Source organism: Engystomops pustulosus, chromosome 6, assembly GCF_040894005.1.
Source record: "Engystomops pustulosus chromosome 6, aEngPut4.maternal, whole genome shotgun sequence".
Classification (NCBI taxonomy): Eukaryota; Metazoa; Chordata; class Amphibia; order Anura; family Leptodactylidae; genus Engystomops; species Engystomops pustulosus.
The window spans coordinates 87,559,339-87,631,427 of NC_092416.1; the positions used below are offsets into that span (position 1 = coordinate 87,559,339).

Genomic DNA, 72,089 nt, shown 5'->3' on the forward strand with positions numbered 1-72,089 from the left:
CACAGTAAGTATTAGCATGAGTGACATTTTTTTTCCAAAAGCAATGCATTCACCTCCCAAATGTTCCCCATAGTTTATTATCCAGTTTCTCTACAACATAGTAATATCCAACACATGGTCTGAAACTGCTGTAGGCGCGCAGAGTAGGGTTATAAAGGGAAGGAACACAACTTGGCTTTTCTTGGGCATATTTTGGTGGAACGGATTTCAGCGGTTACATCGCATTTGGCCATGTGATAGTAGAACAGTAGAACCGAACTCCTTAAGGAATACAGTAATACTGAGTGGAAATACCCCATTGATTAAATTAACTTTTTTGTAAATAGATTTTTATCTTTTTTTTTTTTTTTTATATTCCATAAGGCATAGATAACATGTTACTTATGTTAAATGGTACAGTACAATTATGGCAATATCCCATTTACCTAAAGAACCAATCTTGTACGTAACCAGGTGACCACCTTGACTTGCTATGCCCGATCCCTCCACAGCAGGTCTTCTCTTAGTAGCTGCAGCAGCAGTAGATGACAGCACTATATTCACCTGTTTGTGTCCAGACTGCTTACAGGATCAGGCACAGGGTGAACAATGCCTCCCATCTTCACTCTTGTGATTAACTCTTTCTGCATCTTGGGGACATGCATGTGCAACATACCCCACCGGGGCCTAGCCTTTTCTTGGGGCCTGGAGTCAGCCGGGGCCCACAGTACCTGAGTGGCTGGCGGTTGCGGCCTAGGCACGCTAGTGTCACGGTGCTTGGTATGGGGAACCGGAGGGCTGTCCTACAGCCTGGCAGGTCTCCAGCAGGGTGGTGTTGGCAAGAAATGATGAGGGAGAGGCTGGAAGGATGCTTCAGCTTTTCCTGGGTTGCTTCAGGTATCACCCTTGAAGGTATGATGATACCCCTTTCCTCTCACTTACTAGCTCTTAGCTCCACTCTTCAGCCTGGGAGCTGGGCTCACCTGCTCTTGTCTGGTGTGCTGGCTACACAGACTCCTCTGAGTCTCTAATCTGATCTGTTCAGACTCCTTGGTCTGACTGACTGAACTCTCTTCTGAGAGAGAACTGACTTCTTCTGAACTCTAGAAGTTTCCTGAGCAGGGGTTTTGTTACTCCCACTGGTCAGGTGGTGGCTGCTCCTCCAATTACATCTCTGCTCACAGAAACAAGATTAGAACACATGTGATTGGTTGCTGGAATTACATCACACAAAACAATTAACTCCTGCCTTACCAGGCAGGCTCTACCGCTGCAGTGCTCATCTGTGTTATGTAGTTGCTATGTAGTGACTATGTAGTGACATGCTGTGGGGCTGATCAGACCCTACACAGGCTGCAAGCTACATGGTGGGACATATTCGCAACCACCTCTCTGCCTTGCATCGGCGAGGGTGTTGCATATGTGTCCTAGCTCCACAGTTTGCCATCATCCCCATATAACACCCCACACACACACACAACTCTTCAACCTCCCAGTTTACCATGGCCTTTCAACTGTCTTCTAATAACTGGTATAATTTGTACATAATCCAGTACTATAGGGAAGATTGAGAGTTTTGGGCACAAATAATGTGCCAAATAATTCCATAATGTCCATCTGTATATAATACAACATTGTGGTAATACTCACAAATAAACAGCAAACTCACAAATAACTATTACTGATAGTATTACTTTATTGTAAGTACACAGACATTACAGCAGCATTCAAGATTATCCGCTACAGGTTGCATGTTCACAGAGACTTATAATCTTATAATTATAGGTAGTAGAAAGGTTCCAGAATGACATCACTAAATTGTGAGTTCATTGCCATTATGGATTTAGGAAGAACCCGGTTGATATTTAGCCTGCAAAACATATATATTGCAGTATTCACTGTAGTAAGAGAGGGTATGACAGTATATAAGAACATCAAAACACTGATCAGATATTGTGCTTTTCTATAACTGTACATGTCCTGTCTACTTCACTGTCCACATGTACTGGATAAAACATGCGTCACTCTGGTAGTTTCACAGTAAAATGAGTAACAAAGAGTGAAGGCACCACACAGTACATACCTAGTTATGAGGATCTCCTTTAGTATATAAACAACATACACATTCACTACTACAACTGTCACCTCCTTTACGAAACTGACCTGGTGTTCATGCCTAGAGATTGCCTCATTCATGTAAATTGTCAAGTTTCTTCAGCTTGGTGCTTCAGGACAGTAGTCCCACATAGAGGCAGGGACTCAAGAATCATTGATGAACATGAGCTTTACAATGAGAAATAAGGATGTTACATGAACATAATCATCTAAAACCAAACTCATATTGATCTAATAAATCATGCCATAGGTCCCTAATGGACTTGTTGTGGTGACTTGTCATATCCCACATGATAACAATGAGTATTGGTGACTTAGTTATTTTATGGGTTTTCCTGGCTCCTCTCATCTCTGGGAGCATCGTGGGGTCAGACAGAGGTACATCGGACCCCGTTCTCATGATCTGTGGGGATCTCATCACTTAGACCCCACTGATCAGCAGGTCAGGCCCTATCTTGTGGATAGGGCCTAGCTTGTGTTGTGGGAAAACTCCTTCAAGCTATTCACAACTCTTTATGCCATGTTTAGTGGGGCACTAGGTAACCCTTATATATCCTCTAAAAGCATTACGACTACTTCCACTGGGCTTTGTTGTTTTATGTAATGTGACTGACGCAGTGGAGGGAATTGACCAGCCATGAAAAAGTTGCAATTCCTGGCAATGGGAGGAAAGTGGTTGTGGAGGGGCTGGGGTGGTCCAGGATGCTGGCACAGACTATTGCAGAGTTCTAAACCAGGCCAAACCAGGTGTAAATTCACCTGTCCATCCAATATACAAAGACGCTTGGACCCCTTGTGCACCATACAATGCGACCATCAGTACCTCCTGATATCTTATGATTTGGCAAGAATGAGAATGATCTCCAAAATATTCATCCCCTATTTGAATGGCTCCATCTACAAGCGTAAGTAGTTTAGAGAAGGTCAGTGGTGACAAACAAGACTCCATCTCCTCCTCAGCAATTCCAAACTCTACTGTTATTAGGTGTCTGTATTCTCTGAAAGGTCCAAGCTCCTAGACACTACTTCTCCATTTAGAGAAATCCTGGAGCTTAAACATACAGAACACGTTTACCGTACTTTATCATAAACTCTTTATCTAAAAATAAAGTATACACATAAAAATATAATTATATCATAAATAATTCATGGTTTACAGTACTTTCTAATAATCATTTATGCTTATATGACTTCTGCTGTACAATATTCTACTCTGTACAGTATAGAGGAATCTATTGCTACTGGCTTTTGACAGACTGTAGCATTATCTAACAATAGACATACAATTCGTTTTTGTATAATTTATAAATACTTTATAAATATTGAAATTGACAAATATCACAACCATTTAAATATGACACTGGTTAATTTGAACCTTAATATTTGGAACCCCTTTGAGTCTACAAAGCTTAGAATGGAGTAAATATTCCTTCCTTGTGCCACTTTCTGGGCTCCCCACTGATCTGTGTATCATGGCCTGGCCTCGAATTAAGACATTTCGATTAGGAGAACTGCAGCCAATCATTGGTGTCAAGTGGACAGGATAAAAAAAAAAGAAATTTTCTTCCACACTATAGTTATCAATGTAACAAGGGGCCCTCTACCCTATAAAAATTCTCTGTGCATCTCTCTGCTGCTACCACGATTCAACACGCGTGCCCCCGTCTTCTAGGGCACTTGCGCCAGCTTGCAAAGATTTAAAAGGGCAGCACGACGATAATTGGCGCTGGCCTGACAGAAATTCCTGCCCCTTCCTGTGACCCTTGCCGGATCTTCAAGCCATCCCCTGAAGAGAAAGCTCCCCTGTGTATCCTGCTGTCCTGTGTGCCAGTCCGTTCCTGTGTTCCTGATCCATGTAACAGTTTGTTCGTGTGTTCCTGATCTGTGGGCCAGCTCCTGCGATTCCTGACGTGAGTCCTAGTCTGCCTTCCTGTGCTGCTCTCCCACTGTCTCCCCGGGTACAGACTGTCTCCTGCATCGCTACCTTGGCAGCCACCGCGGGCTAGTCATATCTGTGGAACGACCTGGTGGCACCCCGCCGCAGCAAGACCATCCTGCTTTGCGGCAGGCTCTAGTGAAGACCAGGTGCCACTAAGACTCCGGTCCCAGGTGTCGGCCGCGGTGTTCCAGAGGGTCCACAGAGTCCTTACACTCCTAGAGTGTGCAGTGTATATGAAAGCCTTCTGAGGTTTATCAAAGTTTTGGTGAATAGACCAGTGTTGAGTTATACTCCACAGTCTTATTATTCTGCACCACATAAATTATTTATCGAGAATATCACAGGCTTTTATACTGTCTCCTTCTCTCACCTAGCACTACCCCCTCCCTCAGCCTGTTGTAATCTCATGGTAGCAGAGGAACTTTCAACACACAGTAAAGGGAGAAAGTGTTCTACACAATGTAAGAGCCTGTGAAGCTGCAGCATGGAGGGGCTCTCATAGCTCCCCCCAGAGCCATTCTGGATCAGTAGTATACTTTTAAAAATTCATTTTAGCCGCAAGGAGGCCAAGCATTACAAGTATAAGAAGATTACCACAGTCATGGTGCCTGGATCTATGACCAAGTGTACCTCGTTTATCATGATGGATTTTGATATATTACCAAAATGTAGTGGCTCATAGACTGAATTTTCTGGTGCCTTGGCAATTCCACTACCCCTTTTCCCAGGGCCCATTAAGGGCAAGCTGAAAACTGTTTAAAAATGGTCTAAATACTTTAATAAAACATTTCAGGTACAAATTACTTCAGAATTCTTAGACCGATTAATAAAACTCCTTCATTATCTTCAACTTTTTCCATACCTACAGCATATTTCTTTTGATGAATCATCTCTAAAGAGATTGGACTATCCAGAAGCTGTCTGTAAAGAGTAAAGCCATTAGAAATATCAGGTTCCCTTATTTCTCTGCTGTCAGTGAAGTTCGGGACTGGGAGTCTAACATAAATTTGAGATAACATTTAATATTTTGTAAGGGGTGGGCATTTTTCTACTTACTTTGCTAAGAAATTCTGCTTAGTTTATAAAAAACAGGCTGCAATGCTCCTTCTTGTGGAGAACCATACACCAGCCTGTATAGTGTGCGTCTATGGAGGCTGATGTCTGCTTTCTCTTTTTAGTATGGTATGAGCATTATTTTCAGAGGGTTGAAATTCACTTCTCAGAGAGGTGTAAACAAACAGGGAGAGAGAGACTTGGTCTTCAGCCTAGTAGATAGATCATGCTTGACTATCCTATACTAATGGGCACTTTGCAGCCTGTTTATTTGCAAACTAAGCTGAATTTTTTTAATGAAGTATATTTTAAAAATGTTCACAACACTCTCCCTTACACAGCCTAAAAACTTTTCTAAAATTACAGGTACTCTTTAAAAAAGGAAGAATTAAAGAGGAAAACAGAGGACACAGAAATATACACTGGTTTACAGCTGTATAACCCTTAATGCTACTGAGTGGCTCCCAGCAGGGTGAATACAGCTGTAAATTTATTAGGAGCTCTGCTCCTATAGTTTGGATAAAAATTAACTTTAATCTTTATGTAACTGAAGTGGAAGGGCTCTGGGGGGGCATCACCAGAGCCCCTATGGTCTCCAGAGCTCTGGCACTCTCCCCTCGTCCCTCTGCACATCCCTTATTTCCTCCAATCTTGTGGCAGCACCGAGTATGTGCTCTGTGCTGCCAGCGAGAATTACTACAGGATAGATACCAGATGCAATCCCCTTCCCCAGAGTTTTCTGTTCACTGTTTTACACTAGGAACATTTTTCTTGGACATGTACAGAGACCTAAAGCAGGGAAAAGAAACTATAGGTTGTCAATAGGTTTAGTTATCAATTATGGGGCAAATGCCTTCCTTTCTCACTAGCAAGCCCTTCTAGGAATGTTTCTTTTTTGTAAAAGCAGCATTTATATTTATTTATAATGCATACCCCTGTGTGGCCATTATATATCTATACTATAAGACACCCCACTCTTTACCGATAGACCAAGATAGACTTATTTATTCAAATTGCAGTGACTGGAAGACATGGTGCCTATAAACTCTACTGTACTGTCCATTATCTCCTCAAGCTTCTCACATGATTCTATACACACCATCATGTGCCTATGATGGACTCTCTAAAACAAACACAACTGAGATAAATACTGTACATGGATCAGAGATGAGTTGTGTCAATAAATACGCAGTGAATGGTCTTGAGCTCATGACTTGAAACTTATAATAGAAGGGATGATTATCCTCGAGACTCAAGAGACCTGGAAGGAAAGAGGAGATGTTGGTCAGCAAGAACATTAGAAATTGAGCTATGGCATACAATGTAAACAACTATTAATATATAATACACTTCTAAGAATTCAACTGCTTAAAGCGGTATTCCAGTGAAAAAAGTTTCCTTCATATTTCAGTTTGATATTATTAATAATTCTGCCATTCTCTTCCACACTAAAAACTTTACTGTGCATCTTCACCGTATGACTGATTTATTTTTTCTGAAAAAGTTGTATGGGTTATTTTTCATGAAAAAGCTCTATTAAAAATATGCAAAAGATCATCAGGGGCTCATGTGTAGTTTACAGAAACCCCTTCTGGCTCCATTGGCTGTCACTGGCTCTTTGGCACAGGAAGTGAGGGAGGAGGTGGGCATTAAGGACAAAAGGGAATTGTGAATAATTAGCAGCCAGCAGAACCAAAAGGAGCTTTTGTGACTTTAAGCAGGAGCCCCTGAGGCTAATTTGCATATTTATAAAAGTCATTTTTCAGGAAAAATATGCCATTAACAGCTATATGAAGGACTGATACTGTTTCAGGGGGTACACAACAACATGTAAGTATGTTTGAGTTAAGATCACTAAAACCATGTGGTTGATTTCCTTTAAAGAGTATCTGTCAAATGTGGTTTAACTACCTGTATTCACAATGTGCGGGTTGCACACTTCCTTTGTTATTTCCAATAAAATGTATGAATTGTGTTGCTGCATTGTCTGATGTTGCAGTAGGAAAGTGTAAATGAACGGCACAACATAAAGTCATAAAAAATGATGCTCCACAATTACAATGTAATGAGTGTGAAATAATTTACAAAAAAAACACATTTCGAAAGAAGTGAAGCCTTGTTTTTGTACAACATTTTTATAAATTCTTATTACAATTTTTACCTAACCAAAAACAATTCTGGATTTTTTATACACCAGCACTCGTGTACCCCTCTGGCACTGCCAGATACATCAAAAGGCTCCTAGGGGATAGCTCTAGGGGGTTTGCTTGTACAATTCTTCTGTACAGCAATACATTGTACCAGCTATGTCATCCTACTACACCCTGGCAGAAAGTACTAAGGAGAACTATGAGGGTACATATGGGGTCTTTGCTAGGCTCCCAAGTACCCTGACATACCTATGTTATCTCATAATTGTGTTGCAGGGGAAAGCTAGCAGTGTGAGACAGAAGGATTCCTTTTCTCAGTTTAACAAACTTGAATGCCAAGGTTAATATTAAATGTGGCCTCTGAGGGATTTAATAGTTACATTTCAGATCCTAGATGTTGCATCTGTATTATCCACAATGCAGATGTGAACTGGACCTCATGTAGGATATATTTCATTTGACCAATAGGTTTGCTGTCAGAGAATAAAAACATTCTGAGGCTGGAAACCTGCACAGATCTCAAATTCTCAAAGCTGAGGATTTATAGTAGTGCATCAGAAATATGAGATTTTAGACTGAAAAAGATGTGTACTGCTGGTTGCATTAATTTCAATTTAATTGAGTAGAAATCTTGGAACGAATTGTTTACATGGGATGGCTGGAAAGCGCAATGGAAAAACTTCCTGGCAAGGGAGGGCAAAGCAGTTTCTTTGTCAGGGATTGCAGGGAAATAGGTCATAGGGGCAACTGTGCAATATGCTCATTCTCATCTTACACAGCAGAGGTAACTGACATTGGTAGATAACACAGAAGCTAAGCAAGGTGAGGACGTCACAGAATCACAATCTTTTAATTTAATTAATCTGTCATGTGTAATATATATATGTTTATGTGTATATAGATATTGGGGCTCATTTACTTAGGGTGAAACTGCGAATGGCTCATTAAATCAGTTATGGTTCCATCAAGTATGGACACACTTTCGTCGGGTTTCCCGAATATTTCTGTTTTGCGCCAAATTGCCCCGGGATTTTGCCGCACATGATCGAATTTTGGGGCATCAGTGCCGGCTTGTACGTAAAAGAAATGGGGGGTGTGGCCGTCGGAAAACCCGACGGATTTGGACAAACCGCAGAATTTAAAAAAGGTTTTGTGTCGCAAGATCAAGCACTCACATGCACCAGGAAAAAGCAGGTGAACGGGTAAGTAAATCTGTCCCATTGTGACAAGGTCACTATTAAATTGGAGAGAAAATTGGGGTTTATGTGTATTACAGCGACCACATTGTGAATTAGGTCACACTGGAAGCTGTTTTCCATGTGTTGGTCTCTTGGAAGACCTGGTACAGGACTCTAATTGCTGGAGTGGAGACAGAAGTGTGATCAGTGCTCCAGGGCAAAGCTTCCCGATTCTAATGGGTCTAACAATGCACCAGGTGTACAATCCCTTAACCCCTTAATGCTCTGCGCCGTAGCTCTACAGCGCAGAGGTATAAGGAGTGTATGAAGAGAGCTCACGGGCTGAGTCCTCTTCATACAAGGGTGGGGGTTTTTGCATATTGCAGAAAACCCCAACCGCTAATAACCGCGGTCGGTGCTTGCACCGATCGCGGCTATTAACCCTTTCACTGCCGCCGGCAAAGTCGCCGGCAGCGTTTAAAAGACGGCGGTGTGCGGGCGCGGCCATCTTTATTACAATCGCCGCGCCCCCGCCCCCGAACATCATCGGGGGGCGGCGATCGGTTGCCATGGTCAAACGAAGACCCGAGGCTATCTGGCTTCTGCAGATTCGTCAGTGGCTCATTGTAATGAATGTGCTGCAAAAATGCCATATATTGCAATACAGAAGTATTGCAGTATATGGTAGGAACGATCTGACCATCTAGGGTTAATGTACCCTAGATGGTCTAAGAAATAGTGGGAAAAAAAAGAAAAAAAAAGTTTAAAAAATAAAAAAAATTAATAAAATATTAGAAATTCAAATCACCCCCCTTTCCCTAGAACTGATATAAAATATAATAAACAGTAAAAATCACAAACATATTAGGTATCGCCGCTTCCCAAAATGCCCGATCTATCAAAATATAAAAAGGGGTTCCGGCCGGCGGTGACCTCCGAGGCGGGAAATGGCGCCCAAATGTCCGAAATGCGACTTTTACACCTTTTTACATCACATAAAAAATGAAATAAAAAATGATCAAAATGTTGCACAGACCTCAGAATGGTAGCAATGAAAACGTCGGCCCCTTTTCGCAAATAATGACACCTCAAACAGCTCCGTGCGCCAAAGTGTGAAAAAGTTATTAGCATCAGAAGATGGCAAAAATGTTTTTTTCTTTTTTGTACACATTCGTTTAATTTTTGAAAATGTATTAAAACACAAAAAAAACGATATAAATTTGGTATCACCGCGATCGCACCGAACCAAAAAATAAAGCTGAGGTGTTATTTGGAGCGCACAGTCAAAGTCGAAAAAACTGAGCCCACAAGAACGTGACGCACGTGCGTTTTTTAAAAATTTTTCCACATTTGGAATTTTTTTTCAGCTTCGCAGTACACGGCATGTTGAAATAAATAACATTACGGGAAAGTGAAATTTGTTACGCACAAAATAAGCCCTCACACAGGTCTGTACACGTAAAAATGAAAAAGTTATGGATTATTGAAGTTGGAGAGCGAGAAATGAGCGGAAAAACCCTGCGTCCTTAAGGGGTTAAAGAAGGGTGTGGAGCAGTCAGAAGGGGCTTTCTACCTGAAGACACAGAAGCTCGACTGTGTGAGAGCCACACGTGAGTGACACGGGGTTACTGAACGTATGTTTCTTGCTGGCAGGGAGAAGCCCACCAGTGGCTAGTGATGGCCACCAAGTGTATAGTTAGAGCCGGACAGGCAAGGATTTTGCGCATGTGTACATTGAATCGGAGGCACACCACAAATCGCAGGAGAGTAATGTGTTGATAATAATAATTCTTTATTTATATAGCGCAGCGCTGCACAGAGCTTGTCACATTATTTTTATTATTGCTACTAATGTCTTCCTTTCAATGGGTTCTAATTTTTCAATGAAAGAGATGTAGTGGTTGGTTTTACTCAATTTTCTTAGTTGGTTAGATTACACCTTTGCTGTGAAATCTACTTCAAATCTAAATCAAATGTCCATGTTCTAAACAATACATCGGATGGACAATCATACCCTTGAAAGATAGAATGAGTGATCATCTACGGAATTAAGACTGATTCTTTATCAAATCATTTTCTTACACATCACAATAAAGATCCATCCACACTTTGTTTTTGTGCTTTACATTGGGGTGATTTTATTACAAGTATGTCGCGAGCCGAGTCAAGACAAATTTTTATGTTCGGATCTATGATTTCGGGGGTGGGCTGGGAGGCTATATGCAGAAATGGAACTATTTGGTTTCCTATAGATAGCTAGAAGATAATTCCTTTAGAAATTTGCAACAAATTCATATATTTTTCATATATATATATATATATATATATACATATTTCATATATATATTTTTTAATATATATATATTTTTTTCATATATATATATATATATTTCACATACTCCCTTAGCATCTTATTATGACATGGCTCGGGCAGAGTTGACCACCATATAATATGGGTAGCGGTTTGTGGCTGCACGGACACCTGGGTTGGGAAACCAGTGAATAACAGCAGAGAAAAAAAGTTGTAGTCCAGCTTCCAACGAAAGGCATAGAAGATAGGTTAATTGTCAGGCTGTATACAGCATACATGTTGCTTCCCCCTGGCCAACTCATTTCTATAATTTTATAAATTTATAATTTTACAATTTTTTGTTTCATAATTTCACATTGAATGATATTATCATATATTGTGTCTTACGTAGCTAATAGGTTTGGAAACATATGGTATGTTATAATATGGGTCATAAAATCCATGTTTAGTTAACTTCTTTGTCTTGTCTATAGAGTAAAGGGTTTTACATATACATTACCTCAGAAATATTAATATTATATGCATAGATATACATATATATTTAAACAAGTATATGTGCAGGTTGTCTAATAAAGGTCTTTACATATATATATATATAGGGACCAAAGTATATATATTTTATTTTTCTGAAAGTACATATTTTTCTGAAAAAATCTTTTTTCATTTAACTGAATTTTATTATAATATAATATGGTATTTCATATCTATGGAGACTGTATATACACACTTTGCGAAGACTATATATCATGGATACATACATTGTTTAAGACTATCCCCCACAGGTTTTCGTTATCACATATAGAATCCAGTACTGGTTTTGGGCATTATAAAAGGATGGAATCAAGTTAGGATTAATTGCACCACTATGATGGAGAACACAACTTTATGCCACTGAGGAAGAAGTAGGAGACTTTGAAATGCGTTTGGCAGCTAAAAATGTCCTTTCAGATGATAAAGAATCGGCTCATCCATGGTGATATCAATATAAAAGGCATTTTTTTCCTATCTAAAAGTAAAAACACAAAAAGAAAGTCCAAGCAGCACAAACCTTCAGAGAAAAAGAAAAAGAAAATTGGGTGCAGGCAACCTAGGACCGGGCCTCAGGTCCTCCAGTAATAGTATGAAGAAAGCGGGCAGCACTCCGTTGTAGATAAAAGTAAAAAAGTGTCTTTATTCCATAGTGAGCAACTGTGACAGCGACGTTTCGGCTCTGCAAGAGCCTTTCTCAAGCCATTCAAACAGTGAAATGGTGGCCATATTTAAATACAACAGGTGATCACATGACAAATTAGGATACTCCCACCATTTTTGTATAACTGTGATATAATGCATATTACATAGTCAAATTACATATCGTGAACATTAAACATAGTGCACAATGTAAAATACATGTATATGTATGTGATAGACATTAAAATTGTGTTATATATAACAAACAGCTTTATTAGTGACACAGATTAGTCCAGCCATTGGTCTTGTCTGTGTAAAGGTGCTCAAGTGCTTCTGTGTTGACAGCAATGTTTCCCAGTTGTTTCCACGTGTCGACCTTCCCTGATCAGCAACAATGTACTCCGATACATGTAAAAAAAATTTTTCTTTGAAAAAATTTTTTTTGAAAAAAATTTTTTTTGAAAAAAGGAAGAAAAATGCTACATGGAACGCAAGCTGAGCGCCAAAATGTGCGCATAAAAACTATGTCGCACGGTGGGACACACACTATGCGCCTGGTTCTGCGCATGTGTATTATGCCCCAGCAAGAGCGTCTGGTGCTATGGAAACCAAAAATGAAAATTTATCAGATAAAACATAGATGATTCTGGAATGCAATATTCATGCAATTTACATAAAGGAAAAGTCCACGATGTGTCAGCCATAAATCAGGACCAATTGGCTGTGATAACAACCATGTTGGATGCACGTTGATATTGATTCACCAACGATTGTATAACTCGCAAATATAAGGGACGACCTTGCTGAATATACCCCTAATAATAAACGGGGCAGACGGCATCATCAATCCCCTAAGTTTTTGACTGTACTTGTATAAAAGACAGTGTGGTCCCTGGCTAGACACACCAACCGTAACCTATGAAAGAACAACAATATGCAAAATATAAGGGAATGGATGGAAATACGTTTACCATAGCACTTGACAATTGCATGAACGGCGCATCAATTTGCGCTCTTGAAGCACCAAATGACAAAAGAATATTTTGGGAGTTGTGTAGGGAGGCTTCCACGAGGAGACATCTGGGATAGGCTCATATTCTAAAAGAAAAAAAAGACATATAATGTCAAAATTATTATATCACAGAAAGTTACTCATTGCTACTCTGATGATGGACTATACAAAAGGAACTACAGCTGGATCAACAGGATCATAGGGACCAAAGTTTAAAATCCACTTTGAGACCCTGTGGTCTCAGTGTGTCAAGGGTATAGATCCAATGTAACTCACGCTTTTTTAGAATAGCTACTCTATCACCACCACGTATAGGAGGTGGCACGTGATCAATGAGACGGAAACTGAGATGTTTCTCTAGATGTCCAGCTTCTGAAAAGTGTTTCGATATCGGGAGATCTTTGCGGTTGGATCGTATCGTATATCTGTGTTGGTTGAGGCGCGTCTTAAATTCAAGTGTCGTTTCTCCCACATATAATAGCCCACATCCATTTATTACGCTTGGTAAGTTCTTGTTCAGATTTGCCAGTTTTCACATGCGTCTGAACCGTAGCAAAAAAACGTTATACTCATCTGTGGTCAAAATCGACTTCAATTGTGTGTCCATCTCAGGAAGATTAGTTTCCAATGCAGTGATCTCCTTAATGTGATGAGATGCAACTGTAAGCTGGTGAGTCTTTTGGATTCATTTTCAAATTTACGTATGAGTTCAGCCGTTCCAGGCGTAGTGAGGAAAGTGGAATCACCTGTTAGGCCATGTAGAATCCTTTCGCCGTCCGCATCAGTGTAAGCAAAACTCTGGAATCCATAGCTGTGGGTAGACTGTTCCATTGTGATGAAACCGAAGAAAACAAAGAAAAAAGTTCTAGGGTGCACGCTTTTAGCAGCCAAAAAATACAAAAAGAAAGTCCAAGCAGCACAAACCTTCAGAGAAAAAGAAAAAGAAAATTGGGTGCAGGCAACCTAGGACCGGGCCTCAGGTCCTCCAGTAATAGTATGAAGAAAGCGGGCAGCACTCCGTTGTAGATAAAAGTAAAAAAGTGTCTTTATTCCATAGTGAGCAACTGTGACAGCGACGTTTCGGCTCTGCAAGAGCCTTTCTCAAGCCATTCAAACAGTGAAATGGTGGCCATATTTAAATACAACAGGTGATCACATGACAAATTAGGATACTCCCACCATTTTTGTATAACTGTGATATAATGCATATTACATAGTCAAATTACATATCGTGAACATTAAACATAGTGCACAATGTAAAATACATGTATATGTATGTGATAGACATTAAAATTGTGTTATATATAACAAACAGCTTTATTAGTGACACAGATTAGTCCAGCCATTGGTCTTGTCTGTGTAAAGGTGCTCAAGTGCTTCTGTGTTGACAGCAATGTTTCCCAGTTGTTTCCACGTGTCGACCTTCCCTGATCAGCAACAATGTACTCCGATACAGATGAGTATAACGTTTTTTTGCTACGGTTCAGACGCATGTGAAAACTGGCAAATCTGAACAAGAACTTACCAAGCGTAATAAATGGATGTGGGCTATTATATGTGGGAGAAACGACACTTGAATTTAAGACGCGCCTCAACCAACACAGATATACGATACGATCCAACCGCAAAGATCTCCCGATATCGAAACACTTTTCAGAAGCTGGACATCTAGAGAAACATCTCAGTTTCCGTCTCATTGATCACGTGCCACCTCCTATACGTGGTGGTGATAGAGTAGCTATTCTAAAAAAGCGTGAGTTACATTGGATCTATACCCTTGACACACTGAGACCACAGGGTCTCAAAGTGGATTTTAAACTTTGGTCCCTATGATCCTGTTGATCCAGCTGTAGTTCCTTTTGTATAGTCCATCATCAGAGTAGCAATGAGTAACTTTCTGTGATATAATAATTTTGACATTATATGTCTTTTTTTTCTTTTAGAATATGAGCCTATCCCAGATGTCTCCTCGTGGAAGCCTCCCTACACAACTCCCAAAATATTCTTTTGTCATTTGGTGCTTCAAGAGCGCAAATTGATGCGCCGTTCATGCAATTGTCAAGTGCTATGGTAAACGTATTTCCATCCATTCCCTTATATTTTGCATATTGTTGTTCTTTCATAGGTTACGGTTGGTGTGTCTAGCCAGGGACCACACTGTCTTTTATACAAGTACAGTCAAAAACTTAGGGGATTGATGATGCCGTCTGCCCCGTTTATTATTAGGGGTATATTCAGCAAGGTCGTCCCTTATATTTGCGAGTTATACAATCGTTGGTGAATCAATATCAACGTGCATCCAACATGGTTGTTATCACAGCCAATTGGTCCTGATTTATGGCTGACACATCGTGGACTTTTCCTTTATGTAAATTGCAGGAATATTGCATTCCAGAATCATCTATGTTTTATCTGATAAATTTTCATTTTTGGTTTCCATAGCACCAGACGCTCTTGCTGGGGCATAATACACATGCGCAGAACCAGGCGCATAGTGTGTGTCCCACCGTGCGACATAGTTTTTATGCGCACATTTTGGCGCTCAGCTTGCGTTCCATGTAGCATTTTTCTTCCTTTTTTCCTTTTTTCAAAAAAAATTTTTTTCAAAAAAAATTTTTTCAAAGAAAAATTTTTTTTACATGTATCGGAGTACATTGTTGCTGATCAGGGAAGGTCGACACGTGGAAACAACTGGGAAACATTGCTGTCAACACAGAAGCACTTGAGCACCTTTACACAGACAAGACCAATGGCTGGACTAATCTGTGTCACTAATAAAGCTGTTTGTTATATATAACACAATTTTAATGTCTATCACATACATATACATGTATTTTACATTGTGCACTATGTTTAATGTTCACGATATGTAATTTGACTATGTAATATGCATTATATCACAGTTATACAAAAATGGTGGGAGTATCCTAATTTGTCATGTGATCACCTGTTGTATTTAAATATGGCCACCATTTCACTGTTTGAATGGCTTGAGAAAGGCTCTTGCAGAGCCGAAACGTCGCTGTCACAGTTGCTCACTATGGAATAAAGACACTTTTTTACTTTTATCTACAACGGAGTGCTGCCCGCTTTCTTCATACTATTACTGGAGGACCTGAGGCCCGGTCCTAGGTTGCCTGCACCCAATTTTCTTTTTCTTTTTCTCTGAAGGTTTGTGCTGCTTGGACTTTCTTTTTGTATTTTTTGGCTGCTAAAAGCGTGCACCCTAGAACTTTTTTCTTTGTTTTCTTCGGTTTCATCACAATGGAACAGTCTACCCACAGCTATGGATTCCAGAGTTTTGCTTACACTGATGCGGACGGCGAAAGGATTCTACATGGCCTAACAGGTGATTCCACTTTCCTCACTACGCCTGGAACGGCTGAACTCATACGTAAATTTGAAAATGAATCCAAAAGACTCACCAGCTTACAGTTGCATCTCATCACATTAAGGAGATCACTGCATTGGAAACTAATCTTCCTGAGATGGACACACAATTGAAGTCGATTTTGACCACAGATGAGTATAACGTTTTTTTGCTACGGTTCAGACGCATGTGAAAACTGGCAAATCTGAACAAGAACTTACCAAGCGTAATAAATGGATGTGGGCTATTATATGTGGGAGAAACGACACTTGAATTTAAGACGCGCCTCAACCAACACAGATATACGATACGATCCAACCGCAAAGATCTCCCGATATCGAAACACTTTTCAGAAGCTGGACATCTAGAGAAACATCTCAGTTTCCGTCTCATTGATCACGTGCCACCTCCTATACGTGGTGGTGATAGAGTAGCTATTCTAAAAAAGCGTGAGTTACATTGGATCTATACCCTTGACACACTGAGACCACAGGGTCTCAAAGTGGATTTTAAACTTTGGTCCCTATGATCCTGTTGATCCAGCTGTAGTTCCTTTTGTATAGTCCATCATCAGAGTAGCAATGAGTAACTTTCTGTGATATAATAATTTTGACATTATATGTCTTTTTTTTCTTTTAGAATATGAGCCTATCCCAGATGTCTCCTCGTGGAAGCCTCCCTACACAACTCCCAAAATATTCTTTTGTCATTTGGTGCTTCAAGAGCGCAAATTGATGCGCCGTTCATGCAATTGTCAAGTGCTATGGTAAACGTATTTCCATCCATTCCCTTATATTTTGCATATTGTTGTTCTTTCATAGGTTACGGTTGGTGTGTCTAGCCAGGGACCACACTGTCTTTTATACAAGTACAGTCAAAAACTTAGGGGATTGATGATGCCGTCTGCCCCGTTTATTATTAGGGGTATATTCAGCAAGGTCGTCCCTTATATTTGCGAGTTATACAATCGTTGGTGAATCAATATCAACGTGCATCCAACATGGTTGTTATCACAGCCAATTGGTCCTGATTTATGGCTGACACATCGTGGACTTTTCCTTTATGTAAATTGCATGAATATTGCATTCCAGAATCATCTATGTTTTATCTGATAAATTTTCATTTTTGGTTTCCATAGCACCAGACGCTCTTGCTGGGGCATAATACACATGCGCAGAACCAGGCGCATAGTGTGTGTCCCACCGTGCGACATAATTTTTATGCGCACATTTTGGCGCTCAGCTTGCGTTCCATGTAGCATTTTTCTTCCTTTTTTCCTTTTTTCAAAAAAAATTTTTTTCAAAAAAAATTTTTTCAAAGAAAAATTTTTTTTACATGTATCGGAGTACATTGTTGCTGATCAGGGAAGGTCGACACGTGGAAACAACTGGGAAACATTGCTGTCAACACAGAAGCACTTGAGCACCTTTACACAGACAAGACCAATGGCTGGACTAATCTGTGTCACTAATAAAGCTGTTTGTTATATATAACACAATTTTAATGTCTATCACATACATATACATGTATTTTACATTGTGCACTATGTTTAATGTTCACGATATGTAATTTGACTATGTAATATGCATTATATCACAGTTATACAAAAATGGTGGGAGTATCCTAATTTGTCATGTGATCACCTGTTGTATTTAAATATGGCCACCATTTCACTGTTTGAATGGCTTGAGAAAGGCTCTTGCAGAGCCGAAACGTCGCTGTCACAGTTGCTCACTATGGAATAAAGACACTTTTTTACTTTTATCTACAACGGAGTGCTGCCCGCTTTCTTCATACTATTACTGGAGGACCTGAGGCCCGGTCCTAGGTTGCCTGCACCCAATTTTCTTTTTCTTTTTCTCTGAAGGTTTGTGCTGCTTGGACTTTCTTTTTGTATTTTTTGGCTGCTAAAAGCGTGCACCCTAGAACTTTTTTCTTTGTTTTCTTCGGTTTCATCACAATGGAACAGTCTACCCACAGCTATGGATTCCAGAGTTTTGCTTACACTGATGCGGACGGCGAAAGGATTCTACATGGCCTAACAGGTGATTCCACTTTCCTCACTACGCCTGGAACGGCTGAACTCATACGTAAATTTGAAAATGAATCCAAAAGACTCACCAGCTTACAGTTGCATCTCATCACATTAAGGAGATCACTGCATTGGAAACTAATCTTCCTGAGATGGACACACAATTGAAGTCGATTTTGACCACAGATGAGTATAACGTTTTTTTGCTACGGTTCAGACGCATGTGAAAACTGGCAAATCTGAACAAGAACTTACCAAGCGTAATAAATGGATGTGGGCTATTATATGTGGGAGAAACGACACTTGAATTTAAGACGCGCCTCAACCAACACAGATATACGATACGATCCAACCGCAAAGATCTCCCGATATCGAAACACTTTTCAGAAGCTGGACATCTAGAGAAACATCTCAGTTTCCGTCTCATTGATCACGTGCCACCTCCTATACGTGGTGGTGATAGAGTAGCTATTCTAAAAAAGCGTGAGTTACATTGGATCTATACCCTTGACACACTGAGACCACAGGGTCTCAAAGTGGATTTTAAACTTTGGTCCCTATGATCCTGTTGATCCAGCTGTAGTTCCTTTTGTATAGTCCATCATCAGAGTAGCAATGAGTAACTTTCTGTGATATAATAATTTTGACATTATATGTCTTTTTTTTCTTTTAGAATATGAGCCTATCCCAGATGTCTCCTCGTGGAAGCCTCCCTACACAACTCCCAAAATATTCTTTTGTCATTTGGTGCTTCAAGAGCGCAAATTGATGCGCCGTTCATGCAATTGTCAAGTGCTATGGTAAACGTATTTCCATCCATTCCCTTATATTTTGCATATTGTTGTTCTTTCATAGGTTACGGTTGGTGTGTCTAGCCAGGGACCACACTGTCTTTTATACAAGTACAGTCAAAAACTTAGGGGATTGATGATGCCGTCTGCCCCGTTTATTATTAGGGGTATATTCAGCAAGGTCGTCCCTTATATTTGCGAGTTATACAATCGTTGGTGAATCAATATCAACGTGCATCCAACATGGTTGTTATCACAGCCAATTGGTCCTGATTTATGGCTGACACATCGTGGACTTTTCCTTTATGTAAATTGCATGAATATTGCATTCCAGAATCATCTATGTTTTATCTGATAAATTTTCATTTTTGGTTTCCATAGCACCAGACGCTCTTGCTGGGGCATAATACACATGCGCAGAACCAGGCGCATAGTGTGTGTCCCACCGTGCGACATAGTTTTTATGCGCACATTTTGGCGCTCAGCTTGCGTTCCATGTAGCATTTTTCTTCCTTTTTTCAAAGAAAAATTTTTTTTACATGTATCGGAGTACATTGTTGCTGATCAGGGAAGGTCGACACGTGGAAACAACTGGGAAACATTGCTGTCAACACAGAAGCACTTGAGCACCTTTACACAGACAAGACCAATGGCTGGACTAATCTGTGTCACTAATAAAGCTGTTTGTTATATATAACACAATTTTAATGTCTATCACATACATATACATGTATTTTACATTGTGCACTATGTTTAATGTTCACGATATGTAATTTGACTATGTAATATGCATTATATCACAGTTATACAAAAATGGTGGGAGTATCCTAATTTGTCATGTGATCACCTGTTGTATTTAAATATGGCCACCATTTCACTGTTTGAATGGCTTGAGAAAGGCTCTTGCAGAGCCGAAACGTCGCTGTCACAGTTGCTCACTATGGAATAAAGACACTTTTTTACTTTTATCTACAACGGAGTGCTGCCCGCTTTCTTCATACTAAAAGTAAAAACAGATTTAGTCTAACCAACTAAGATAGACCAATGAGTAAGACCAACCCCTACGTCTATTTAACTGAAAAATAAAGCAATGATATGCTATATGCCAATATGGATAATCGAAAATATAAACACCAGGTCAATTTATATATTTTGATGTTTTAAAGTCATGAGAAATGCAACTTGAACAATCAATGTGATTCGGGATTGGTGCTTAACTGTAAATCCACAAGGACATATATAAAGCACATTTGGACATGCTGCATAAAGTTTGTTTGACAAAGTTGATGTACAAATAGAGATATTCATGTTTCCAAAATTATAATTTTTTAAAAGTAGATGAAGTATATCTTGGACTATTGAATTGGTGCATAACCGATATTTAATAGCGCAAAGATTATTATCATTGTTTATATAGCATGTTAAAATGAGATATTAACAATGTTCACTAGTGCCAGATTGTTATTGTTTATTTATTCACGCCATTTTTGGTAGTGTAGTGCCAAATACCTTAATCTGGAGCAAAGTTAACATTGGCCACTAGCGGGGTGTATTTAAATATGTGTGCCACCCTTTTTTACTGTTTAATTCAACTATTTGGACAAAGGAAATATACACAAACACTTGTCTATATAAAACCTCACTGCTTACAGTGCATGTCAGAGCACATGAGAATCAACTGCCCGAGGAGCTCAGAATCAGAATTGTGTCAAGGCACAGATTTGCCCAATACTACAAAATAATTTCTGTAGCACTCAAGGTTCCTAATTGCACAGTGGCCTCCATAATCCTTAAATGAAAGGAGTTTGGGACGACAACAACTCTTCCTTGACCTGGATGTCCATCAAAACCTAAGCAATCATGAGATGCGTAAAGATGAACCCCAAAATCCCTGTGGCTCAGTTCCAGAAATGTGTCAGGATTCGAGATGAGTGGATCCTCTGGGCCGCCACGGGAGGTGGTACTAGCTCACACCTGGGAGAGGAATCTAAGTGGCACCTGGTTTTCACCAGAGCCCGCCGCAAAGCGATATGGTCTTGCTGTGGCAGGGTACCACCAGGTCGTTCCACAGGTGCAACTAGTCCACGTGGCAGCAGAGATCGAGGTACCTTAGCGGAAGACAGGCACAGGGTCAAGGAAGGTGGCAGAGATGCAACGTCACGTCCAATCCGGGGTCAGCAACGGGAGGTCCAGGCAGATGGAAATGAGAACACAGGAACGAGGAATACAGGCACCCAGGAACGCAGGAACACAGGAACACACAGCAACGCAGGAGCAGGAACACACAGGTATGCAGGAACACACAGGTACGCAGGAACAGGGATCAGCCAGCGCACCAAACAGCAGGAACATCTGCAGACACAGGTAATGGAAGAGGAGGCCATGGATGCAGTCCATCATTAATAAAGAAGGGAGCAGAACCTGCAGAAGTGGAGTACAGGGAAAACTCCGCCCATGCCACAAAGTGGCAGAGGTAGCAACCCAAAGTTTGATTTACCCTCTCTACTTGGCCATTAGACTGAGGGTGAAAAGCAGAAGAAAAATCCAATTTCGCATGCAGCTGGCTGCACAGAGATCTCCAGAACTTGCACAGAAACTGAACTCCTCGATCCAAAACGATGTGCCGGGGAAGGCAATTAAGCCGGAAGATGTGCTGGAAGAAGAGACTGGCAAGACGTGGAGCAGAAGGCAAACCAGGTAAAGGGACAAAATGGGACATCTTAGAAAAGCAGTCAGTCACCACCTTGATGATGGTGGCAGGTCCGTAATAAAGTCCATAGCCACATGAGTTCACAGGAAGGTAGGCACTGGTAACGGCAACAGGAGACGAGCAGGTTTTTGTCGTGAGGGCTTATTGCGAGCACAAGAGGCACAAGAACCCACAAAATCCTGAACATCCTTGACCAAGTCAGACCACCAATAGAATCGGAAAATGAGAGCCACACATGAAGAATGCCCCCCCCCTCTTCTGAAGACCAGGTCGCACATAAGTCTTGTCAGTAGGTAGTTGCCGGAGGTCTACCAGCGCTGCCAGCACATGCCTTTCTGGAGGAACAATATGTCTCGGAGCAGAGTCCTTCCCCATAACATCGGAAGCACGGGACAAGGCATCAGCCTTGATGGGGTTTTTTTGGACGTAAATGAATCTGAAAGTCAAAGGGATAAAAGAAGAGGGGCCTTCCTCGGATTGGTAAAAAAAAATGAGAGAATGCACTAGTGGTATTACAGAAGTATGCTCCCCTCCTGAAAATTACAGACACTACATGCATCATTCATTACAGTTTCCCTGAAAATGTTGGTGTGTTGAGTCTTCTCCTGCTTTGTCTGATGGATTATATTCAGTGAAGATTTGACAAGATCTCAGTGAGGGTGTCCACTATTCAAGGGCTAAATCTATAATGACTAGAGATGAGCGAACAACCGTCTGAGCTTGATGCTCGTTCGAGCATTAGCATACTCATAACTGCTCGTTGCTCAGACGAATACTTCACCAGCTCGAGAAAATGGCATCTCCCGCCGTTTTGATTTTTGGCGGCCAGAGCCAATCACAAACCAGGAGACTCTGCACTCCACCCAGCATGACGTGGTACCCTTACACGTCGATAGCAGTGGTTGGCTGGCCTGATCAGGTGACCCTGAAATAGACTAGCCCCTGCCCGTGCTGCTCGCATCATTCTCTGTCTGGATTTATTTTTTTTGTTTGCTTGTGGCTGGCCTTGCTGGCACTAGTAGTGCAGCTAGTACCATATTGTGACGAATTTGCAGGGAGACTTGCGAACGTTATATTTAGCTCTTAGTGACACACATATCCATCTCAAACACCTAAGTGGGACAATTTATTAGGGGTTTGATTGAATTAGGCACAGTCTGACGATTTTTTTTTTCAAAACTTCCACAATCCAGTTGTGTGCTGTCAGTGTAGGTTAGAAACTAGGCATACAAGAACCCAACCGGCTTTCTTAGCGCTACAATAGCATTACATATATATTTTGTTGATTTGCTTGTGGCTGGCCTTGCTGGCACTAGTAGTGCAGCTAGTACCATATTGTGACGATTTGCAGAGAGTCTTGCGAATGTTCTGTTTAGCTCTTAGTGACACACATATCCATCTCAAACACCTAAGTGGGACAATTTATTAGGGGTTTGATTGAATTAGGCACAGTCTGCTTTACTTTTCTTTTTACTTTTCTTTTTTTTTATAACTCAAAGTCATCAGACACAGCACAAAATCCAGTTGTGTGCTGTCAGTGTAGGCTAGAAATTAGCCTTACGAGAACCCAACAGGCCTTCTTAGGGCTACAATAGCGTTATATATTTTATTTTTGGTTGATTTGCTTGTGGCTGGCCTTGCTGGCACTAGTAGTGCAGCTAGTACCATATTGTGACAAATTTGCAGGGAGTCTTGCGAACGTTCTGTTTAGTTCTTAGTGACACATATATCCATCTCAAACACCTAAGTGGGACAATTTATTAGGGGTTTGATTGAATTAGGCACATTCTGCTTTTTCTTTTCTTTTCTTTTTTTTCAAAACTAAAAGTCATCAGGCACAGCACAAAATCCTGCTGTGTGCTGTCAGTGTAGGTTAGAAACTAGCCATAGCAATAGGATAGCATAGTTTTGTTAAAAAAACAAAAACACAAAAAACACCAAAAAAACACAAAAAATTTTTACAGTTTACACTTTAATTTAGAAAATTTTGAACCCGAGGGCTAGGGGTAGAGGACGTGGGCGTCCAGTGGCTGCAGGGGTCAGAGGCCGTGGTCCTGGGTGGGGTGAGACACCACCTGCTGATGAGGGAGCACGGGGACGCCGCAGAGCTACACTCCCTAGGTTCATGTCTGAAGTAACTGGGACTCGTGGTAGAGCACTGTTGAGGCCAGAACAGGTGATGTCGTGGATTGCGGACAATGCTTCTAGCCATTTGTCCACCAGTCAGTCTTCCACGCAGTCCACCCATGTCACCGAAATCAGCACTCCTCCAGCTCCTCCACCTCAGCCTCCTTCCCCCCAGTCTGCCCCCTCCCAGCAAAATTTGGCATTTGAACCGGCATACTCTGAGGAACTGTTTTCTGGACCCTTCCCACAGTCACAAACCACTTGTCCGGTTGCTGCTGAGCAATTTTCCGATGCCCAGGTTTTCCACCGGTCGCAGTCTGTGGGTGATGATTACATTGTTGACGTAGTGGAAGAAGTGTGTAAAGAGGTGTCGGACGATGAGGAGACACGGTTGTCAGACAGTGGTGAAGTTGTTGTCAGGGCAGGAAGTCCGAGGGGGGAGCAGACTGAGGGATCGGAGGATGATGAGGTGACAGACCCAAGCTGGGTTGATAGGCCGGGTGAGACGGAGGCGAGTCCTTGACTAGAACAGGTTGGAAGAGGCAGTGGTGGGGCCAGACGGAGAGGCAGGGCCAAAGCTGGTGCATCAGCGCCAAATGTTTCAAGTAGTGAAGCTCCCGTGGTGAGGGCTAGATTTTCGGAAGTCTGGAGGTTCTTTAAAGAAACACCGGATGACCGACGGACTGTGCTGTGCAACCTGTGCCACACCAGGATCAGCAGGGGTTCCACCACTACCTGCTTAACCACCACCAGTATGCGCAGGCATATAAATGAACACCCCACTCAATGGAACCAAGGCCGTTCACCTCCGGCCGGGCACACCACTGCTCCTTCCCCTGTGTCACCTGTTGCCTCTGCTAGTCAGCCCCCTGCCCAGGACCCCGGCCCAAACACCTCCCGTGTGAAAACCACACCTTCGCCTCCACGATCCTCCACAGCATCCACCAATGTCTCCATGCGCAGCGTTCAGCTCTCCATACCCCAGACGCTGGAGCGCAAGAAGAATACAGTGCAACCCACCCACACGCCCAAGCCCTCAACGTCCACATCTCCAAACTACTTAGCCTGGAGATGCTGCCCTATAGGCTGGTAGAGACCAAGGCCTTTCGCAACCTCATGACGGCGGCCGCCCCTCGGTATTCGGTCCCCAGCCGCTACTACTTTTCCCAATGTGCCGTCCCAGCCCTGCACCAGCACGTGTCAGACAACATCATCCGTGCCCTGACCAATTCCGTTTCTGACAAGGTCCACCTGACCACGGACACGTGGACGAGTGCTGCCAGGAAGGGCCACTGTATATCGCTGACGGCACATTGGGTTAACTTGGTGGAGACTGGGACCGAGTCTGACCCTGGGGCTGGTCATACACTGCCGACGCCGAGGATTGCGGGGCCTACCTCGGTCCAGGTCTCTCAGGCCTACTATGCCTCCTCCTCCCACCCCTCCTCCACCTCCTCCTCCGAATTACCATCTGTGGGCATGGCGCCATCAGTCAGTAGCTCTAGGCACAGCAGCAGTGCCGTCACTAAGCGACAGCAGGCGATGCTCAAACTGCTGAGCCTAGGCGATAAAAGGCACACCGCCCAAGAGCTATTACAGGGCATCACGCCGCAGACTGATCTGTGGCTGCCACCGCTGAACCTGAAGCCAGGCATGGTTGTGTGTGACAACGGCCGTAACCTGGTGGCGGCTCTGCAACTCGACAGACTGACACTTGTGCCATGCCTGGCCCATGTGTTAAATCTCATAGTTCAGCGGTTCCTCATACCCCAATCTGTCTGATTTGCTCACGAAGGTGCGCCGCATCTGTGCGCATTTCAGGAAGTCCAGCACAGATGCTGCCACTCTCAGGGCAGCGCAGCGCCGCCTCCAACTGCCCGCTCACCGACTGTTGTGAGACGTGGTGGAATTCAACATTAACCATGTTATCCAGAGTTTACCAGCAGCGCAGAGCGATTGTAGACTGCCAGATGTCAACTTCCACCAGAACTGGTAGTCATGTCAGTCAGCTTCCTCAAGTCTACAATGAGGAGTGGACGGGGATGTCTGATATCTGTCAGGTGCTGAGTAACTTTGAGGAGTTAACACAGATGGTCAGCGGCGATTCCGCCATCATCAGCCTCACCATCCCGCTGCTTGGCCTGTTGAAGAACTCTCTGGTCAGCATGAAGTCGGAAGCTTTGCGCTCGTCACAAGAGACGGGGGAAGAAGATTCCCTTGCTGATAGCCAAAGCACCCTCAGGTCTGTTTCTCAGCGCATATCGGAGGAGGTGGAGGAGGATGAGGAGGAAGAGGAGGAGAATGTTGGCGAGACAGAACAGGGGAGCATTGCTCAGTCCTTCACTGTTCAGCGTGTATGGGCAGAAGAAGAGGAGTTGGAGGAGGAGGAAATTGACAGTCAGGCCAGTGAGGGGAGTGAATTCTTGCGCGTTGGGACTCTGGCGCATATGGCAGATTTCATGCTAGGCTGCCTATCCCGTGACCCTCGCGTTCAAAGAATTTATTCCAGCACCGATTACTGGATATTCACTCTCCTGAACCCACGGTACAAGCAAAATCTTTCCACTCTCATCCCTGGAGAGGAAAGGATTGTGAGAATGCATGAATACCAGCAGGCCCTGGTGCACAAGCTGAAACAGTATTTACCTTCTGACAGCGCTAGCGGCAGAGGGCGTACTTCTGCGGGACAAGTAGCGAGGGAGAGTAGGCGAGCGGGCAGCCTGTCCAGCACTGGCAGGGGTACGCTTTACAAGGCCTTTGCCAGTTTTGTCACCCCAGCAAGACACTGTCACCTGTCCCCAGTCTGGGCAGAGTAGGGCTGATATTTACAGAAAGATGGTGAGGGTGTACGTAGCTGACCATACCATCGTCCTAAATGATCACACAGCTCCCTACAACTACTGGGTTTCAAAGCTGGACATGTGGCACGAACTGGCGCTGTACGCCTTGGAGGTTCTTGCCTGCCCTGCCGCTAGCGTGTTGTCTGAGCGGGTTTTCAGTGCAGCTGGTGGCATCATCAACGATAAGCGTACACGCCTGTCGACTGACAGCGCTGACAGGCTGATGCTTATCAAGATGAATAAAGCCTGGATTTCTCAGGATTTCCATTCTCCACCAGGTGAAAGAAGCTCAACCTGAATAATGTATGCACTCCTCCTCCTCATTTTCCTCCTTCTCCTCCTCTTTGTACACTAAAGTAGAGGAAACTGGCTATTTTTTGCCAGGGCCAACTGGCTCTAGGTATAGTACTCTATGTATTTAATTTTTCTGGAGGGCCACCTACCTGGTCCTCTGTTTTGAACAATTTTTGGGAGTGCCACATACAGGTACTCTATGTATTTAAATTTTCTGGAGCGCCACCCACCCAGTCCTCTGGTTTGAAAACTTTTTTGGACTGCCATATACAGGCACTCAATCTATTTAATTTTTCTGGAGGACCACCTACCTGCTCCTCTGGTTTGAAAACTTTTTTGGACTGTCACATACAGGCACTATCCAAATTTAATTGTCTCCATAGCAGCCTCCACACGTCGTCTTTATAGCTGCCTCCACACGTTGTCTCCATTGCTACCTCCACACATCATCTTTATAGCTGCCTCCCAGAGTCGTCCATATAGCTGCCTCGATACATCCTCCCCTTAGCCAATGAGCTGTGTCAGGCAGAATTTTGGGTTGTTTTCATGGCTTCCACATCAAACTTGTTAACTTTGTCGCCACCCTGCTGTGTTATCCACAAAATATACTGGCAAACTTTTATCATTTACCGATATTATTTCTTGCTCACCTCCTTTGGTTCCTCTCTGCCACCCATTGGTTTGAAGCCTGAGTCCATTTGGGGTATGTCGCCATGCCACTCTCTAGCCTGCCGCTGCTGCCACTACCTCTGCATGCCGTCTTCTATAGTGTCAGGGTCAATTATTGGATGTTTTAGATGCTATCTAGCCTCATTCGGTCACTCTGTCATGGCCATGCTGTTGCCCATAATTTTGGCATAATGGTGCGATTAAGCAGCCTCAGAGGCATCCATGCATGCTGCCCCTGCTGTTTCCTGTCCATTTCCGTGGTGTTTCCATCATTTTCTGAGGTTTCCAGGTGTTTGGCCAAGCTTCCCTGTGCAGACCCTTGGTCCCCTTAAAAAATGCTCGAGTCTCCCATTGACTTCAATGGGGTTCGTTAGTCAAGACGAGCACTCGAGCATCGGGAAAAGTTTGTCTCGAATAACGAGCACCCGAGCATTTTAGTGCTCGCTCATCTCTAATAATGACGGATAAACATGTAAACTGTGCCATTAATTTACTGAAAAGCTGTAGCCCTGAACTTATCACTCTAACTCAGGGGTTAATGCAGGACAGGGAAAAAACAAAAAGCAGGGGGAAGAGCTTTGCTTGTATCTTAAAACCTTTGGATACCTTAAACAAGACAATAATGCTTCCCCTCATCGGCATCATATTAATTAAAGGGGTATTCTCGTCTCGGTATGCACATTCTGTTTCATTAATCTGCCATATATAAACATTTCTTCGATTAGATAATTTCTCATAAATGTAGCCATATGGTCCCTTAGAAACAAGACTGTATCCTTGGTTACGACCACCTCTGCTGGAGTGATTGCACAAAAAAACAAAAAGTTTTCGTATATTAAATGTCCAGGATTTACTGCATGTCCTACAACCGTCCTGTTTTAATGTTCGCTGAAGCCCGGTGGTCAGGCAGAGCTCAATACCGAATGTCTGGCCACGGCTTCCAAAATGTGAGGTGGTCGTATCCGAGGAAGCCATCTCGTTTCTAGATTTCTATGGCATATTAATTAAATTAAATGTAAATGCCTAGATGGGAATACCCCTTTAACTCTTCATGGGATTTCATAGTGGAGTACCTGCCACACCAGAGAGTATATAACGCTGTTCCCTATTTGTGTTTTGATTGCAGTTGGTTTGTTTGTCCGGGAACTAACCATAAATGATCCATATGATACACACTGCAGAATTTAATGAATATTATCCACCATGAATAAAATTGCATCACACACATTTTATCTAGGTATTACTGCACACTATTCATTGAAAAGAGCACCTTTACAATCAAGGTATTACTAGATGCCATGTACTGACAGGTATGCATGGCCAACTCTGAGTGCAGGAGTGGTTGTATCCAAGGACAGCTAGCTCATTTTTAAGGGACATCATAGCTACATTTATGAGAAATTATCTTTACACAGGTAGATTTTTTTCCATAACATACAAGGAAGGAATGTTTGAATGTGTCAGATGAATTAACCTTAATGTGAATTTCCAGATGAGAATACCACTTTAAGATTGCATTCATGAATACTATCATACAGTCTCAGAAGGTATATTTGGAAGGTATACAATATATTAGCTAAGGATGATTCCCTCACGTGTAACTATTTTGCTGCTGCCGACGTCGAGCCGTTCTCATTTTTTCAAATCTGGCCTCCATTTCCTCCAGCACTTTTGGTGTATAGCGTACAACCAACTTCACTGTTCCCTGTGCTGCCTTCAGAAGCTCCACCGCCTTCTCATGCTGCTCTCCTTCCACACTCTACAGAGGAGCAAACAGTCAAGATCTGTAAGCAGTTTTGTGTCGCATGCATCAGCACTTAGCACTTATAATAATTAGACAGGGAATTGGCATAGAGATTTAAAGGGGTTGGCCATTTTACCTCATGTTTTTTGGAATGTGCGTGTAAGTGTGGGGGGAGAATATTAAGTAATTTACTATGATGAGGTAAAAGACAGGAGGCTTCACTTTACATATCAAGAAAGAGGTGCAGAATTATTACTACATGTATATGGGTAAATTACCTCATATACTGCCCAGGCATAACCGGGGCTAGAGCAGGGGTCCAGAGCTGCTGGGGGGAGGGGGGGGGCACACGGCCGAATGTCATTACATAATATAACCATGTGGGGCTGTACATAAGTAACCCCTTCACGACTGCCATACGGTTACATACGTCCTCTTTGCATATGCCCTGTGCAGAAAGGCCATTTACAAACCTCATGAAAGTGGCCAAGTTCAAACAGCTATATCTCCTGAACCCTGACAAATAGAAACACAACCAAGGTGTCATATTAAACAGGATAATCTCCCCTTTAATGATATATGGATTGTGTATGGATGCTTCACAAAACCAGGGATATCAACCCTTAAAGTTTTACTAAAAAAAATGTATGTACATGTATGTACAGCTTTCTCTTTCTAATTGTAACTTTACCAGTGGATATCTCCGATTCTATGAAGCATCCATACACAATCCTTATATAATATTAAATGGGAGACTCTCCTAATTAATATGAGAGCAGAATTGTGTTAATAGGTGCCAGAGTTCAGGAGCCATTTGAAGAGTACCCGCCACAATCCGGTGTGCTGAAGCAGAATGTAGACAGATCTGCAGGAAAGTCTTTCACATCTAGAAGTACATGCACCCTCTGCACCTGAACCTGCATACAGGCACCGATGAACGTCAGTCTTGAGGGAATAAACTATGAGGGGACTGTATATAATTAAACTACGAGGGGGCGCTATATAAAATTACCATGAGGGGGCTATTTGGACTGATAAACAAAGATGAATTTTAGCGAACGTGAGTTCACTTTAAAGGGGCCCACTGAGGTTGTCTTGCCTATGGGCTTACTGAAACCTGGAGCGGGCCCTAATCCTGCCTCCCACACTTACACACATTACAAAAAACATGAGGTAAAGTGGCCAACCCCTTTAAGCTCACAAGCTGCAACCTATTATGAAGGATGGGACAGGATCACAATGACATCTTTCTATATTTTGGAAGACTAAGCACTAGGCAAAAAAAGAACTTTCAATGTTGCATACAAATGACAAAAGTACCAAGAAGGCTACCTCTAGCCGAAAAGGCATTACCCCCGGCACCAGATTGTGACAGTCTTCTCTAATATGGGTAAGCGATAAGACCTTTACTTTTTCCTAATAGCATGGTTTGCTTTGGGACCTATGCCTTTAACCATATACTCTTGCTCTTGTGAAACTGAACTAGCTCTACCATGTGTTACTACATTTTGATGTATCAAACTTACTCTATTTTTGATATATCTCTTAGTTACTGCTTATGCAATTGTGTACTGTAATGGTATAGAGATACACAATGACCACATTTTTCCGAATACCAATTGGGGGATAACTAACTTTCAGGTTTTAACACCTGGTATTTGCATAATTTTAATATATGTAAAATAAAGATTTTTTTTATTTTTCTCATATTGACATACTTTGGTCTTCGTTTTTTCCATTCATTGAGATACAATAAGTGATATGTCTGCTAATTATGCACACCTCTGTTTGGCGGTACTGCCCCTTCCACCACTCCCTAGACCAGTGGTTCTCAACCTTTCTAATGCTGTGACCCCGCAATACAGTTCCCCATGCTGTGGTGACCCCAAACCATGCAACTCACAGTAAAAACACAGTAAAATTGCGGCTCCGATGGCTTTAGGCGACCCCCGGTTTTGGTTGTTCGACCCCCGCTGGGGTCCCGACCCACAGGTTGAGAACCACTGCCCTAGACGGTGACGTCATAATTAACAGACGTTGGAGCCAGAAGAGTTTTCTATGATGTAGACAGGAGCCTCTGAGGCTCATTTGCAAGACTTTAAAAGCCATTTTTTCTCCAAAACGAAGTCAATAGAAGATAAGGAAGAACACATCCTTTTTCAGAGGACACACAAACCTGTATAAGTAAGTGTGCAAGGTAAGGGCACTTGGGTGGCAGTTATTGTATCTGCTATTGGATCTACAGTAATGGTGGAAATACAGGGCAAATTAACAAGACAAACTCTCCAATATGAGGTTAAATTTAACTTACCACCCCATTCACAGACAGTAGCTGGTCCCCACGTTTTAGACCTCCATGGCGATCTGCCACACCACCAGGAATAATACGTGAAATGTAAATAGGAGAGTTTTGTTCTTTCCCACCCATTATATTAAACCCTAGACCTTCATCTGTTTTTGGAAGCTCCACAACTCTGGGGTGGGCATGGCCTTCACTGGCAGCAAAGGCAGCAACAGTTGCCTAAATTAGAAAGAAAAAACAATGAATTTCAGAAGATTTGTTAACAAATGGTTCCCCAAGGGTGAAAAAATGTTATTTTTCTTTCCAAAACAGTTTCACAATTAAATGTGACTAGAGCTGCCAAGTGGGCATGGAGGGGCGTGAAGTTAGGGAAACATTTCTACTATAGGAAGGTGGCATTAGATTGTGGAATTTCTGCCTACCTCTAGATCAACTTTGTACCATAATAAGTTATACTTAATGGACCTGCATCTTTGGTCATCTTATCTGTCAAAATACCATAAACAGTTCCTTGCAGGGCAACCAAATAATACAGCTAATTAGTGTGCAGTATATTTTAGTTTCTGGCTTGCATAACTGGTACCAGACAGATAAACAATACAAGATGGCATAAAGTTACAAGACACAACTTACCTTGGCAGTGGCATTTGCCCTTATTTCAGCGTTACCTGAGATATCCAGGGTATCATACAATTGCTCATACACCTGCAATGAAAAAAACATATTGAAGAAAATTCAAGGTATCTTAAAGAGTAACTGTTTTCATTTTTCACAAATCAATAGCTCTTGGGATGTAAAACAACTTTGCCTATTATCTTAATTACCTATAATTAGTAGTTTCTTTGCTATAGCCCTCAGAATACCTAATTGCTGCATTAGCTGCCTCCTCTCCAGGTGCTGATGAGCCTTATGAATCCATATGTTATTTACACTACGGTTTTCTGGGAGGGGAGGAGCTGCTGCTCCCTGCTCAAAGAGGAGGAGGTAATGTGTCAGTGAATGCAGCAGGCTGGAAGTGTGCAGAGCAGTGAATGTAGCAGAGCTGGATGTGTGAATGCCGATGTCTACTACACAGAATAGTGAGGTACGAGATCTCCCTGTTCCAAATCACTCCATCCCAGTCTGTGATTCTACAGTAGTTTTTCTGTCTGTCTCTTCACCTCATGCAACCCCCCTTGTCATCGGCAGTGTCAGCTCCGTCCAGATAAGCTTTTCACCGTTAATGTCCACACAGCACAGGCTATAGATTTCATGTAACTGGGTTACTAATGATTTCTTCCACTTATTACATGGCCCTTGCTCCTCTATGTGATGTAAGCTGCCAGGTTGGTCACCATATACATCCTGTATGTGCACTGTGCCGTGTTCAGTGGATTTACTTGTGGGATTCAATGGATTCCATGCTAAATTACTTTGAAAGAAAACACAAGGCATCATGAGATCTATAGGAAAGCTAACTGGCCTCAGCCTGAGGGCATAGACTGACAGACATTAGTCTCTGCCTACTTTACCTATGGTGAGAAAGATTTTTGTCAAACACTTTCAAAACAGAAAATGCCATTCCTTCGAAAATAAAAGGGTGAGCAGCACAACTTAGACATCATTCTGTTTGTTTTCAAAGGGGGAATCACATATAATAATTTGGTAAAATCACTTTAGCTTTACAGTTATGCTTTAAAGAAAATCTACCATCAAAATCAAGCACAATAAACCAGGGAAACTTCCTCATAGATCCAGGTACTGTGACTGCGGTAATCTTCTTATATTTGTTATCCATGGCCTCCTTACTTGTAAAATCAACTATTAAAAATATGCTAATCAGCCATAAAGGCTATGGGCGTGTGAGCCCCTCAGTACTGCAGATTCACAGGATGAGGAAGCACTTCCCTTCCACTGTGTGCTCACTTCTGCTGAGATTACAGGAACTGCAGAGGGAGACAGTGTAACAACAGTTTGTGATGCCAGAATACAGAGGGCCATAGCCTTTTAGCCTCATTAACATAAGTTTACAGGATTGTAGAAGGAAGGAGTCCATGGATAACAAATATAAGAAGATTACCATAGTCACAGTACCTGGATCTATGAGTACCTGATCACGCATTGATTTTGATGGTAGATTTGCTTTAATGAAAACTAAAAAATAGGTTTGTTCATTTCCACATATTAAAAAAAAAATTACAAACATTGAAGCAAGAAGGAAGTGGTGAAATGTAGAAACCTTTAAATTGTTTAAATGTGGATTTCTTTTTTTATGTAAAAGAGATTTTGTTGAGGAAAAAATAGCATCAAAGGAGGCTAATTAATAATACCGCTTGTAAAATCTTTGGTCACTCTCCATCAATAATCGACACAGTGCCCAGCATTGTGCAACTATTCTTCAAAATAACTTCATTACCACCAGAGACAGCAACCGGCCAGGCTGCTTATCCAAATCAACATTCACAGTGCCCCCATAGAACAGGTGGAGGGCTGACTAAGCAGGATAGTCCCTATTAGTAGAGTGCCTTGACAGACATTGATAAACCAAAGTACCACTACAGACAGTGGGAACTTTTTACAAGTAAGGCCTCATTCACACGCCCGTCTGTGGGGATGAATATGTGGCCGCAAATTTGGGGTCGCAGAAACATCCACATGGACAACAATGGCAGCAAGGCAGCCGTACGGTGCCACAGTTCCACGCCGCACACCTGGAAAAGATAGAGCATGCTCTATCTTTTCCCACGTGTGCGGCCGTGCGCTGCTGTTTTCTATGGAGGGGTATGCCTGGGCAAGCATACCGCCGTGTGAATGTACCCTAACAAATGTAAATATATATACAGTATAATAATGTGTGCATATGTATACGCTCTAAGTAGTAATAACGATGTTTATATTCAGGATGTAACAAAAAAGTAGGGACAGTGGAATATCTTACAAAATACTCATCAGAGCGAAAAACTAAATGACCTGAATTAGTACCTACCGGTAACTCCTTTTCCATGAGTCCACCATGACGGCCACGATAATAATTAGGGAGGGAATATAATAGGGCTGTCATGGTGGACTCATGGAAAAGGAATAATTCAGGTCTTCCATGTCCTTCCCCATGACGGCCACGTGGATATATACCAAATATTATATCTAGGGAGGGACTACGGCCTGAAAAACCTTCCTTCCGAAAGACAAATCCCTAAGCTTTTGGAGATCCAAGTGGCAGTGCCTTACAAACGTTAAGGGACCAGGTTGCAGCCTTGCATATCAGGTCAATAGAAGCGCCGTCTCTCTCTGCCCAGGAGGTGGCTCTAGTGGAATTCTCGTCTAGTCTCCATGGGGTTGTGATCTCAAAATACTGAAGAGCTGCCTGTCTAACATCTAAAGAGTACCAGCTTATCTCTCTCTGAATAGGGATTGTTACAAAAGGAAGGGAGGACTATTTCTTGGTCCCTATGAAAATCTGTAACTACTTTGGGTAAGAAGGCGGATCTTACCTAAAGGTAAACCTGTCCTCAGAAATAGTTAAATAACACTCTAGTTGATAAGGATTGTAACTCCCCTAGTCTATGTGCATAGGTAATGGCAACTAGTAAGACTACATTAAAGGGGTATTCCCACTTGGCAAATTAATGTTATTGTTTGTATGATGAAAAATAATACAATTTTCCAATATACTTTCTGTATCAATCCCTCGTGGTTTTCTAGATCTCAGCTTGCTGTCATTCTATAGAAAGCTTTATTGTTTACCTCCAGTAGACAGAAATCTGTCCATTGTCACACAGGTGCACGACTCATTAGTATCATAGAGAGTAATTAGAGCTCTGTGACATAACGACCTGTGCACCTGTGTGACCATGGTCAGAATTCTATCCACCGGAAATAAGCAATGAAGCTTTCAATAGAAAGACAGCAAGCAGAGATCTAGAAAACTGTGAGGAATTGATACAGAAAGTATATTGGAAATTGTTATAACTTTTCATTATTCAAACAATATCAATTACTTGCTGAAATGGGAATATCCCTTTAAGTGTTAGATATCTTATATTTATTTGGTCTCAGGGTTCAAATGTTGAACTAGATAGACTGTATAAGACTAGAGAAAGGTCCCACTGTGGAGAAAGTTGTTTTAATGATGGACTTATCCTAGATGCTGCCCTAAAGAATCTCATAATCCACCCACGGTTTGCCAAGGAACAATCAAAGAAAGCACTTAGGGCAGAGACCTGACCTTCAGGGTGCTAGGTTTTAGTCCCAACTCTAAGCCATCTAGGAGGAAGTCCAGAATCTGCGCCATGTTGGAGTGATTCTGATCCGGAGGAGAGTCACCTGCCCAGGAGATTAATCTTTTCCATATCTTCTTATGTATTGCCATAGTAACTGGTTTGCGGCTCTTCTCCAGAGTCTTTATCACTTTCTCTGATATCTTCTGATTATTAGAATTTTTCTCTCAAATTCCACGCTGAGAGTTTCAGAAAGGATGGATTGGGGCGTAATACTGGGCCCTAGTGTCAGTGAGAAGAATTGATTGGTCCACTGCAAATATCTGGAGACGAGGAAACCAGATCCTCTTTGGCCACCACGGAACTATCAGAATAATGTTGCATTTTTCTCCAATTTTTACAGAATTCTGGAAATCAAGCACAGAGGGGAAAAAGCATATCCTTGCTGGAATCCCCAGTTCTTATTTAGCACACCTACCCCCTGGGACTGATCCTGCACAGCTAGGGAGAAAAAAGAGTCTACTTTGGTGTTCTGACGGGAGGCAAAGTGGTCTATCTGACGTTTGCCCCATTTTGGGATAATGTCCTGATTTAGTGCCCTTTCTTTGGCATCTATCTTGCGGCGGCTTAGCAAATCTGCAGTTCAGTTTTTTCTCCCCTTTGTGGTAGAAGGCTGAAATTGAGCTCACATTTTTCTCTGCCCATCTGAATATTTTGTCCAAAACCTGTAGGAGTTTCCCCAGTCTGGTGCCCCCTGTTTTCTTAGGTAGGCAACTGTGGTGACATTGTGTGAGTATATCCTTAGATGATGTTGATTTTAGCTTCCCATAAAGCTGTTAGTCCCCTCAGGTTTGAGGATTATTTCTTCGAGGGGGCCCATAACCCCTGAACATATCCATTTGGAAGTTTCGCCCCATGCCCTAAAGAGTGGTGTCTGTCTCTAAGCAGACCACCAGCCATTGCTTCCAAGGGATTCCCTGTTTTAGGTTCCTTCCTTTTTCCACCACAAAAGTGAGATTTTTTACCTATGGAGGAATTTTCATTACCTGGATCGATTTTGATTATCCCAATTTTCAACAGCCATTTCTGGAGGGCCCTTGAAGGGCCAAGGGACGCATTGTATCGTGACTGTCATTAGGCCCAATAGTCTCATTGATTTCCTGATGAAGTAGACCTGAGAAGAAAGAAAATGATCCACATAACTTATTAGGTTTTTTCCATTTGATCTGAAGGGAAGACCTATGCCTAGTCTGGAAGTAAGCCAAGGAACACTTTCCTCATTTCCAGAACAAGGCTGGATTTTTCCTTGTTGACGATCAACCCCAAGTTCTCCAGGAATTTCATGCAAAAATCTCTGCTCTGAATTAATCTGAGTCTTGTGTCTGCAATTATCAGAAAGGATTCTCTTCCGCCCAGGTTCGGCTACAGGTTTCAGTAGACCCCTGGGCGACGAAGCATCAGAAGGCCCCTTTACAGTGAACTCACGTGGCGGCATTCAATATGCAGAAACTAAAATGGTCTCCTGTTCACTAAAATATTCCCTAGTTTATCATACTGAACAGTCCCCTCATGGTTATTTTATATAAAGCCCCCCTCACCCTCATGGATTTCTATGTACAGCCTCATGTGGATCTCCCCAGCTGCCTTGTCCCCGGCAATTTCCCGAGTATGCCCAGTGCTGGCGCCAACCATGCTTCTACCATCAGTTTCGTGAAAATTTGTGGTGCTGAGGAGATCACGAATGCAGGGGTGCTACAAATTGATAGTGAAAGATTTGGCCATGGTAAATGGTGATGCAATAATATGCATCTTTCAAATCCAACGTGCACCTGTAAGCGTCCTAGTTTATTATGGTTGTAGACGACTTTACATTCTCCATCTTGAACTGTCTGTATTGGGCCCAATTGTTCTTTTTTGTAAACCCTCTTGTATTATCTTTAGGATCCAGCTGTTTTAGGTTATTGACTTCCACTGTGAATGGAAATGTAGAAGTCTCCCCCCCACACTTCAGAGTCATTGCTTGGCATCTGCTTTGGAGGAGGGGTTGAGGATAAATCCTTGCCCTCTACCCTCTTTGGGGTAACTCCACAGACCCCCTATCCCTTTCTCTCTCTAAGATGGGGGTTGTGATTTAAAGGGACAGCTTTTCTTTTGTTCTTTGATTTCTGTGAGGTCTTTCTTTTTATCAGACGCCCGTTCTAGGATTTTATCCAGTTTTTGTCCAAAAACAAATTCTCCTGAAAAAAAGAGACATTGCAATGTTTTGCCTTAAACTTAATGTCCCCCTTCCAGTGCTTTATCCACAGCGCCCTTCTAGCGACATTGGATAGTGCTCCCTCTCTTGCTGAAAATCTAGTAGTCTCCCCAGAGACATCCTAGCTCCTAGGATAACATCCCGAGGAGTCCCCTCTTGTTTTTCTAGCTCATTTAACCATATATAGTGATCTAGCCACAGATGTAGTAGCTTTATTTGTTTTGAAGACCAAAATTGCCGCTTACCAGCCTTTCTTAAGGAGATTATCCCAGTTGGGAGGAATCTTCAAAGGGGATACCTGTTGGCCACTTGTACATTTATCTTTCGGATACTATCCCATAATTTTGTTTCAACTGGGTCAAATAATAAGGGTTTTGACCATTCTTCCTTAATAGTTTTAAAGGTTCAATCCAAACAAAACAAGAAAAAGGTGGGATGCGTACACAAGGCTAGACAGAAATAACAAAAAATGTTTATTGGATAAGTAACAATTTTAAACACAATCAAGACAGGACAACAATAAATATAAAAACACTTAAAAAGTACACCAGAGGGGTGTACAAAGCTGCCAAGGGCCAAGTTGCCCTAGAAACCCCCTACTACAGTCTCAGTCTGCCAATAGTAGAACTACAGTAACCATAAGGACCAGAATATGAATAACCATATAGAGCTAAAGTGCAAAAAATGATGCATGAAAAGTGCAATTTCAACAATGTAACAAAGCTCTGATGCATTGATCCCTACATGCCCAACATATACAATAAACCATGTTGTCGTAGAATGAGACAATAAAGCAAGGCAGGCAGGTGTAGGCAGAGAGAGAGACAGACCCTAAAGGTTCATCAATAGGGAACATTTCCTCTTTTTTACCTTTAATCCACTAAACATTTCATCCTGTACAGATTTAGGTTGGATAATGTCCTCAATGCCCATGGTGTTCAGCAATGAAATTCCCCCGGGAAAAGAAAAATCTCCTGTCTGGCTCCTTTATTTCAAACGTCGGGTCTACTTCTATAGAATCCACAGCTGAGCAAGAGGCTCCCATGTGGGATTCAGGGTCAGAAGATATAGACACGGTCTTACTTCTTTTGGGTGGGTGTTCCTGGATGATCAGTGTATTGGAAATAGAGGTTTGAATCTTTCATCCCTTTACCAATACATACTGTACATAAAGTTTTTCTTTGAATTAGACTTCTTTGTAAACTCTTTCTCCATTTTTCAATTTTGGAGCAATATCTTTCTCTACCTAAGAAAGAAATGATATGCATCAATAATATAAGACTCTGCACTCCACTACCCCTTTAAACGCATAAGCCCCAGGTTACTCAAGACCGGTAGCGTAGGTCACCCATTTCATCAGACATGGCAGCAGGGTAAGAGAGGAGACCTCAGATCAGCTCCACGGATGGTCCTACAGTGAAGAATTTGCTGATGTCTGACATTAAATCCGTTTTCCAAGCTCATATGCTGACATCACTTTTGGTATTCGTGGCCTTATGCCACCTCCAGGATGGCACCGTGTTGCAATATCCAGTCATTTAGTGCTGTTTCCTGTTCAACAACGGGGAGTCTCTCATCAACCAGAGTGGCCACAGAATGAGAGGGGCAGAAGAAGGAAGGGATCATTGAACCTCCCCAGTCGGATCAATAGGGAGGGATGCCCGACTGAGGACCCCCTTGGCACAGGTATTGAAGGTACATAAACCCGCCATGATAAAGGAGGACGGCTCCCGCAGTTCATCCTGCAGGGACAGGGAAAACACTGGTGTCAAAGGTAGAGGGGAGGGTTTTTTTTACCTCTCTCAGTTTTCTGTCCCTGCAAGGGGTTAAAGGTCGACATGGAAATGTATGTTTCAAATATTGTTAAAACATCTATCCAATGATACCAAACTCGGCCCCCTACTATAAAATCTTAAGTTGGAACCCCACATTTTTTATTGCAGATTTTGTTTCCCCAGGAAAAATTACATTTGACCTTTTTAGGGCTAATTATTTCGTGGCCCAGTACTTTTATAAATTTGAATTCCCCCAATGTGCAAATTTCATGAAGAGGCTACTGGAGCATGGAGCATTCCACCTACCAATGCTTCTTCAGCGTACTGCTAAAAGGAGCTGCGCGCACTGGTCTGCGAAGTTGGGTTCTGCGCATGCACAGTAGCTTCAGCTTCAGAGCCGAGACTGCGCAGCCGATGGGATGCGTTCTACATGCGCAGAACCACACTTCGTAGAAGAGTGTGCGCAGCTCCTCGTAGTTGCGAGCTAAGATGCATTGGTAGGTGGAACGCAAAAGGCTACTGGGGCGTGGAGTAGCTTCCCCGTGTAGCCTCAGCTCCAGCTACCCCACGCCCCAGTAGCCTCTTTAGGAAATTTGCATATTGGGGGAATAAAAACTTATAAAAGTTCTGGGCCACAAAAGAATTAGTCTTAAAAAGGGCTATACTACTGTACATTAGAGGAACCTGCCACTGGTGGCGGTAGGTTTCCTTTAATCAAGCTCTTCAATGTGTGAGAGGCAAGGGGACAGAAATTGAACAGAAAATCAACTACAGTCCACGTCATTGTTCTTGGGTTACGCTGAATGTAGTTTCTACATGATAAATCAAATTCTCCTACTGACTTAACTTTAGTATCATTGGATAAATTCTTAAGAAATATTTGTAACTTTTTTTTGTTTTTCGATCCAATGAGTATTTCTCAAGATATCCCCATTTTTAAATCATTTTTTTACCCATTTAGAGTTTTGGTTATTACAGCACCATCTGTCAATGAAAATTACCTAAATTATAGATTGAATCAATGTAATTTATCCTGGGGAACCTGCAATAAAAAAGCAGGATTCCTGCTTAAGATTTTTAAAGTAGGGTGGTACTGGGAAGTGGGAAAAAGATCCAAATGCAGTGATCTTGACGAAAAAAACACTTTTGCACCATCTTCTTATGGGTTCTATTTTTACAGCTATCACTGTGCACTCCAGATGGTCAATGTGATAACAGGAATACCAAATTTATACAGGTTTTAAATTCAAACCTTTTGGGCTAAAAAAATCTTAATTTTGCCATATTCTGACACTAATAACTTTTCATACTTTGGCTTATGGGGCTGTGTAAGGTGTCATTTTTTGCAAGACATGATTACGTTTACAATGATACCATTTGTGGGATTGTGCAACCTTTTGATAACTTTTTATTCCAATTTTTCCAAAGTTGCAAAATGACACAAAAATGGCATTTTAGACATTTGCCGCTATTTTCCATTACAGGGTTCATATATTTATAGATTGGGAGTTTTAGGACATCTAACATGTTTACGGTTTTTATTGTCTATTTTTATATCACTTCTATTTTTTAACACTGAGTGTTTGCTATAATTTGCTGAAAATACTAGGTTTCTATGGAGAGTGTTCAGCCCGTGAGCGCTCTTCATCAACCCCTTGCTCTAATCGCCCCTTTGCGCCAAGGGGTTAAGGAGTTGGTCATCTCTTTTGGTACTTGCAAGTACTAAATGCAACAAGTCTCGGCTGCTCTTATAGGGTGATCTGGATCCGTTCAGGGGTTCTAACATGTTACATATCTATTTTAGGGCATGTTCACACATGCGCTTGAATTGGACAATGAGATGCAATTCAAGAGCATTAGGGAGAAGTTATTCCAGAACACAGATTCTTTTAGATCTAAATGCTTACTGTTGAGCAACATGTGTTTCATCCCTTAACAAGGCATAACACTTCCTGATTCCTGATGCTTAAATTGTGCTTCATAACACAATTAGCACAACAAGAGAACGCAGTTTCATAGAAAAGTCTCCCTGTATTTGTCATGAAGAGAATCGTCAATCAACAGGAGCCTGCAGTAAGGAGGGGTCCTTGGACAATTCATAGTGCTACAACTGTAAGACCAGATTCAGGAAAGTGTTAGTTTTCTAACTTCTGACATACCCACTTCTGAATATAAAGAAGACTTGCTGAAATCATCTTAAAAACGTACCTCTCTTATGGCAGAACAGAACTTACTCTGCAGAACACGTTGCAGGGCTTGGAGTTTCTGAGGTGGTACTTCTCCACTTCGTTGCAGTCTCTCCAGTAGTTCAATTGCACGGGAAACATCTACAAGACATTAAAGGATCGTTAGAAATGTCATTGCTCTACATATTCTGTTCATTCCATAATCTAAGAGTACATACTTAGTAGTAGTGTTGTAGAAGCCCATACTGGGCTCTCTGGTTATTACACACCCCCAAAGCACTTGGCACTTTGTAATCTCTGCTGTAATCTCGCAGCAGCACAAAGCTGATACTTACTGTGGCTGCAAAATACCTGTATACTGCAGAATTACAGAAGGAGCAGGAAGGTGGGTTTCAGTCAGGTATATTTTATATGGGAAAAGCCCCCAAAAAAATTCCCTGTAAAAATTGGCTTTATAAAATTTTGCGTTGTCATGTGAACAAGGATACAACAATAAAGCTTCAATGCAGACACCTTTGGTAACTCTTACAGTTGATTGTTATAACCTGGGGCTAAGATACAGTAAACTATGAGTCATTTGTAAATTGGGTACAGATGACTAAATTTACCCCAGGATCAAGGATTATAAACCAAGAATACTTCCATACTGGTGTATGTAAAGAGGACCTGTCATCCCCCAAAAGACCCCCACCAAATATGCCCCCCATAATACTCTCCCCAGCCACTTTCTATACATGCCATTTTTTTAAATTTATGTTGGGAAAGTTGGTCGGCCAGCACTGTCAAAAAGCACGGCGTGGCCGCTGTCAGTGCGGCCTCATCGCAGAGAGCCAGCAGCGATTGCGCTATATATTCACTGCTGCCAGCTATTCTTATAGGTCCCACGCTGACAGGGGTGGTAGGGGAGTGTCGGCTGGCCCCCTCATGAATAAGGTCTTCCAGCGCAAAGGATACGAGGATCCGACCTCTTATTTAGTAAGACGTCGGATCTATTACAACCAACTTTCCCAACATAAATTTTAAAAAATTGGCATATATAGAAAGTGGCTGGGAAGAGGGTTATGGAGAGCATATTTTGTGGGGATCTTTTGGGGGTGACAGGTCCTCTTTAAGGTTTCTATGCCCTTGTTTTTAGAGAATAAAAGGCTTTACAAATTATGCAAATTAACACCTGTGGAGCCCAGAGCCCCCAAGGGCTGTTTTTTTAAACATGGCATAAGAAGTTTAAAGATGAGCAGATCCTGTCAGAGGGGGCACACACCAGTATGGCAGTGTTCTTGGTTAACAATCCTTGATCCTTGTGGTAGATGTCCTTTAACACCTTGCCGACCGAGGACGAACTATATCGTCCTCGCGCGGCAAGGGGTGTATGGAGAGAGCTCACGAGCTGAGCTCTCTCCATACACAGCGGGTAACGGCTGTATAATACAGCCAACACCCGCATGTCACTGCCGCGGTCGGTGCTGGCAGTTAACCTGTTAAGTGCCGCGGTTGAACCCGACCGCGGCACGTAACTTACAGTTAAATGGCGTCCGCCATCTTGGATTCCCGATCGCCGCCCCCCTGGAACGTCATCGGAGGGCGGCGATCGGTTGCTATGGCAGCCTAGAGTCTCATTGAGACTCGTAGGCTTGCCAGGTGCAATGATTTCTAATAGCCACCAGAGGGCAGGCTATTAAAAATCATTGCAAAATAGCTATATACTGCAATACAGTAGTATTGCAGTATATAGTATTAGCAATCGGACCCTGCAGGGTTAAATTACCCTGGAGGATCTAAAATAATGGTAAAAAATTTTATAAAATTTTATAAAATATTGAAAAATATTGAAAAAAAATATGAAAAAATAGTAATAAAAGTAAAAGTTTAAATCACCCCCCTTTCCCTAGAACTGATATAAATATAAATAAACAGTAAAAATCCTAAACACATTAGGTATCATTGCGTCCCAAAATGTCCGATCTATCAAAATATATTAGCGATTTTTCCCAGCGTTTAACCCCATAACAGAAACTGGCGCCCAAAGTCGAAAATGCCACTTTTTCGACATTTTGAAAAATATAAAAAATACGATAAAAAGTGATCAAAAGCCCATACAGTCCTAAAAATGAAAGCGTTAAAATCGTCATCAAAAGTAGCAAAAAATGACACCACCCACAGCTCCGTACACTGAAGTATGAAAAAGTTATTAGTGCCAGAACATGGCAAAATGAAGATTTTTTTTTTTGTACAGAAGGTTTTAATTTTTTAAATGTATGAAAACATTATAAAACCTATACAAATTTGGTATCCTCGTGATCGTACCGAACCAAAGAATAAAATAGACATGTGATTTGGGGCGCTCAGTGAAAGCTGTAAAATCCAAGCCTACAAGAAAACTGCGCAAATGCGTTTTTTCATCATTTTCACTGCATTCTGAATTTTTTTCCCGCTTCCCAGTATACGGCATGGAATAATAAATACCATCACTAGGAAGTTCAATTTGTTACACAGAAAATAAGCCCAAACAGAGCTCTTTACATGGAAATATAAAAAAGTTACAGATTTTTGAAGATGGGGAGTGAAAAATGAAAATGCAAAAATGAAAAAGGGCCATGTCCCTAAGGGGTAAAAGGACACCTGTCATCAGGTCTCTGCCACTAGTCCTGTCACCTCTAACTGTTGGAGCAGCTCACAAGGATCCATCCCAGGCTTTATCTAGTTATTTCATACATTAATCATTGTAAAATCATCTATTCTTTATCATGTAAATGAGGCTGGTCACATGGTCAGAGGCAGTGATGTCACCCCTGTTACCCCTCCCCTCTCCTCCCCCTGCTCATGTCTGTGTGTAATGTATAGAAAAGCATGGCTAGTGTGTGCTGCATCTGCATCCTCCTAATATACAGGTGAGAGACACAGACATCAGCTACACATGAATCTGACATGTTCTGCTATAACATGGCTGCATGGAGCTGCTGTATCTCTCCTATACACACACACATGCACACACAGGCTGCAGGGGGCGTGGCCACCAGCACCAGGAAGCACATCATTATACAGCCTCACATCATTATACAGGCTGCCAGTCAAGCACTGGGGGTGTGGCTGTGCCTCCCACTCATGAATAGAGTGGACAGCTTGAATATGCTAATGCTTCATTGGACATTTCACAGGTCATTTGCATACAGCTTTAGGACCTCATTGCTTAGGTTTACAGGCATGTAGAGGGACAATGAAGGGATAGAGGCAATGCTTTCTAATGGCAGTTTATAAAAATATATTTAGTTTAGGGGGGTTATTTTGCATGACGGGTTCTCTTTAAGCTGGGGACTGCCTGTATAAGGTTTAACTGTATCCATTGAGCCTTCACACACTGACCTCATATTTTAATTCACACCATGTTATTTGTATACGCTAAGCGTATATGTCGGGAAAGCACCTGACATATAGACTGGATGGCATGAACTAACAAACATTATTAAACATTAAACAGGCCCTTTAATGTAATCCAACATTTCTTAACATTATGACACAGACTCTCTCTTGTTGGGTAAAAAGATGTTCTTAACAATTCCGTAAAACTCTTAAGCTCATAAGGCACTTGGTTGAAATTCGTTCTCGTGGCCCAACCGAGGCCTTCACCTCCATCATTCGCTTTTCTGCCAGCTGCGACTTAATAAATTAAGAAAACAGAATAAATGAACAAGTAAACAAATAACTCGAAATAGGGCGGGAGGGCGGGACCGCTTCATGCAGCGATCAGCAAGAAGAGAGGGAACCCTCCCCCCTACCCGGACTTAAATCCCCTTACGCATGCAGGCGTGGAAAACGTGCTGAGATAGCAAGAGGTGGGTAAACTTCTAACCCACCCCTAATTAAAGTGCCAGCTTACCCTGACCTTAATCTTGAAATAGCCCCAGGAAAAACCCCAGCCACCAGTCTAGGGGCACCTTCCTTAAAATAGTCAGGCGTACCCTGCACACTTAGCATATACATTGACAAATAGTGGCAGGTGGAGGCACAGTTGTAATGTGAAAAAAAAAACGTAATGTGAACCCAGCCTTACAACACTGGGATCTGATGCTTTTGTACTATTTAAAACTGTAAACTAGGCTTCATCATAGCAAACAAAGAAGGAGTTAATCAGCTTAATTCTGCCATTAAAGACCTTAGGGGTTCTGCTGCAACACACACAGACATGGCCCAGTGATCACAGGAACCTGGTGATTTATGAAAAATAATAGATGGCACAGTACAAAGGTAGAGAGACACATTGCCATTTAATTTTAAGATTTGAAAATTTGCAGTGTACAAAATACTGATGAAAAGCTTCAGATATTTCATTTATTATGAGTGCCCTGTCCTTGATATCTCAAAAGCTGTATCCGCATGTTCCAGGAGACGACCTTTAAATGTTTAATAGCTCCAAAACTGGTTATACAATGTATAGGAAAAAAGGCCCATACATTACATAGACAGCCAAGAATAATAGATGTGCCCATACACATAGAGTTGTCCAAACTCTACCCTCATGGAAGATATCAGGAAGGAAGCAATAGTCATTTTGGAGCTGAGTGGTACAGCCAGAATCTATAAAAAAATAAGGGGTGTACAACTTTTTGTCTGAGGGTTGCATTGTAAAATAATACAACTTCAAGAAGCTGCACTTGTATTACATTGTAAAAACCAACAAAAATTGTGTGGTGCATAATATTTATTAGATGCATCATATTTTGCAGTGCTGCCTCAAAACCACCAGAAAAATGTCAGACAATATATAATATAGGCCCAAGATAACATAATTAATATTAATATAGACACTAAACAAGATGAAAAATAAGAATACAAATCCTAAATCAAAAAGACAATACAGGCGGTCCCCTACTTGAGGACACTCGACTTACAGACAACCCATAGTTACAGACAGATCCCTCTGACCTTTGTTGAAGCTTTCTGAATGCTTTACTACAGTCCCAGACTACAATAATCAGCTGTAAGGTGTCTGTAATGAAGATTTATTGATAATCCTTGGTCCCATTACAGCAAAAAATGTTTAAACTCCAATTGTCACTGGGGCCAAATTTTTTTTTGTCTGGATCTACAATTATAAAATATACAGTTTCGAATTAAATACAAATTCAACTTAAGAACAAATCTCCGGACCGTATCTTGTACGTAACCCGGGGACTGCCTGTAATACAGATCCCAGACCAGAGAAAAATAATAAAAGACCCCATGCTATAATATATTTAATTCAGACCTCAGAACTTATATCAATGACCATGACAGAACAGACAATATAAAATAATACCGACACAGGATTAAATAATAATACAGACTCAAGACGCTGTATTACTGACCAAGCTAAAATAAATGCAAAAAACTGCATAGAGCAGTTGACGGACTGCACCAGGCTGGACTGCTAGCGCAATGAATAAATTAAAATACAAGGTGCTATGAGTGCCTTATGCTATTTACAATCATTTTTAGAGCGCTAAATTGCCGCAATCACAGCATATAGAGTTAGAATAATAGAAGTCCTGAGTAAGTACTCATTTGGTTAGTATAAGTAAAGAGGGCGTGGACCCCAACTGGTAGGTTGCAGAAATCAAGCAACCAACTAGCAGTAAATATACCACACATATAAATATGTACATTAAATAAATACACTGCATATATATATATATATATATATATATATATATATATATACACACACATATATATATATATATATATATATATATATATATACCAACAGTGAATGGCAGTACATAAGTATATAGCAGCAATAAATATTTGGCACACAAAAGTTACCATCAGTCATAGAATTTGCTGACTGTTTAAATTAAAGGAAACCACTTAAACCAAAAAAAAAAAAGCCGAAAATACTTACCTCCATTCCTCTTTATCTTGATCCCGGCACTGTCCATCATTGCTAGTTTTGACACGCCGGGATCACCTAGAAAAGAAAGTTCTAATTAGCAGCATAGAGCACAGGGATGAGATGTCTGCCGCTCTGGGCTGCTAATTATGCACAACCCCGCACCTCGGAGAATTTGAGAGCAAGGTGATGTCACATGACATCCTGTCCCGTGTTGTTTAGAACTTTCTTTTCTAGGTGATCCCTGTGCATCAAACTGAGCGAAAAACAGCGCCGGGATCAAGATGAAGAGGAGCGCAGGGGAGTATTTCTTGCCTTTTTTTGTTTTATTTTTAAGTGTTTGGTTTTCTTTAAGTCCTAGCTGCTTCATTCTCCCTCTCTGTTGGCTTAGTCTATATTGGTCTTCAGGTGACAATCTTCTTCATCATCTGATTGGTGCGGTCGTACATCAACTAGCGGGTGCCCACCCCAAGTATATCTAAGACAAAGTAATCCAAGCACTCCTTTAGGTATGATGCCAAGTGATGTTTTTATTTACAGTATAACGATCAATAATGCATGACGTTTCAGCCTAACACAGGCCTTTGTCAAACACTACAAGATATAAAAGTGTACGAAGTGAGTAATGCAGAATAATGCATTGTGTCCTTCCCAGGCGCCTGCTGTGGACGCCAGTTATATACTCCATACTTTCTACGATCAGTGAATATGTTTTTTAATTGTTGTCTCATTGTTCCTTCTATCCTAGGGCTTGCTGGCAGGGTTAAATACTTCTCTTCAACAAATACACCACAATACCCTGAGGGGATCACTACCTATCATTTGTATTACAAATTAACAGAATTTATTCTGTATAATGTGCAACATTTACCTGTACCGTGTATATCACCTAAGTTTTGTTCTATGCATTTTCTAATCAGCCTTACGTCCAGTCTCCATATACTTTATAGCCTACTAGATATGTCTTCCAACCTGCATTTTGGACCTGGTTATCGGATATATGGCTACTCTCTATTTATTTTACTGCATACCCCTAATTGTCCTTTATGTGTTTCATTATTCTGCATTACTCACTTCGTACACTTTTTATATCTTGTAGTGTTTGACAAAGGCTTGTGTTAGGCCGAAACGTCACTGATTATTAATCTTCTTTATCAGATACAAAATGTCAAGACATCTTGTGTCTTATCACTGCAGAATTTTACTCCTGGTGCCTTTGGAGCATATCCCCACACTGGGTCCCTGAAAATAGCACGGCACTCGTCATCTCATCTCTGCAACCACTGTAAATACTAAAATTTAGACCTATTTATAATTCATGTATGTTGCACACAAATAAAGGGAGATGCATTTTGGTGGAGATGCAAGTTTGGTTACATGTAGAAAATTTTATATGACAGCATTCATTTGACATCATACATCAAAAGATATATACCTGTAGCTAAATTGGAATGATCCCCATTTTAAAAAGGTTCTAGAAACACTTCTGATCCAAGAAAACTGTATTGTCACCATAGAAAGTAAAGATAAGTTGTCAAACACTGTAGTACCTATAAGATAACTTATCTGCTCCATGTTTCCATTGTACATGATAGAAAGGTAACATAGAAGTTTTAAAACTACAGAAAACATGCTTTATTGTTGGTGGGCTCTCCTGCCATTCCTGACATGTCTGTTTTAGTACAATTTCAATTTCTTTATGAAACCAAATCTGAAGCAGCTTTTCTTATAACTCAACGTTGTGCTTTACAGTTGTCAATGAATTCACAAACTTAAAGGGAACCTGTCACCAGGAAAACCCATTTTTAGCACTCCTCCAGTCCCCACAGAGAATAGTACATACAAAGTGTTTTTGTATAAAAAATTGGTTTTACGGAAAAAAAGATATGTTATATTGTACCTTTCATTAGCATCTTCTGTGTGACTAGGCAGTTGCCCAATGGGAGGGGCTGGAAACGAGCAGTTCCCCCCCGCCCTTGGGAAACATGTGACCTTTTCAAATATATGAATGACTCCCCACACTCGGGATTGGCTGTAGAGGAGCAGGGGGCGTCGCTAAGCCAAGTGATGGGTGTTTTCATATATTTGAAAAGGTCACATGGAGGAGCTGTTTCCCAAGGGTGGGGGGAACTGCTCCTTTCCAGCCCCTCCCATTTGGCAAATGCCTATTCACACAGCAGACGCTAATGAAAGGTACAATATAACATATCTTTTTTTCTGTAAAACCAATTTTTAATACAAAAACACTTTTGGAGCGTATGTACTATGCTCTGTGGGGACTGCGGGAGTGCTAAAAATGGGTCTTCTGGTGACAGGTTCCCTTTAAGGATTGGATGCAAGATTTGCACAATGCAGTGAGAATAAGAGGACAGTATCCTTTTTTTGCGAATGGGGCAAAAAAAATTATGACAAAAACAAATGACCAGACAGAGAAATGGTGTATGGCAGTATGTAGTATGTTATTATGTTACACTACAATAGCATCTACATCGCTGCCATAACTCAGTATCCCAAGCTAAGGCAGATAAGCTTGCCCTAACTGTTAAAGCCAGAAAATCCCCCTAGCCCAATGGATTCTGTATATATATATATATATATATATATATACACACACACACACATCTATACAATATACACATGTATATTGATAAAAGAAGATTTAAATGGATGGAGAGATTGCAATGACATATGTGAGTACAGTTATTACTAAATACTCAGTAAAGACATTATAAGGCTATGTTCTCAAAATGTTCTTACTCAGAGCTGTGTAAAAGGCATCTGCAGCAATAGGAAACCAGAGAAGGTAAGTGCAAGGTTATTCATTAGATCATTCACTTCCCTGATAAGCAGGTTGGTGCCTGTGTAAGACATAGAGGTAAAGCTAAGCTATTCCTCTCCCCCCTCCCTCTTACTACACTCATCTGGTACAGGCAATATCCCAATCCCTGCAATGCAACATGCACTATGTCTATTACCTCTCTCCAGACCTAAGGGTTCAGACAGAGCTGCCATCTTAACTCCAGCAGTCACATGCCCAGGAGTTCCCCACTGTGGAGGAGGAGGAGGAGGCGGAGGAGGCTGCACAAGCCTTGGAGATGCTGTATGCATCCTTACAGGCATTATACCATCTACCTCCACACATGCTCTAGCTATAGTATTACCATCACATCATCAAGCCTTCTAATGCCATCTAATGTGCCCACCGTGCAATGCAACACACTATAATGCAATTGTGGTCACAGATGAAAAGATTAGCTTTTTCAAAAAGAATAGTTGTTGTTAAACTACAACTCCCATCATATCCTCACCGCAGAAGATTCCTGATATCAATATACTGTACATATATAACAGAGTGATGTGCAGCTAATAGTCTTGATGGGCGAACGTTTTTACAATTAACAATGGCTGCATTTTTAGTCCAAAAGTCTTATATGGGCAGCACGGTGGCTTAGTGGTTAGCATTACAGTCTCCAACGGCACGCTCCTAATTTGTGTAGCATGGAATCCAGGGCAGCTGTGCCATAAAAGGGTCACGTGCGCCACAATAGCAGCACAGACGCTTCTTAAATACCTGTGCAAGCCGTTTTAATGATGAAGAACGTGCACGGTCTGACAATAGTGCAGCGTGCGACCATTAGTAAATGTGCCCTTATGTCTATTGAACACCCCTCAACACCATCAACCAGCTCACAGACAAGGTGAGATATAAGGAAAAAATTTACCAAAATCACCACAATATGAGTGACCAATTACCCACAAGCCAGTCACACTGCCCCAGAAACAGTTTAGTGTGGTCTTCTGATATTCAGGGCAGCAGGGCCAAGAGAGAAGAGTCAAGAGAAGATAGAGAGAACAAATTAAAAAATTGTAGACAATTTCTCCGATTTTTTTGCCGCAGAGTGATCATTTAAGTTCTAAAGAAGCACTTTGGAAAGAAATGTAACAATATTTGTTCTATAGATGTTTAGTTCACTTACCCGTATCACTGTCTTTGCTACCAATATGCAAGTAGAAGAATCCAACCAGTCCAGTCCACCAGTGCAGTACGTTCTGCTTTGCAAGAAGCTTTATGGTATCCTCCACAGAAGAATGCCTAATTCTATAATTTCATTCATTGCAAATTGGGCAACATTCAATAACTGGACTTAATTTAATAAAATATGTCATTGTTGTCCATAGCTACTACTCATAGCTCAAGTGTAATTGTTATGAGCAAATAAGTTGATTTTACTATTATGCTGTTCCAAAAACTATCTCTGTGAGGGGAATTTATTATTTTTGCCTATATTTTACAGTGGGAAGTAAGTTTGTGGTGCAAGGAATTAATGAATTGTTGCAGGCAATGAAAGGTTTAGAACCCCCTAGACCAAGAGCGCCTCAGAGGGGGTTTACATGAATGAGAAGGGGTTGAGATATATACAAGCGGTCCCCTACTTAAGGACACCCGAATTACAGACAACCCCTAGTAAAAGACGGACCCCTCTGCCCACTGTGACATCTGGGTCTCTGGATGCTTTACTATAGTCCCAGACTGCAATAATCAGCTGTAAGGTGTCTGTAATGAAGCTTTATTGATAATCCTTGGTCCAATTATAGCAAAAAAATTTTAATCTACAATTGTCACTGGGGCAGAAAAAATATTTTGTCTGAATCTACAATTATACAATTTACAGTTTCGCCTTACATACATATTCAACTTAAGGACAAACCTATGGAACCAATCTTGTAGGGGACTGCCTACAAGGGAGGGGGAAAAAGGAGATCTGATAGTGTAATAGGGCAGAGATGGAGCAGTGCTGACTGTGTCATTATGTGTGATATGCATCTCATGGATCTCATCACCTCAACTCTGATCTGTTTCATCTCTCTTTCTGTGTGTCAGATACTAGTTGTCACGGATGCTCCCGCGATCCCTGTCTCGGATCGCGGGCGCATCCGTGCTCCTCCTTGTGCCCCCGCTGCTGCCCGGTCTCACTCACCTCTCCCGGCTCCTGCTCTTGCCCGGACTGCCGTGCGCGCGCGTCCCCGCCTTCTAGGGCGTTTGCGCGGCTCCTTCCGAAAATTTAAAGGGCCAGCGCACCGCTAATTGGTGCACTGGCTGAACACCTCACCTTTAAGAATCCTGTCTCTTCCTGTGTTCCCTGCCGGATCTTTGTGCCTCACAGCCTAAGAGAAAGCTTCCTGGTGATTATCTGCGTTCCTGTGTATTCCTGCGTTCCTGTGTATTCCTGCGTTCCTGTGTGTCTCCGCTCCCGAGTCCTGTGTTCCCGTGTTCCCCGAGTTCCTCCGTGTTGCTGTGTTCCGTGTGCCTGTGTTCCCGTTCCCACCTGCCTGGACCTCCCATTGCTGACCCCGGATTTGGACTTGACCTCGCATCTCTGCCGCCTGCCCTGACCCCGAGCCTGGACCTGACTACGAGACTGTCTTCTGCTAAGGTACCTCGACTTCGGCTACCACCGCGGGCTGGTCACGTCTGGGAACGACCTGGTGGTATCCTGCCGCAGCAAGTCCAACCCGCTTTGCGGCAGGCTCTGGTGAAAACCAGGTGCCACTTGGATTCCGGTCCCAGGTGTCGGCTAGTTCCATCTCCAGCGGTGGTCCAGAGGATCCACTGATCCTGACACTAGTGACTGTTCAGAAGGTAAATGAAAGTGTATATCAACTTGTACCCTGATAATCTAACCACTTTGTCAGCACACAGCATCTCAAAGCACAACAGGGATCATAATAGACCTGCTCAGAGACTCCCCACCCACACTCTGGTATTTTACACTGACCATCACTGAATGATAGAAACTAAAACAGCAATAAATCTGAGTAAAATGGTAAATTAAGGGACTAAAAAGTATCTTTATTGTGTAAACATCACTAGGGGATTGAAATTTGAGAATGTTCTTTTGTGGGCAAACTCCTTTAACTTCCATTGTGGGGAAAATATTGGAAGGGAAACTAAAAGACACATACAGTTGTATGTGACATCATATAACATAATAAATAACAGACTAAAATGATCTGCTTCTATGAAGAGGTGAGCAGATGGAAAAATGAGCTGGTGTGGATATCATGTTCTTGGACCTTGCAAAGACTGTCTCTCATAGACTTCTAATGGGTAAAATTATATTGGTTTGGCAGGAATCATTTGCAATTGGATTGACTGGCTGAAGAATCGTATCCAGAGAGTTCAAGCTAAACAATCACTAGTTAACAGTAGGGCCTGGTGTAGATTTGTTTTTTTAAACTGTTTTATTGAGAAATATACATAAAACAAGGTAAGACATCACTGATCTCGCGTGCAAGCGAGAGAAAATGTTACACAGTATGTAAAGGTGATCATCCTATACATAGAGCAGATCTATACAACAATAAAAGAACATAAAATTCCTATATAACTAATTTTGTTTTGAATTTACCTGGTAGGCATCTTCCCACCTAACTTATGAAGGGCCTGGTGTAGATTTGTATACTCTGTAACCCCGCCGGCAGATCAGGAGCCCGGAGATCATAGATTAAACAGCAATTTCAGTCAGCTGCCTCTAAAGCCAGCAAGATCTTGTCATGTATTCAAAGTGGTATGGACTCTCAGTATAGGGATGTAATATTACCACTGTAGAAGGTTAGTTCTGAAAACCTGTCCATAAAAAGGATGCCCTGGAGCTGGCGAGGGTACAACAAAGAGCCACAAAAATTATAAGGGGTTAGGATGGTCTCAGTTATGAAGAAAGATTAAAATAATTAGATTTATTTAGTCTCAAAAAGAGGCGACTAAGAGGGGACATGATTAATTTATATAAATATATATAAATATGGTCCATACAAAAAAGGCTTCTTACTGTAGGAGCTGTGAATCCCTTCCCTTTCCTTACTTGGGTGAACTTGATGGATAAATGTCTTTTTTCAATCGTACTAACTATTCAACTATGCAAGTGAACATTGAAAGTGAAAATGCACACTGCAGTCATACCGTTACATTGCAGACCCCTTTAAAAATTTTTATTTTATCTTTATGTCAATTAGACAGAATTGCTTTGTGTGGTGTTACCGGAGACTCTTGCAGCACTTCACTGCCTTCTCCATCATTGCACCTAGTAGATGACATCACTCGGCTCTTTAATTTTTCGTTCACTGCCGTCTGCTACTATCATTCACCATCTTCATACCAAGAGATAGCAGGCTGGGCTTTTGCCCTGTGGGTTACAGCACCTTAAACCCACCTGACAACCAAACTAAAGTCTCTGTGTGGGCCATAAGAGCACCTGCATTGACCCTCTCAGTTGCTAACACCAATTGGCTGGGAGTGTTTTTGCATCCTGACTGCTGACTACCGAATCATCTTTGGGGATTCTGATTGTTTCAATGGCACAAATCTAGTACTTGCTAAATCCTGCCTCCACAAAGATGGCGATGGTAAAACAAATGTGATTTACACAATTTTTGTTTTTACTCTGCCCTAGGAAAACTTAAACAAAGGAAAGGTGTAGTGGTGGCGAAAAGGTGTAGGATTTGCTATACCCCAATGTTTTCCATACATCTTATATTTCCTATTTTTAACACCTTAATTTTTGGAAAATAATGCAACATAAGTGAGTACTCACCTTGTGAGGAGTAAAATGATCACCTTTTGAGGAGTTCCTTGAGGGTTGTAGTTTTCATAATGGGGTCACTACCTAGGGACACCACTTCAATGGAACTACAAAGAGTCCACAAAACCGGCAAGGTGTCTGCAAACGAAACTTTTTAGTTTAACTCTGCTTCACAAAAGTCAAATAGCCTTCATTCCATTCCATGCAAGGCTTTCAGCCAACCATTTGTTTGTACCAAGATAGATTAGTGTGGAACTTGTGATAACCCCCTTAATTTTATACAAGTGGTCCCCTACTTAAGAACAACCGACTTACAGACGACCCCTAGTTACTTATCCTTAGGCGACAATAAAGAGCTATAACAATTATCAAAGGTGTCTGCAAGTAAGATTTATTATTAATCCTGGTTTTTATGACAATCCAATATTTTTAAAATCCATTTGTCACAGAGACCAAAAAAATTCTGACTGGGGATACAATGATAATATATACATACAAATTCAACTTAAGAACAAACCTAGAGAACCCATCTTGTACGTAACCCGGGGACTGTATATGGGACATAAACCTCATTTTGGCCACACGGCAGGGGACAGGTGAGAAATTTAGACTGGTTGTACGTGACTGTGCATCATATGTTCCTGGTTCCCCAAAAACAGTAATGCTGAATTGTGCTCATGATCACAATTCTGTATTGGTGTTCTGAAATCCATAAAGGACAAGATGGACCTTTTTTTTTTTTTTATCAACGGTTGTAGTTAGTGGCATCCCCCTCCCTAACAGTTGTTGCAGAAATGTTTCCATTCTGTCATGGTGGACAAATGAAAACTGAATTTTCGGTATGTCTAATTCCATATTTTTCAAATAAGCGATATTCCAGTCACACTGTAGTGGTGCATATTAATTCTTTTTATTCTTAAAGGTTCAAACAGCAGATTATCAGTGACATTTCAATCCGACATGGACCTTCTTCAGAATCTAGCGCTGTATGTGGACACTGGCGGCAATACAGGAACAGGAGAGGACAGGGGGCCACAACATGATGGGAGGAGGCCACAATATGAGGAGGTGGAGAGGAAGGGGGGCAGGAGTACAGGAAGCTTAGGCATCATAAGTTTGTAGAAATAAATGAAGTGGGGGAACAAAACTAAAGAGATGTTAAAATTAAAGATGGGTATTTTATTTTGCTGAGTTGCATTATGGGGTATTAGGGGGGTCGGCATATGGGTCCATAGGGGGGTTGGCCACAAGCAGGGGCATTATACGATGTGGGGGCCATAACTCCAATATATCGGTCTCACGACAGGGTGACGAGTGTTAGGGGCAGGTGGGGATTGCAAGGCGACACCCACCTGCTGACATCACAGGACCAAATTGTTTGGTCCTGCGATGTCCATTGCTGAAATTGTCCAGTTGATGCAGACTGGCCAGTTACAGTGATGTAAGTCATGACAGATCATGTCATGACTGATCTGTGTCAGGACAGATTCGACGCTCTCCAATGCCACAATTCTGCATTTGGTGGTGTTGGAGAGATACCTGTGATCTCTCCTGTAGGTACTGTTGCGCAATCACTAGTACCCCCCCCCATCATCCGTTTTTCTTTGCATTATTCCCACCACTCTCAGTTTTTTCCTTGCGTTATCCCCCTTATGTCAGTTTTCCCTCCCCCTGCACTTGTAAGTACGTTGTGATAGTAGAAGTAGGAGTAGTACACGCGGTGTGTAGAGGATGTAGTAGTGCACACCGTATGCAAAGGATGTAGTAGCGCATGCGCGTGAGGAGAGGAACAGCTTAATGCAGCTTCTGACTATCAGAGTTTCCTTCACCAATAGCTCTGCAAGTTTGACCCTGCCTGTTTAACCCCTTCACGCTCTGCGGCGGATATATCCGCCACAGAGCTATGAAGGGTGTAAGAAGAGGGCTCACGGGCTGAGCCCTCTTCATGCAGAGATGGGCTTTGCTGCATATTGCAAAGTCGCCGCCGGCACTTAAAACATGGCGCCACATAGGCCACATATGGCGCCACATAGGCAACGGTCATTGGGCGGTGGCGATCGGTTTCCATGACAGCCTCAAGGCCTTTGTCAGGAGATTTGTTACAATGAGCCAGTGGCTCATTGTAATGAATCATATGCAAAAACGCCATATACTGCAATACAGTAGTATTACAGTAAATGGTAGGAACAACCGGACCATCTAGGGTTAATGTACCCTAGAGGGTCTAAGAAATAGTGAAAAAAGGAAAAAAAAGGAAAAAAAATTAATAAAATATGAAAAGTTCAAATCACCCCCCTTTCCCTAGAATTGATATAAAACATAATAAACAGTAAAAATCTATCAAAATATAAAAACGGTTATTGCCAGTGGTGACCTCCAAAACGGGCGCCCAGATGTCCGAAATGCGACTTTTACACCTTTTTACATGACATAAAATATGTAATCAAAAATGATCAAAATTTCGCACAGTCCTCAATAAAAACGTCGACTCATTTTGCAAAAAATTACCCCTCACATAGATCCGTACACCAAAGTATGAAAAAGTTATTAGCATCAGAAGATAGCAACATTTTAAAAAAAAATTTTTGTACACATTCATTTAATTTTTGAAAATGTATTAAAACGCAAAAAAAACTATATAAATTTGGTATCACCACGATCGTACCGAACCAAAGAAAAAAGTAGAGGTGTTATTTGGAGCACAGAGTGAAAGTCGTAATAACTGAGCCCACTAGAACGTTACGCACATGAATTTTTTTCAATTTTTCCACATTTGGAATTTTTTTCCTGCTTCCTAGTATACGGCATGGAATAATAAATAACATCAGAGGAAAGCACTCACACAGCTCTGTAAAATGAAAAAGTTATTGATTGTTGAAGGTGAAGAGCGAGAAAAAACCCTGTGTCCTTTAGGGGTTAATCAGCAGCCTAAGGCTGCATTCACACACATGTATGGGGGACGTATATACGGCAGACATATATGCGGCCGATATACGTCCCCCATACACTTCTATGGGCTGACGGCATCGTACGGGATCGGTACGGTGCCGCAAGTGTGCTGCACCGTACCGATCCCGTACGATGCCGTCAGCCCATAGAAGTGTATGGGGGACGTATATCGGCCGCATATACGTCTGCCGTATATACGTCCCCCATACATGTCCTATCTTTTCCCGTATTACGGCGCTGTGGCCCATATGTTCCTATGGAGAGGGGCGGGGGTGAGCTGTGCTCACCTGCTCCTCTTCTCCCCGCGCGCTGCCGTGTGCCCGCCATGCTACTGTGCGGCAGGCCACGGCAGTGTGCACGTAGCCTAAAGTTGCAATTTTCACTGACTTTGTAACTATGGGGTGCCATTCCAAAGTGAATAAAACCATCTGGCAGTAGGTTGTCCAGATGAAAGCTAAACGGGTGACCCTATTAACCATACCAAATTAAGTTGTCTTTCTGAAGTCTGTGATTTCAAGCCCGCCAAGAAGGCTGGTGACCCTTGAAAGACAGATGCAAGATAGTACAAGATAATGCAGAGAATCTCTATGGGTGATCATTTCAACACTGCAGCTTGATTTGCTCGCCAGTTCAGCACTGAAAAATGTAAGGATCTGTCTCATAATACAACATCTCAACGTTTAAAGGGAACCAGACATCAGGAGCCCTTTTTCTGGCTCGCCCATGTCCCTATAGAATTGTCTATATACTGTATAAACATATTGGCATATTTATCAGGACCTCTGCGCCACGCCAGTAAATAATCGCAAATGGTAGCTTATTGCTAGCACTTGCGATTTTTTGCCCCGATCCGCCACCTTCACGCCAGTTCCCCGATACATCAAGAGGCAGAAGCGTATGATAAATATGCCCCATTGTATGGCTCTCGCAGAATTATATTTTAAAATATGTGGCTCTCTCAGCCAAAAGGTTCCTGACCCCTGATCTAAATTATCTTTGGCAATGTATGTCTATATGGGGACATGGGGGAGTCAGTAAATGGGCTCCTGATGACAGGTTTCCTTTAAGAGCATTTGGACTGAAAGCCAAAGTGACCAAACCTATCATTGGTTTAGGAAGAATCAAGGATTGGGGAATATTTTCTGCAGCAGGAGTTGGATCTCTAATACAGCTACTTGGAAGAGTGAATGCAAGTGTGTATCAGAACCTTCTTCAACCAGGTTCCTTCTTTGCATACTTCACTGTATCAGCCAGTAATTTTCATTCAGGACAGTGCCCCATGTCACACAGCAAAACTGCTAAAGCAGTTCCTTAAAACAGAAAATGTTGAAACAATGAAATAGTCAGCCCAGAGTCCTAATCTAAAATCAACAGAAAGCCTCTGGAAAATCCTTGGTGATAATATTATGGCCAAGAAATCCACAACATTCACAGAACTGTGTAAGAGACCAGAGCAATGTGAGAGACTAATTATGTCCGGTGGCCGCAGATGTGCTGAAGTCATTCAAAGCAAATGCCTTCCTACCATGCCCGGCGCCAGCATCCGGCCAACCCGGGCAAGTGCCGGGGCCCCGGGGTACTGGGGGGCCCACTCGGGCCCCCAGATCAATTGTACCAGTGTCGCTATAAGACACTGGTACAATTGATCACCATCTGGATCGATCACTTTTCTGCCTCTATGCTGCGCTGGTCGGGAGCGCAGCATAGAGGCGGAATCTAAAACTCACCTGTCCCGGTTCCCACGATACGGCGCTCCGCAGGGTATGCGACGGCTCTGAAGCCGGCGCACATGATGACATCATTGGATCACGTGTCCCGGCTTCAGAGCCGGCATGTACGGGAGGCCCAGCCCGAAGACAGCTGCAGGCGCTGCTCCGGGGGAACCAAGAAAGGTGAATTCTTTTTTCTTTCCCAGAGGGGGGGGGGGGGTCAGTGTGTATACAGGGAGACAGGGGAAGGAGGGGGTCAGTGTGTCTGCAGGGGGAAGAGGGGGGGTCATTGTGTTAGCAGGGGGGGGTTCAGTGTGTCCGCGGGTGGGGGGTCAGTGTGTCCACAGGTGGATGAGGGGGTCAGTGTGTCCGCAAGGGGGAGTTGGGGGGGGGGCAGTGTGTCCACAGGTGGAAGGGGGGTGGTCAGTGTGTCTGCAGGTGGAAGGGGGGTAGTCAGTGTGTCCGCAGGTGGAAGGGGGGTAGTCAGTGTGTCCGCAGGTGGAAGGGGAGTAGTCAGTGTTTCCGCAGGTGGAAGGGGGATAGTCAGTGTGTCCGCAGGTGAAAGGGGGGTAGTCAGTGTGTCCGCAGGTGGAGGGGGGGCAGTGTGGCCACTGGAGGGCGGCCCACTAAGGCTCTGTCGCCCAGGGGCCCACTAAAACCTGGAGCCGGCCCTGCTTCCATTTTTTTTTTTTTTTTGCAAAATAAAGGTTTTATGTTGATGTATTTTTGTAATTTTGTAAAACACTGTTCTAGTGGCATGGTGTACCCCTTACAAAAAAAATCCATCAATGTGATTACTTTATTTCTCATAAATGTCCTGCCTTCCCGTGGTCCTACCTTGGCTACCACCGCGGGCCTAGTCACACCTCTGGAGCGACCTGGTGGCTCCCCGCCGCAACAAGACCATCCCACATTGCGGATGGCTTTAGCGAAGACCAGGAGTCCAGTTAGACTCCGCTCCCGGGTTGCAGCTAGCATCGTTATCCCCCGCGGTGGTCCAGGGTGTCCACAGACTTTAGCCTCTGAGACTCTTCCCGCACCCCAGTGTGTGACAGTCTGTATGTTCTCCAGGACGTAGCAGCATGCCCTGGTTCAATACATACGGGCTCACCAGGAAGTTTCAGTACATCCTGGAATAAACCGTTTGGCAGAAATTAACTTAGTAAACCGCTATAAGTATGCTGTCAAGCAGTTTAACCCCTTTCTGACCAGGCCTTAAAAGGCTTTACAGCGATTTTTTTCCTTCTAATTTATTGTATACTGAAACTGAAGGGAGATGCGGTAATAGCCTCAGACCCGGGCCTGCTCATGCAGACTCCAGACCTGTTTACGTCTGTAAGTGGGCTGTCTGGGACCAGAGTCTAAGTGGCACCCGGTCTTCACTACAGCCCGCCGCAAAGCAGAATGGTCTTGCTGCGGCGGGATGCCGCCAGGTCGTTTCACAGGTGCGACTAGCCTGCGTTGGCAGTCAAGGTAGTAGTGCAGAACACAGTCCAAGCCCGGGGTGACAGCGGATGTACAGCGCAGAAAGGAACTCTGGAACACACAGCAGGAATGTGGGAACTGGAATGCAGGAACAGGAATGCAGGAACAAGCAGGGAGCTTTCACTTCACGCAAGATGGCTTGAATAGCCGGCTGGAAGTTATGGAAACCCGGAAGTGGCCAGTGCCAATCAGCGGTGCACTGGCCCTTAAAATTTTCTAGTGGCGGCACGCGTGGACGAGAGCAGGCTCGTGGAAAGTGAGGGCCCGGGGTGCCGCGCCTCCACAGAGAGGGTCACAGGTGTGCCACACTACCTTCCCCCCCCCCCCGGTCTCCCCCTCTTTTTGGTCCCTGGAAACCTCTGGGGAAGTTTGCAATCCAAAATATTCCCAGGATCTCTCCTCAGGTCCAAACGCCTTCCAGTCTACAAGGAAGAACTGTTTACCCCTGATGGTCTTCATGTCCAGAACCTCCTTAACTTCATAGACATCTGGGGAGTCAGCCTCAGGAGCAGGAGGAGGAGATTGCTAAAGAAAGCTGTTCTAGTGGCATGGTGTACCCCTTACAAAAAAAACCCATCAATGTGATTACTTTATTTCTCATAAATGTCCTGCCTTCCCGTGGTCCTACCTTGGCTACCACCGTGGGCCTAGTCACACCTCTGGAGCGACCTGGTGGCTCCCCGCCGCAACAAGACCATCCCACATTGCGGACGGCTCTGGCGAAGACCAGGAGTCCACTTAGACTCCGCTCCCGGGTTGCAGCTAGCATTGTTATCCCCCGCGGTGGTCCAGGGTGTCCACAGACTTTAGCCTCTGAGACTCTTCCCGCACCCCAGTGTGTGACAGTCTGTATGTTCTCCAGGACGTAGCAGCATGCCCTGGTTCAATACATACGGGCTCACCAGGAAGTTTCAGTACATCCTGGAATAAACCGTTCGGCAGAAATTAACTTAGTAAACCGCTATAAGTATGCAGTTTAACCCCTTTCTGACCAGGCCTTAAAAGGCTTTACAGCGATTTTTTTCCTTCTAATTTATAGTATACTGAAACTGAAGGGAGATGCGGTAATAGCCTGAGACCCGGGCCTGCTCATGCAGACTCCAGACCTGTTTACGTCTGTAAGTGGGCTGTCTGGGAGGTGTTAACATCTTCCAGATCATGTTTCTTTCATGGCCCAGGTTGTTGGCATCACTCAGAATACCAACTAAAGTTATCTTCATCTATGAATGCTCCCATTGCTGTTTCCATGGAAAACAAATAGGCTCTACAGATATTACATTCATTCACAGAAAAGGGAGCAGTTTCAGATGTGTGAGCTTGATTTCAGCACCAAGCTCTTCACCTCCCGCACATTACACAAACTTATTGATAGTTACTTATTGAACTTATTATAGGACATATTGAAAGTTATGGATGATGCTACAATGCTAGGCCATGACAGAAATATGATATGGAAGTTTTTTAGTTGTATGACAAGAAACTACTAGTAAGTTATTAGGTCAATTTCTGCTGACAGGTTTCTTTAAAAAAAAAACACAAACAGCTGTTTAGGGTTATGTGCCGTCACTTGCTTACAGGCAATAAGTGTTCACTTACTATGGCATAACACTCTTTTGACTGTCCTCTCCATCTACCTTGTTTTCCTTTAACTCTGTATATTTCTGTTTGCATTGGTCTTGGACGACATGTTGCACACTGTTCGCCATTTTCACTAGTGGTTAAAAGTTTGGGTGGAGTTTCTATTCAAACAAAGAGAAGTACAAAACACAAAGACTAGAAACACCTAAGGGAAGGTATTCAGGAGAGCACTTTGGCATTTTGTTTATATGAAGACAGCCAATGGTTCTGTCAGGGTTCTAGGTCAGTGGACCCTCTGGACCACTGCGGGAGATGGTACTAGCTGACACCGGGACCAGAGTCTAAGTGGCATCTCTCCTCAGGTCCAAACGCCTTCCAGTCTACAAGGAAGAACTGTTTACCCCTGATGGTCTTCATGCCCAGAACCTCCTTAACTTCATAGACATCTGGGGAGTCAGCCTCAGGAGCAGGAGGAGGAGATTGCTAAAGAAAGCAGTTCAAGACGACTGGCTTCAGGAGGGAGACATGGAAGGAGTTAGGGATGCGCAGAGCTTGTAGGCCACTGGGTTGATGCGCTTGATTGCTCAAAGGGACCAAGGAACTGGGGATCAAGCTTGTAGCTGGGTATCTTCAGACGGACGTATCTGGAGGATAACCATACCTTGTCCCCCGGAGAGAAGACAGGAGGAGCTTGACGCTTCTTATCAGCTTGAGTCTTGGTGCGGTCTGTTGCTCAGAGAAGGGACTGGCGGGTCTACCGCAGGGATATCAGAGGGAGTAGCCAGTGGAAGAGGAGGACAAGGGATTCGTCCGTAGACCACAAAGAACGGAGCTGCACCAGCAGACCCAGAGTCCAGAAAATTATAGGAGAACCCAGCCTATGGTAGCAGGTCAGCCCAGTTATCTTGACGGGCTGAGACGAAGTGGCAACGAAGAGGTAACAGCCCAAAGTCTGGTTCACCATTTCCACTTGGCCATTCAACTGAGAGTGATAGGCAGAAGAAAAGTCAAGATTAACTTGCAGCTGGTTACACAAGGAATGCCAGAACTTGGACACAAACAGGACTCCTCGGTCAGACACGATGTGCAGCTGAAGACCATGCAGCCGAAAGATATGTTTGAAGAACAAACTGGCAAGCCATGGAGAGGATGGACGACCTGGAAGGGGAACAAAATGGGGCATCTTGGAAAACCTGTCCGTCACCACCCAGATGACAGTATTGCCAGAGGAGACAGGCAGATCAGTAATAAAGATTTCCACATGAAACCACAAGTGACTGGTAGTAACAGTCCAGCCGGATTGAGACTAGAGGCTTTGTTGAAGGCAAAGGAGGAGCAAGATCCCACAAAATCCCATATGTCTTTGACCAGGTGTGGCCACCAGGAGAAGCGGGAGATGAGAGCCACGGAACATTGCACCCCTGGGTGCCCAGCCACACGTGAAGAATGTCCCCAAGACAGAATCCTCTTCCGGAGAGCAGGTCTAACATACGTCTTGCCGGGAGGTAGCTGCCGAAGATCCACCGGAGCTGCAACAACAAGCTGTTCAGGAGAGATGATATGCCGAGGAACTGGCTCTTCTCCAACAACATCCGATGCATGGGACAGTGCATCAGCCTTGACATTCTTGTCTGCAGTACGGAAATGAATCAGAAGGTTGAAGCAAAAGAAAAACAATGACCAACGGGCTTGCCTGGGATTCAGACGTTGGGCTGTCTGGAGGTACAGTAAGTTCTTGTGGTCAATGTACACACAAACGGGATGGAGAGCTCCCTCCAGTAGATACCACCATTCTTCCAGAGCAAGTTTGATGGCTAACAGTTCTCTGTCACCAATCAAATAATTTCTCTCTGCGGGAGAAAAAGTTTTTGAAAAGTTTTTTGTCTGAATCAGGCCCAGTGAGCAAAGGAGCCAAGGCAAAAGTGGACTTTATCCTGGAGAAGGCCTCTCCAGCTGCAGGAGGCCAGGCATGTGGATTGGCACCCTTCTTGGTGAGTGCCACGATGGGAGACACCAGAGTGGAGAAATGCAGAATAAACTACCGATAATAGTTCGCAAAACCCAGGAACCTCTATATGGCTCGTATACCTTCTGTGCGTGGCCACTGTAGAACTGCAGTGTCATAGTCTATGGGAATAGTCAGTGGACTCCCTGGACCACCATGGGGGATAAGAATACTAGCCGCAACCCGGGAGCGGAGTCAAAGTGAACTCCCGGTCTTCTCCAGAGCCCGCCGCAAAGCAGGATGGTCTTGATGCAGCAGGGAGTCACCAGGTCGCTCCGCAGGTGCGACTAGGCCCGCGGTGGCAGACAAGGTAGGGACACGGGGACCACGGGAAGGCAGGACCACAGGAGGGCAGGACCACAGGAAGGCAGGCCCACGGGAAGGCAGGACCTCGGATGGCTGGCAGGACCTCGGAAGGCTACTGGATTACCAGACCGCCACAGGATACCAGGACCGCCACAGGATACCAGGTTTGCTACAGGACACCAGGACCGCCACAGGATACCAGGACCGCCACAGAATAACAGGATCGCCACAGGACACCAGGACTGCCACAGGACACCAGGACCGCCACAGGATAACAGGATCGCCTCTGGAGCAGCACTGAGAAGCTGCGGAGTCTCTGGAGCAGCACTGGGAAGCCGCGGAGCCTCTGGAGCAGCACTGGGAAGCCGCGGAGCCTCTGGAGCAGCACTGGGAAGCCACGGAGCCTCTGGAGCAGCACTGGGAAGCCGCGGAGCCTCTGGAGCAGCACTGGGAAGCCACGGAGCCTCTGGAGCAGCTGCGGGAAGCCGCGGAGCCACTGAAGCAGCTGCGGGAAGCCACGGAGCCACAGGAGCAGCTGTGGGAAGCTGTTGAGCCACTGGAGCAGCTGCGGGAAGCTGCGGAGCCACTGGAGCAGCTGCTGGAAGCTGGGAACCACTGGAGCAGCTGCGCGAAGCTGCGGAGGCTTGGGGCCGCCGCTGGAGCAGCTCTGGGAAGCTGTGGAGGCTTGGGCGCCCCTGGAGCAGCTCTGGGAAGCTGCGGAGGCTTGAGCGCCGCTGGAGCAGCTCTGGGAAGCTGCGGAGGCTTGGGTGCCACTGGAGCAGCTCTGGGAAGCTGCAGAGGCTTGGGCACTGCTGGAGCAGCTCTGGGAAGCTGCGGAGGCTGAGGCGCCACTGGAGCAGCTCTGGGAAGCTGCGGAGGAGACACTGGAGACATCCGGACCAAGCAGGACAGGCGAGGTAGCGAACTTGAGGTGGTTCAAACCTGGACTGGATTTTAGCCAGGAACTTGGTATGGGTAACCATGTCAGGGTCACCACGATCCCATAGAGGAGTAGCCCAGTCCAGCGTCTCTCCAGTGAGCAAAGAAAAAACACATGCCAACTTAGTGCGTTCGGGGGTTGACTGGGAGGACGTCAGTTTGATGTACAATGAGCAGTGGACAACAAAACTCCTGCAAAAATTGGGGTTGCCGTCAAATTTTGGCATCAAAAAATCTGATCCAGAGTTCGCTGCCGAAAAACATGGCTGGGGGACAGAAGCAACAGGAGGAGTCGCAGGAGCCTGCTGCTGGAAGGTAATAATCCGCAGGGTGGTAGCGAGTTTGTCCAAGAGTTCTTTTTGCACAGCAATCTCTTGGGACTGCTGGGCAATAGTGCTGGGAAGGTCACCTCGTGCGGTGCGGATCCTCGACACTGTCCATGGCTTTTGCAGAGATTATGAGCTTGGCAGAGTCCATGGCCGGATCTTACTGTCACAGTCTATGGGAATAGTCAGTGGACTCCGTGGAGTGAACTCCTGGTCTTCGCCAGAGCCTGCCGCAAAGCGGGGTGGTCTTTCTGCGGTGGGGAGTCACCAGGTGCGACTAGGCCCGTGGTGGCAGCCAAGGTAGGGACACGGGGACCACGGGAAGGCAGGACCACGGGAGGGCAGGACCTGGGATGGCTGGCAGGACCTGTGATGGCTTGCAGGACCTCGGAAGGCTACTGGATTATCGGACCGCCACCGGATACCAGGACCGCCACTGGATACCAGGACCGCCACAGGATACCAGGACGAAAGTCTGCGTTGGTGAAACTGACATTTTTCCAGCTTGGCGTAGAGACAGTTGGCACGGAGCCGGCCAAGAACTTGACATACGTGTGCCTGATGGGACTGAAGGTCTGGAGAATATACCAAGATGTCATCTAGGAAGACCACAACACACGTATAGAGAAGGTCCCAGAAAATGTCATTCACAAATTCATGAGACAGTAGGAGAATTACACAGTCCAAAAGGCATCACCAAATATTCAAAGTGCCTATCACGGGTGTTAAACACTGTCTTCCATTTGTCACCTTTGCGGATCCGGGTGAGATTATAAGCACCACGGAGATCCAGTTTGGAGAACACCCTGGAGCTGCGCAGGTGATCAAAGAGTTCAGTAATCTATGGCACGGGACAGCAGTTTTTAACCGTGACCTTGTTCAGCCCACAATAGTCAATGCAGGTGTTAGGGTTGGGTAGACACAGAAGACAGGGGATAGTGTGCTCTGAGCTTGCCCCAACCTCTGTCCCTTCCTATAGCCTCCCCCCACGCTAAACCATGGGGCGACTACTTGAAGACTTGAAATACACTGGATAAGTGTGGGAAGGGAAACACAAACAGACTGACAAACATAAAACATAAAAGAATGGTAAACTAGCCGGAGTCACAACGAGAGGGTACGTCAAGAACAAAGTCAGTAAGCAAAGAGTCAATGTCAAAAACTAGCCGAGGTCACAACGATACAGATACAGAGCGAGTCAACCTAATGCAGAGATCGAGTGATGAAGGGATTTCAAACACTGGCACAGGTGACTAGTGAAGCTGCAATTTATGCAGCCAGAACCCCACCTCCAGAACCTGATAGGAGCTGGACAACTTCTGGGAATTAAGCCCTCATGGTGCAGAATAACCAGGCACCATGCAGAGGTACCACATGTCCCAGCAGTTCCGAACACAACTCCTAGACAGCACAAGATCTTAGCAACCGCTGCCCAGGACGGGAGGTGGAGTTTGTGCGGATACGCTGCTAGCACCACCAGAAGAACCAGAAGTCCCAGCATTCTCCCTAGCGAACCTGACAGCAGGGATGTAAAGAGCCGTCCTTTTTGGTGACAAAGAAGAACTCCAGCTGGAGAGGAGGACGCAAAGTCCTGGCGAACCTGACAGCAGGGATGTAAAGAGCCGTCCTTTTTGGTGACAAAGAAGAACTCCAGCTGGAGAGGAGGACGCAAAGTCCTGGTAACAAGCTGGCAGACCCTTCAGAGACTTGGGAGAAACCGAGGAAGTCAGAACAAGTAGAGGTGCCACCATGCAACATGAGTGCCATTCAGGGCCCCAGCGCAGGATCTCACCAGTTTTCCAGTTAAGGACCGAAGCATGGAGTTTCAGCCATGGAAGACCCAGGAGAAGAGATGATGTGGAGTGTGGCAGGACATAGAAGAACAGTCTTTCTTTGTGCAGGGCTCCAATTTGAAGCCAGATAGGCTCAGTGCGGTACCAGACCAGAGAGAAGCTGTCTGCTGACTGAAGAGATGACAAGGGGTTGCTTGAGGGGGACCACTGGAATGTGATGCTGGGAGACAAGAGCGGCATTCACAAAGTTCCCCCCTGGAACCAGAGTCCAAAAATGCTGAGACATGCACTGGAGCGCTGGTACCGACACTGAGAAGCACTGGAACTGTCAGGTGTGGAGAAGCTGAATTCACACCTAGGGAAGCGTCTCCCAGAAGCCCTAGGTGCTGGCGTTTGTCAGACGTTGGGGATGGACTGGACAAGCCCCGATGAAGTGCTCGGGACTGGCACAATACAGACAGAGGCAACGCCTGTAACGTTCCTTAGCTGTGAGTTGGACTCTGTCGACTTGCATAGGCTCCACTGCAGACTGTGCGGCCGAAGGCTGGAGCGGCTTTTGGAAAACCAGAGCCAAGCAAGGCAGCGTGGTAGCCGGACTTGTGGTTGCTCTTCAGCACCCTCCATGAACTGTACGTCTATCCGAGTGGCCAGGGTGATGAGACTACTCAGAGTAGCCGGCAGGTCAGGGCCAGCTAATGCATCTTTGACCTGTGAAAGTTGATGACAAGGCCGCGTCGTTCCAGGAGAGCTCGGAAGCCAGGGTGCAGAACTTTACAGCATATTCACCCACAGACAAGTCTCGGTGCAGGTTCAGCAGCGCCGTTTCAGCTTAGGAGGATTGTGCGGGTTTCTGGGACACAGACCAGAATTCAGCCAGGGTTGCAGTATGGGTGGCCATGACTGGATTGCCTCTGTCCCATAGATGAGTAGCCCAGGCCAGGGCCTTCCCGGAAAGTAGACTGATGATGACTGCCACCATGGAGCATTCGGTGACCAACTGGGATGGCATCAGTTCTATGTGCAGCAAGCACTGTGTAATGAAGCCCCTGCACAACTTGGGGTTGCCATCATACTTGTCAGGCATAGACATTCTGAGCCTAGGTTCTGCTGCCGGTGGACTAGCAGGGGTGACTGGAGGGGTGAACTAGCAGGAGTAGTCGCTGGAACTGCCGCAGGAATAGTCACTGGAGCCTGATGCTGGGAGTGAAGCGCGGTGGCAATTTGGCCTAGTAGTCCTTGAGAAGCAATCTGTTGAGACTGCCGGGTGACAACACTGGAAAGATCAGCCACTAACAGACGTGAAACCTCGGCGGGGTCCATGGCCGGATCTTACTGAAAGGGTTCTGGGTCAGAGATGGTACTAGCCGACACCTGGGACCAGAGCCTGCCAGGGTCTTGCTTCTGCGGTGTACCACCAGGTCGTTCCACAGGTGCGACTAGCCTGCAGTGGCAGTCAAGGTAGTAGTGCAGAACACAGTCCAAGCCCGGGGTGACAGTGGGAGTACAGCACAGAAAGGAACACTGGAACACACAGCAGGAACATGGGAGCAGGAACACGGAACAGGAACACTGGCCCTTTAAATTTTTGGGTGCCAGCGCACACGCGGACTTGTCCGGACGGTAGTAGGCTTGTGGGAAGGTAAATGAGGGCTGGGGGGTGCCGCATCACCACGGAGAGGGGCGCGAGTGTGCCCGCAATCTGTGACATGGATCCTGGGAGCACCTGTGACAGGTTCTACATTGTTTTGTGTGCTTGCATTGAATAGTGATGCATTTCCGGGGTCAAACCACCCAATAGTATTGCCCGCTTGTGTACTATGCAAAGTGTCTTATGATTTTCTATATAAGGGTCTCAGTGCCAAAAATAAACAGTCTTGAGTTAATGTTCAGTAAGGACAGTGTGTCTTTTCTGTGTTACTGACTTCATTCCAGCACTGGAAACAAAGACTCATATAATTTGTAAATCACCTTACAATGCAGAAGGGGATTGTAAAAGCCCCGTGTATCCAAAGACCCTTATGGTCATCTTTTACATTTCTGGCGCCCTTGCATGTGGGGCTCAGGAGTGGACAGCTGACCACTTAGGCAACTTCCATTTAAGTCTATCCCAGTTTTGTGAAAAGAATTGACAGATGTACCCACGGTAAGAAACTTTTATTGTCTACCTTGATATGTCTCTACTGTTTCATTGGCTGAACGGACAGGGTAAGGTTGCCTCTGTGTTTAATCTATATTCTTACTGTTCGCTATAACCTGGACTTACTGTGTTTGCAATGAACCCCATGTAAGGTGATATGACTGACTTTTGAGACATAACCTAGACCACATATGCTATACAAAAAGATCTGCAGTTCACTTGAGGATTGTTGAGGTAATTCTGCTAGTTTTTGAGATTGTGACTGTGTTGAGTTTTGCTTCTGTAAGTGGTGTATAGAATCTGGAAGTTTGCAGATGAAAACCTGGCCAGGTTTATGTACCTTTCCTCCGGGGTTGGGATCGGCCCCGAGATGAAGTAAGGGACAGTAGAGTCTCAGGGACATTGATGGAGATTTTACAGTTGAACGTTAACTCTTTGATTTTTTAAACATTGCGTGAAGGTCTATAATTTGCCCATACTGATAGGTAGTGGGGTAGTCTGTAGTTGTAGTTACAAGGGATATCTATATTACACAGGTCACAATATAGATAGTGAGCAGAGCAAGACAGCAGCAGACCTAAAAACTGACACACAGGAAAGGTAAAGAGTGGGTGAAAGGAAGTCAAGAGGTATTGAAGGTTTTGGGTATGTTAGATGATCCCCTGAGTGTGCAAAGGTGGGAGACAGCACTTGATGAAAATAGCAGCTGGCTCAAAGACAAGAAGTGACACACCCAGACAGAAGGTTGGTTTGATGTAAGTTGACAGTTGGAAAAGAAAGTATACTTTGACAAAAAGGAAAGTGAATGGGGTTGATTACTGGACACTTAGACCATTGACTACGGACTGACCAGAACAGAGTGAAGTTCAGATGGTGTGCCCTATGAAGAGAGAGATGGACGATAAGGGACATTGCAAAGTTTTTGATGTGGAGAGAATTTGATAAAAAGATTTTACGTATTTTCCTTTCTGTAAAAAGGAAAAAAAATATATATATGGCGTCTAGGATCCGGACCAGCACCCTCTTAGACTCCGACCCCCTAACCCATCAGCCGAGGGGTGGAATCAAGAAGTCAGGACAGATTTGTTATAATTGTGATACCCCCATATTCTCTCCACACGTCACTCCAGTACTGCCAGGAGAAAGTGGTCTTCCTAGGCCACTGCTTCTCAGCCACATGCAGACACCTGACAGAGGGAAGAAAGCTGGCAATCCAGAA

The 72,089-nt window shown here is 43.5% G+C and overlaps 1 protein-coding gene across 10 annotated transcripts; it reads right to left on the reverse strand.

The window, feature by feature from the left end:
- Window positions 1–1,655: 1,655 nt before the first annotated feature.
- Window positions 1,656–51,184, reverse strand: LIN7B (lin-7 homolog B, crumbs cell polarity complex component). 10 transcript variants are annotated; one of them, XM_072110257.1, is made up of 8 exons: window positions 51,039–51,093; window positions 50,821–50,841; window positions 48,076–48,141; window positions 42,246–42,338; window positions 32,420–32,491; window positions 31,796–32,005; window positions 29,336–29,499; window positions 1,656–6,347 (listed from the first exon to the last, which is right to left on the reverse strand). In XM_072110257.1, exons 3-8 carry the CDS (start codon window positions 48,079–48,081, stop codon window positions 6,326–6,328), a joined length of 567 nt encoding a protein of 188 aa, XP_071966358.1. In that variant the 5' UTR covers window positions 48,082–48,141; window positions 50,821–50,841; window positions 51,039–51,093; the 3' UTR covers window positions 1,656–6,325. The 10 variants fall into 10 exon arrangements, with proteins under 10 accessions (XP_071966358.1, XP_071966351.1, XP_071966357.1 ...); XM_072110250.1 differs by having other exon boundaries at window positions 42,220–42,338; window positions 51,039–51,091; XM_072110256.1 differs by lacking the exon at window positions 50,821–50,841 and having other exon boundaries at window positions 51,039–51,128.
- Window positions 51,185–72,089: the final 20,905 nt, after the last annotated feature.

What these genes read in the sequence shown, in the direction of transcription:
- LIN7B (XM_072110250.1), bottom strand. Translation starts at nt 51,075, where the DNA reads ATGGCAGCTCTGTCTGAACCCTTAGGTCTGGAGAGAG. An exon ending in ACCCTTAGGTCTGGAGAGAG is followed by an intron (nt 50,842 to 51,038) that starts GTAATAGACATA and finishes CTATTGCTGCAG; the next exon opens with ATGCCTTTTACACAGCTCTG. An exon ending in CAGCAGCAAAATAGTTACAC is followed by an intron (nt 6,348 to 29,335) that starts GTGAGGGAATCA and finishes CTTTCCTTCCAG; the next exon opens with GTCTCTTGAGTCTCGAGGAT.